The sequence below is a fragment of the Sinohyriopsis cumingii genome, chromosome 1 (assembly GCF_028554795.1).
Source record: "Sinohyriopsis cumingii isolate HCF-2022 chromosome 1, ASM2855479v2, whole genome shotgun sequence".
In the NCBI taxonomy this organism is placed as follows: domain Eukaryota; kingdom Metazoa; phylum Mollusca; class Bivalvia; order Unionida; family Unionidae; genus Sinohyriopsis; species Sinohyriopsis cumingii.
In genome coordinates this window covers 78,454,663-78,526,751 of record NC_142961.1, presented here as the reverse complement: position 1 = coordinate 78,526,751, position 72,089 = coordinate 78,454,663, and the positions used below count along the sequence as shown (strand labels likewise).

The 72,089-nt window shown below is 36.2% G+C and overlaps 2 protein-coding genes across 3 annotated transcripts in view; one reads left to right on the top strand and one right to left on the bottom strand.

The window, feature by feature from the left end:
- The window catches only part of LOC149807178 (regucalcin-like), a 30,351-nt gene extending 17,272 nt beyond the window's left edge, over positions 1 to 13,079 (top strand). For both annotated transcript variants that reach the window (XM_089963161.1, XM_089963157.1), the window contains exons 3-6: positions 1,472 to 1,651; positions 2,684 to 2,899; positions 7,545 to 7,691; positions 12,519 to 13,079. In XM_089963161.1, the coding sequence (XP_089819287.1) occupies positions 1,472 to 1,651; positions 2,684 to 2,899; positions 7,545 to 7,691; positions 12,519 to 12,727 (752 nt within the window). In that variant the 3' untranslated portion in view covers positions 12,728 to 13,079. The remainder of the gene's footprint in view (positions 1 to 1,471; positions 1,652 to 2,683; positions 2,900 to 7,544; positions 7,692 to 12,518) is intronic.
- Positions 13,080 to 23,920: 10,841 nt separating this feature from the next.
- Positions 23,921 to 53,254, bottom strand: LOC149807177 (mRNA export factor-like). Its single transcript, XM_089963147.1, has 11 exons — positions 53,112 to 53,254; positions 52,474 to 52,597; positions 46,599 to 46,694; positions 42,809 to 42,901; positions 39,451 to 39,537; positions 38,307 to 38,393; positions 37,378 to 37,449; positions 35,233 to 35,340; positions 32,572 to 32,751; positions 31,831 to 32,025; positions 23,921 to 25,064 (listed from the first exon to the last, which is right to left on the bottom strand). Exons 2-11 carry the CDS (start codon positions 52,576 to 52,578, stop codon positions 24,972 to 24,974), a joined length of 1,116 nt encoding a protein of 371 aa, XP_089819273.1. The 5' UTR covers positions 52,579 to 52,597; positions 53,112 to 53,254; the 3' UTR covers positions 23,921 to 24,971.
- Between the last annotated feature and the right edge of the window lie 18,835 nt (positions 53,255 to 72,089).

Sequence of the window (72,089 nt, the reverse complement as noted above, 5' to 3'; positions counted from 1 at the left end):
ACTGCTAGGCGATTTACGACAGGTTGCAAATTGCTGATCTATCTATAAATATGTTGACGCAGTCACACTTGACTTTTAAGTAACGGGTGGTACGTAGTCAAAGATAAAGTAAAGATGGAAGTGATAGGACAGTCAGAAGAGTAATGATAGGAAAGGCAGAAATAAGTAAAAGTGTGTCAGTGTACGTTTTCGTCCCTTCATACTCAAACCAATCAGGCTACCGTAGCGGCAATGAGATATGGAACCTCAACCGGCATAACCCTGAGAATCACTAGGTCTTACTTGTAGCTGACTAGTTCATTAGAATGTGATTTTGGAAAGCTCCTGCTTGTGAGATACCAAGTCAGGAGCTTCTGCAATTATTGATGGTCATTTGTTCCAAGTCCCTGTTGTACATGGGAAGAAGCTGAACTTGAAACATCTTGATGATTTTCCAAGAGTTTTCTCTATTTGTCTTTGACTTTTTAATTTTTTCACATCATTGTTCTTGCATTTACTAAGAATGTGTATTCACTTACATTATGTATTATTCGATATTATCTAAAGGTTGCAATCTAGCCTTCTTATTTATTCCACCGAGTCCATAACACCACAACACCCTGAGGTAACAAGTGAGGCCATATTGATGACGAAATATCATTTCAAACTACGCATTAACCATTGATTTTACACATATGCTTAAACATTTTCGCGGCATCAATAAGCTGTTGAAGTCGCGTCATTTTCCCATTGGTGTATTAAAACGTAAATTGTAATAATAATAATAATGAGGACTTTGTATATCGCCTAATCTTTAGAAGCTGTAAGCGCTTTACAACATTAGACAACACCTATACGATAAAAACATATAATGATATGATTACAAAACCAAACACCATGAAATTAAAAAACATTTAAAGAAAAAAGAAGAAAAAAATAATAATACTGCAATCCAGTTGTGAAAAACAGTCAGGCCATTGTCAAACACGTCACGTCTGTGTTAAAAAGAATTAATTTTGTGAAAAAATTATGTAGTGTATATCCAAACTTTGGTTGCAGATTTTATGTTCGAATAATGTAAACTCTTAGTTTATAGCTTTAGTGTAAAGTTTACGTTTGGCAAAACCACTGTTTGGAGTTCCCTTGATGCACATTGAACTTCAGTCCAAATTTTTTTTAAACAAAAGAAAATCATAAAGGAAGGAAATTTCATGGGAGTATGTAACAGAAAAGTTTCCAGGAGTAGATAAAGGCTCTCACGAACATTTCATGGTCATTAAATTAACTTTATTGTTTGTGGTTTATGGACACTATTGTTGACATGCAGATAAAAGCCCTTTAGAGGTACTGTGATTATACCATTCACCTCAAACTACTGGAAGGACTATTATGATGATGAGGATGGCCGGTGACGTAGATTACCACGATACAGATGATGCATATCCTTCATTTTATGGAAATACTTATTGTCTCTATTTCTCTTTTTCCACAGATGCATCTGTAGGGTTCGTGACGCCCTGTCGGAAAGGGGGATACATGGTTGGACTTGGCAAGAGTTTAGCTCACATGGACTGGGAAACGAATGCTGTGACAATACTCAAGGAAGTGGACCAGGAAAAGAACACACGTTTTAACGATGGAAAATGTGACCCTTCTGGAAGATTATGGGCTGGTACTCCCTATTTGCGAAAGCATCTGTTTACATATTTTCATCACTATGAAAACACAATTTCAACATGTACCCCAAGTCTTGTTACTATCTAACCAGAATTTAAAATGTTACCTATGCGATTAATTATTAATTAAACTTTTTTTAAAAAGGGTTCGGTCGCCTTTATTCGATTCTTATGTCATATTTAATTTAACAAGAATGAGACTGGGTTTGGATTTCACTTTTCAGCTTTATCCTTTTGAACAGAAAGATACATGTCGATGAAACTTTAGCCGGCATACGCCATTGCTCAGTTTCGTTTTGCGTTATGCATACGTACGCTCTTAAGGGAAGTTTAATGTCTCATGAACATACATTATGGGCTTTTTCGGTCAAACTTTTTTCATGTGGAATCTATTGTATCTTAACAGTAACATCTGTTCTATCAAATCTTCACTCAGGCATATATCACTACTACTAAAATTCACGTGAATGCCTTAAATTTCAAGATCACGTAAGGGTCAGATATTGGTACCTCATTCATTTCAACACAGAGCCTATTGAAATGTTACAGACTTTCGTCTAGTTACTTACCAAACTCACATGCTTAGCTAAAAGGTCAAGGCCACAGCAGCAAATATGAAATTCGGAGCCATTTTCCTGTGTGCCCTATAACGTTATGTAGGTTAAATGTAAAATTTAGAAACTTAAAAATAGATTTTCTTCTTTCTCCGATAATACTTTCTGTGCACACGATACCAACAAATTTTCTTTCTCAAGATGGGAGTTGATAAAGACTCCATTACTTATGCTTAATGCCTTTTTGTGACTTTTTTATTAGGTTAAATGTAACATTCTTAAATCACCACATCTTTTTTTTTATATAAACGTATTCAGATCCAATAAGGCCTGAGGTAGAATATATAGAAAGATCTTCATCTGTAATGTCCATTGCTCATGGATATAAAAGTCATAAATTATAACCACACAACCGTCATTCATTCATTCATTCTTATGAATATCTCCTTCAACAAAGCAGTTCTTCTAATCCAGGAACAATGGGAATGGAAACCAAGCCGACTGTGCTGGAACACCATCAGGGGTCACTCTTCAGCCTGGATAAAGATGGGACTCTAAAAACCCACCTGGACAAAATCAGCATATCCAATGGTCTTGCATGGTCCGAGGACAACCGCACCATGTTCTACATCGATTCCATCCCCCGAAAGGTGTATGCCTTTGATTTCGACATAGCAACAGGAGAAATTAGTAAGTTTTGTAATATAAACTTGTTGTGTACAAAACATTTATAATAGTCATGAAAATAATTACTATCGGCACCGATTCAGCTTAACATCGGCCGTTGTTGTCCAATATTAATTAATGCTTCCAATGATTGCTGCCGTCGACTTAGTAGTTAAAATGTATATGTTATTTCTTAAATAGTACATAGGAAATTCTGGGCTGCATTGCTCCCATGGCATTAGAATACACTGTGTGTGTGTGGGGGGGGACTGTATTAGTCTCAGCTAATCACCCCAGCCCCCATAGACACATGTAATGTGAAAATAGCATCATCGTTTCCAAGACACTTAATCAATGATATAACATACATGACCATGATAAATATGTCAATAATATAACATACATGACCATGATAAATATGTCAATGATATGACATACATGACCATGATAAATATGTCAATGATATAACATACATGACCATGATAAATGTCAATGATATAACATACACGACCATGATAAATATGTCAATGATATAACATGCATGACCATGATAAATATGTCAGTTATATAATATACATGACCATGATAAATACGTCAGTGATATAACATACATGACCATGATAAATATGTCAGACTGGTTGCTTCAAAATAAGTTGCCATAAACCTTGAAAACCTACCAGAAAACTTTATTCTTACTTTAGTTATTAAAGATCATATTTATTTGTGTAAATGCATTTGTATGAGTGTATAGAAAATAGGGATTCTTTTGCAATAATGCTATGATCACAGGTGCATATTTATGTGTATCTTTGCTTCTAATAATAATAATAATAATGAGGACTTTGTATAGCGCCTAATCTTTAGAAGCTCTAAGCACTTTACAACTTTAGACAACACCTATAAGATAAGAAACATAATAACATTATTACAAAAACAAACATCAAATTAGAAAAACATTTAAAAAAAATGAAAAACATGCTGAGAATATTTCAGGTAGGAAACATTATTAGGTCTTTAAGTTTGTTCCTGCTGTCGAAATAAGTGAGTTTTGAGAGCCCTCTTGAATGTGATCACTGTGTCTTTGTGTCTAATCACATATGATTCCTTTCTTCTTCCCATGAAATACCCCAAAGAGTCAAAAACCATCATTGTCAAATCAAAATGATGAAAGCGGTTAGTAAATATCTACAGCAATGTTAATTTGAAAAGAAATATCAACGAATGTTAAGAAAGGTTGGGGATATTGTGCAAAGTATTAATATGATCACTGATTTTTTAATACAGATCACAAAAAGAAAAATAAATACAATAAATCTGTGTTGGAGTTTTCCATTGGTTTAATTGCAAAAAACAATAGGTGTTTGCATAATTTACATTTACAAATATGGCAGCATTCAGTGTTGGTTTGTAGATATTATATTAAAATAATTTTTTATTACATAAGTTGGTGTTTAACTTTGGGCAAATACATAATGTAGAGCACCACTGATGGTTGTTGTGCCAATAGTACTCCATCTGACGTCATATGCTCGCAGTTTCCGAATGGTTACGGACAATGTGCACAATGAGCAGGCCTGTTTGTTTGGGGGAAAATAATGTTTCCACTATCTGGCATTATGTACTTGGTATTATAGGTTTAAATATTTCAAATGCAGCCATTATACAAATGTAAGAAAACCTTGATATAAACTCTTTGACAAAATTTCTCTTTATTTGCTGCTTATGTTATCCCCCACCTACCTAAATTGTTGGGGATACAGAAGTGGGTTCTGCCCATCTGTTTGTGGTCCAGATATGCTTTTTACTATTCACAATTCTTTAGTTTCAATATTTTTAATATTGTGTCCATCCATCCATCCATCCATCAGTCAAACTTTAGTTTCTAGGTCAAAGCTCCAACACAATGAAATATACTACACATATTATACTAGTGGTGTACATGATCTTTGTGCTGTTCACATTACTTTAGTTTCAGTATCTTTTCATGCTTTTGATTGTTCTTCCATCCATCATTTACACTTTCATTTCTGGAGCAGAACTTCCAAATCATTGAAGATATCTCTATGAAACATTATACATATGTTAAGCTTCTAGTTGAGACATGTAGTATCATTATGGTGGTGAGCCTTATGCAAAAGAATCTCCCCCTGCCTTAGCCCTGAAGCGACATTACAGTGAGGCACCCAAGTCAGGCCAGTACTTCACTGGGTAGTTCAAAAACAGGCAACTATTTACACGATTATCATTGCCTCTAAATTGGCTATTTGTTTTCAGTCGCAAACGCGTTTGTTCCATATTTGTGCTCGGAGACGTTGGTGGTTTCCCATTTTGACCAGAGCACCATTGGAACTCAGCCATGCAAATCGTTTTACCTTCAATAGCCATCTATTACAGCTTTGTAGTTGTATTGAGACTGCTTTGTGCCATTGCGAGAAGTTCAAAAGACACTTATTTACGACTGCAGTCATAACGAAAACCACAACGAATCATTTCCTGTTAACTTGGTTGGGGAAAGTTTGAATGTGACCCAGCACCCATTTCCTGTTGTGCTCTGTATGTTCACAAGTTGCTTTGGGCTAAGTCCATGTTTAACTATAATATATTTTATTATTAGTTTGAGAAGACTTTAACTAGTTTTCCACTGGCATGTTAATAACCCTCATTTGACCATCTACACCATCCATCAACAGTATTTTATCAGAGAGAATCACATCAATGCATCTGTAATTGCTAAGGTAGATGAGTAACACATGATTGTACGTGTCTACCAGGTCCAGATGTTCCACAAATAAAAAACATTGAGCAAAACTTGGTTGTCTTTTGGTGAAATCTGCAGGCCTGTGTCAACATTTTGGTCTCGACCCCAAAAAGGTAACAGTCTGTAATATGCACATGCAACATGATTGTTGTCAAAGTCAATCAAGATTTCTTCAGAGAAACTTAAGACACTCCTGCATGGTCAGATACGATTTTACTATGGATCTGTCTCTGATGTACCTGAATTAAGTCTAGAAACTACATGAATACATGTCTTGGTATGCTGACACCTAGTTGGATAGTTATTTACCATGAAAACTGCTAATGGCCGACTTCTATTGAGCCTGTCTTGAGCATGAGAAATGACTGTGTTGGTGTGCCTCCAGAACTCGTAAACGACAAAAAAAGTGTTTCTGCAGCCACTAAAGGGATTATCACAGGTATCCACAATATTAATTTTGACAACACAACTTTATCATCATCAACACGATACCAGCAGATTGTGTGTAAACTAAACCAGCAGATTGTGGGTTCATGAAATCTTTTTATTCAAGTTGATGCTGGAAGTATTCGATATGATCTACAACATCCTGTTCGTTTGCATCCTTGTGAAACATCATAGATGAATAAAAGTGAAATCTTTTTTTATACTTAGATCTGTCTTTAAAGACACTTCCATGTCAAATGCGGGATTGAATATTTCTTTAGTTTTTGCCATTGTTTATACATTCTCGGTTTTGTCCAATACATTTTTTGGATGGCTACTCCACTCGCGCCCAGGCTTAGTCCACAACCATGATTGGCTTATAATGACTGCATTTACGATTACTGAATTAGCTTGACATTGTTGAGTAGTTTCATTGATGATTTTACTTACTGGGGCTGTCATTTTTTCTGGCGATGGAAGTGTAACTGTTTTTGGCATAGCTTTAAAATTTTTAGTCATACTGCTACTATGTCTGCAGTGTGGCAATTTATAGTGATGTCTAGCACTGAGGCATCATGCCACAGGAATGTATCACCATTTCCCACCTAGTCACATTATCATGATACCAGGCCGACCAGTCCTAACACTAACCTCTTAATGCTGAGCACCAAGCGAGGAAGCTGCTAGTACAATAGTATGACTCTGTAGTGGTTCGAACCTATGACCTCCCGCATTCAAGGAAGATGCTCTAACCACTTAGGCCACGTAAAAGACAACAATATGTATGAAGCATAGTATAGCTGCAATCAAAATAAAATATTCTCACATGAAGGAAATTTCAGCAGAATATAACTATATTGTTGTAGTGATTTTAGCCTTGTATATTCTCAGAAAGGAAAATCTGCTAATGCTATAGTTATGTTCAATACTATTTACTGCTAGCTGTAATAGTGTATTGGACCACCTGTAACAGTGTTTTGGGCTGACAAAGGCACCTCGTGGTAATTTCATATTGGAGTGCCCGCAAGGCATTCTTTTGCAGAAGGATCACCATGGGCTTGCACACTTGCATAAATAATGCAATTGCGTGTGATTCAGGGGTGAAGTTATGGGCTTTAGAAGGCGAATATCAGTAAAAAAATTCCAAATGACCATAATGATACAACTAGATGTGACGGTCACTTTTAAGAATTCTTCAGTTTCAATACCTTTACATTGTTTTTCTTCTGTCACTTTGTCTTTCCATTATATATCATTTACACTTTCATGTCTGGAGCAATGCTCCAAAGTGACTCAGTTACTATCACTTCCCTGTATGATTTGTAGATATGAAGTTCCAATGAATGAAATCATCAACAATTCCTTCTGTCTCCTAACATATTTTGGCATGATAGAGAAATTTTGTTTTGTAGTTATTATTTATTTGTATTACATTTAAAAAAAAATATTAATAACTTATTTCCTTTAATTTTTTTATTCATCCAGGCAACCAGCGGACTGCAGTGGATTTTGGTGGACCTGATACTATCGAGTCTTTAGGTTTCCCAGATGGAATGACAAGCGACATTGAGGGGAAGCTCTGGGTGGCATGCTACAGCGTAGGCAAGGTTATTCAGTTTGACTGCGAAACAGGTACCTAACCCATGTACATTGCGACTTTTTGTTCTCTATACATGTAGCTATGACTTCAGTTTGGAAAAAAACTTAGTAAAGAAAAGTTGTTGTGTTTGTTGTTTGGTAATGCGAATGAACATGGTTCATGTATCACTTCTATTAGCTCACCAGCATTTGTATACCTCGAACAAGTTCTTCCTTACTTTCTGAAATATGCAGAGCTTAACTTGTTTTCATTACAGTGTTTTCATTACATCAACTTTGATCATGCACATGTTTCAAAACATTAGTTCGATATTTTCATCACGAATAAACATGAAGCAAAGAAGAAGGGTTGTCAAGCTTTTAGGATTGCTGGATCATGTAAAATGTTTTAATATTATAATCTTTTTTTTCTCAGTTTTAATTACACAATAAATCTATAAATGAATGTATGAATATAACTTCTAATTCTTAATTGCTAGACTACTCAATTTTCTGGACAATTTAGGTGTTTATGAAAAAAGCTACCCTCAGATTGCACGTTAATGTTTTATTGTATATTGACTGGAGTGCAAAATAATTGGAGAAGTTTATCCAAACAAATAATGGCACAAATCTATTTTGTGCTAAACTTAACAGATTTTGAGATGTGATGGACATGTTTCATGAGCTAAACATTTCATGTGCTAGACATTTCATGAGCTAGACTCATTTCATGAGCTAGACACATTTCATGAGCTAGACTCATTTCATGAGCTAGACACATTTCATAAGCTTAACAAAAAGGCAACAATCAAGAGATGGCGTTTATTTTTTTTTATACAGGTTTGGATGGAATCAAAATATGGTGAAAGCTAATTGTGTTTCAAGTTAACACAAGTGAATACTTATACCAGTTTGTTTATTTGAAGCAAAAAACGATGTCATGCAATTTATTACAAAGGATGAACATTTACATATTACATTTTCTGATAATAATACTGTATTACAGGTAAGCAGGAACAGTTTTGAATGTCAGATGATCAAAACAGTACAGTATGATTAAGAAGTAATTTACTAGAATGCATTTGGTCTGAATAAATACACAAGTTTGAATACGTCTAAATTTAAAGTACAACTAAAAGATTAAGCAAATTTTACAGGATCAGTCTACAACACCATACAGTTATAGACTTCATGCAGAAAAACATTGATACAAAAAACAGATGGTGATCTCAGTATATGCTATAGCTCATTTGGATTCAGTCATATGAATGGCACATTTAACAAATTTCAAAACGATTCATACATTTGAAAGGATTGAAGAAATGCTAAAGTTTCCTGAAAATAAAAGTTCCAGTTGTGGATGGATTTCAAACCATTTTAAATAGCTGGCAAAGAACATTCAGCTGCTTGTACAAATATCGATATATTGTGAGAAAAATCTTAACCAGACAATAACAAAAATAAGATATGCTGAATTCACAGAATAATCAAATGAACTATTTATCAATACCTTGTACAAGCAAACAAGAAAACATTTTTTTCCTTTAAAAAGGTGTATAGTGGTAAAGGATCAATGACAGGCAGACACTGTTGACATCCAAGCATATGTTTATGATATTGTTGATGTGCAAACATAAAAATACAGATGAAAATTATAGCTATTTTCTTAAAATACAATTATGCTGATATAGTAAAAACAAGAAAGGGAAGTGATGTGATCCTTTCAGAGAAATCTTCAACAGGGACAAAAGAAAAGAGTTTTAAAGATAAAAGTTATGGATTTCAAATTATTCAGACAAATAAGTATCTGTAGTTGTAAGGTTTAACTGAGCTATGAACAGTAAAATATTAAACTATTTTACTCAAAATGAAACCTGAAAGTGGGTTGATGTTTGTCCAAAGCAAATCAATACAACCACATTCAGAGTTGAAAAGTTTTTTAAGACCATATGAATAAATGGTAGACAGTTTGTAAAATGGAAAGGATATGATGATTGGTCTAAAAGTTTGGAATCAGCAGAATATCCATTAAAATAAATATATCTTTCTTCTCAAGACAACATACAAAAATTATACATCTGTATAATTGGAGATGGTAGAAAAATAGTGCAGATTTAGCAGCTTTACTCAAAGATTCATATGGGTCTTTGATAACTTCCAGAGGACACAGAAAGGTTCCATCTAGGCAGCTTCTTTAATGACTGAGCTGAGAACTTAATGCTATCGATAAATCTAATAATTTTTTTCTGTTATTTTCTTATGATCCTTCATGGACCTATCAACTATTGAATCCTTGCTGAATTAAATTTATTTATCCTTGTTATTCAGAATGATTTTTACCTCTTCGTTTGGATCATGCCTTACAAGAATCTTGAAAAATAGATGATTGTCATAACTGGACAAGTTGTGAATGGATAGTGGGATATATTTTGGGTATCTGAAATTAAAATTACATTTGTTATGAGTAGTCCATTTGTACTTGCCTTCTTAAGTGACCATGGTTGCAAACTTTGTGAGTACTACCATTATGCACTGTGTATGCATACACTATGCCATTGCAAACTTTTGAGCACTGCCATCATGCACTGTGTATGCATACACTATGCCATTGCAAACTTTGTGAGCACTGCCATCATGCACTGTGCATGCATACACTATGCCAATGCAAACTTTGTGAGTGCTGCCATCATGCACTGTGTATGCATACACTATGCCATTGCAAACTTTGTGAGTACTGCCATCATGCACTGTTTATGCATACACTATGCCATTGCAAACTTTTGTCTTTAAATATTTTTGACTCTCAGATATGACATGTATTAAATTTTGCATTTTGCAGTCTTAATTCTTCTTAATGCATCTTAATTTTTTGTACACTAGTTTTTCAGTTCTATCCAACCTATTAAATACCTGAATGTAATTAGTACCTGACTGATGTTTACAATTTATGAATCCATGCTGTGGATGCTTACATAAAATTGACCAGGATGTAAATGAAGCACTTAGTTACTCAGTCTACTCCACCCACACCCAACCAGTACCCTTAAGCTGAAGACTAGAAGATATAGAAGGAATTCATGCTGTTGGTATAATATAATTTTTCTCCAGAGATTTAATGAACCTCACAACTTGTATATTTCCTATAGACTATCAGTTAAAAGATGATGCTTAGTGTTTGCTACACAACACTAGTGAATGTGCATTGTATATTTCCTATAGACTATCAAGTAAATGATGATGCTTAGTGTTTGCTACAGTACACTAGTGAATGTGCATTGTAATTCTTTTACTTCAAGGTAGGAGCATCTCCACATTTGAAGCCTCCATTTATTGTTAGTAGAATTATTTCAGCATAACGGTAGTAAAAATTGATAATAATGTTTTATAAAGACAGTGCTGAAATTAATTTCTCGGTGTGATCATTTTTATTTTTATTTTATTTTGGTCTTTGTAAAGTAAGACAAAGTCACAATAAATCCTCATTAGTCATTGTATTATACATTTCTAACTTGTACATAATACTAGTACTAAATTTCATATCAGGTAGAAAAAGGAAAATATATCATACAGTATATGGCTAATATATCCAGTCACACATCAATGCATGACTTGATGATTTTTGTGTTTGCTCTGCTTGCCATAAATTTTCACTGTTTAATGAAGAAATCATCATGCAATCCAGGGACTCAGAGCATTTCTTTTTCATAAAAATATATGTGGTCCATTACTATTAGAAAGAATAGAAGTCATATGGACAGCATTCTTTTGCATACCAGGGCCCAGCAACGTGGAATGAATTGCCCACTGAACATAGACACAGTGATCACATTCAAGAGGGCTCTCAAAACTCACTTATTTCAACTGCAAGAACAAACTTAAAGACCTAATAATGTTTCCTACCTTAAATATTCTCAGCATGTTTTTTAAAATGTTTTCTAATTTCATTGCGTTTGTTTTTGTAATCATATCATTATATGTTTTTTATCTTATAGGTGTTGTCTAATGTTGTAAAGCGCTTAAGGCTTCTAAAGATTAGGCGCTATACAAAGTCCACATTAGTATTATTATTATTATTATTATTATTATTATTATATAAGAGTAGTTTAGTAACTGGCAGTGTTGGAATTAGAATTTAATGATGTGGTTTTGTTTTTTAATTATTTATTACATGACAAAGCCAATGAAACTGTCCAACATTTTAATATTAAAAATCATTTATTTGTACAGCACTCTCAATTAGTTAACTAAAAACAAAGAAGGAAAACAAAAAAGTGTGTAATATTGTTCTGTTGGATGCAAGAGGTTTGAACCCGGGCAGAGTCATACCAAAGACTTAAAAAATTAAACAGCTGCTTCACTATGCACTCAGCATTAAGAGGTTAGTGTTAGGACTGGTTGGCCTGGTGTCAGGATAATGTAACAGGGTGGAACAGCATGCTAAATGTCTGTGGCATGATGCCACAGTGCTAGACATCACTGTAATCTGACACACTGCAGACATTGTATTGATATGACTGAAAAATTGTTAAAGCTGTGTTTAAAAAACCCAACCAAAATCCAATCCAAAATGAATTCATCTGAATTATCAGTTTCTCTCTCTCATATAAAATAGAAAAATTCTGTGAACCCCAAGAAATTTTAACTACAGTAGCACCTCAATAGCTCAAAGCTTTATGGACCCATTGAGTAGCATATTGGTTGTTCAAGTAGATATTCTTTAAATATATTACTGGTAGTAATATTGCGTCAGGTAATTAAAGAAAGTTCTCATGATTCAGAATGTTTGAAATGTATTCAAGCAAATGAAACTTTACTGTTTCTCACAAACAGTTGTTGAATTTACTAATGCTAAATTTACTTAAATTTTTCTTATTTCAGGTAAAGAACTGAGATCAGTTGAGTTCCCTGCCAAGAAAACAACATCTTGTTGCTTTGGTGGGAAAAATTTTGATGAGCTGTACGTGACATGTGCAAAAACGGGTTTAACAGAGGAAGAGTTCCAAATGCAGCAACCTTTGGCAGGCTCAGTGTTCAAGGTCACTGGTCTAGGGGTCAAGGGCAAACCAATGTATGTTTATGAGGGATAAAGTAATGTTACAGGTTTTAGGATAAAAGTTACAAGTAGCTGATTGAAGTTTTACAAATTTCTAAAACCAAAACAAGATGTATATCAGTGAAATTTGCATTGCATTTCTAAAGGTCTTTATTGCCTTTATTCATTGAAAAAAAATTGTACTTTGTTGTCATATAATTTTCTGCCAGTCTTTAACCCAATATCAGTGCAAGAGCAGATGGAACAACTGAACAAGTCATCACTTTTTTGGATATGGTTACATCATTATAGTTCTGTTCAGCTACAGCCACTAGTCAAGTTTACAAGTTATAATGCACATATTTGTATTCTGATGTATTATACTTGTCAATAAAATTAAAAAAATTCTTGTATTATTTTTTTTAATCCAGCAATAATGAAATACTTGATACCCCCAGTAAAATTTCATATTGGTAATTTCTTCAGCACAGCATGCAGTCATTGAAAATATGTGGAGGTGGTAATTTGTTTGGACACTGTGATATCATTCCCTGATAAATGTAGAGGTGGCAATTTGTTTGGACACTGTGATATCATTCCCTGATAAATGTGGAGGTGGCAATTTGTTTGGACACTGTGATATCATTCCCTCCATGTCCTCCAATAATTTATTTTTAATTCTGGGGTTAAAACATTATTGCAGAAAAAGAAACTTTTTTTTGACACTTAATAAAAATGTCTATTAATACCTCCAGTTTGTCAATCTTTTTTATATATAGTACAACCTGTTTAATGTGATACCCTATGAGGCAGTAGTCACACTGGACAAGGTACTGGTAGGTTGTTGGACTTAAGAAGTCCTGTTATACTGCACCTATATTATGTTGCTGTTTTAAGGTTTATTGTCATTTCTTGATGCAAAATAGGCTACATATGGTGGCCAGTTTAACTGGTTGAGGAAGAACCTGGGAAATCCCCAGTAAGGACCACCTACTGACAGGAAGCTACTTGCAGCTTTCTTACATACCCACACTAGCTGAGCCAGAGACTCAAACCCATGTTGACAAAGGTGAGATGGCAGTGATCTGTAAAGGCAAGCACTTTAGACCACTCTGCCACCTGGAGCCCTGCACTTTTATCTAATGTACAATTTAACATTCACCCATGATAAGATGGAATAACTGATTTGTTGATCAGCTTAGGTCCTGCGCTAAAATTATAGATATTTCTTACCTGCAAAATGCACAGAACAATGGTCACCACACCTTTGGATTTTTTCTCACCACATGTATTATAGAAGACCCTTACAACTCCTAAACTGGCATGTGTATCAATGCATGGAATGTGACATGTTAATTGATATGATCCTGTTGTATTTGCTTTTGACTGAGTTGAAATTGTACTGTTCCCATCAGGCTGATACAGAATTATCATCTTGATATCTCTTGACTGAGTCAAAATTGCACTGTTCCCATCAGGCTGATAAAGAAATATCATCTTGATATCTCTTGACTCAGTCAAAATTGTACTGTTCCCATCAGGCTGATAAAGAATTATCATCTTGATATTTCTTGACTGAGTCAAAATTGCACTGTTTCCATCAGGCTGATAAAGAATTATCATCTTGATATCTCTTGACTGAGTCAAAATTGCACTGTTTCCATCAGGCTGATAAAGAAATATCATCTTGATATCTCTTGACTCAGTCAAAATTGTACTGTTCCCATCAGGCTGATAAAGAATTATCATCTTGATATCTCTTGACTGAGTCAAAATTGCACTGTTTCCATCAGGCTGATAAAGAATTATCATCTTGATATCTCTTGACTGAGTCAAAATTGCACTGTTCCCATCAGGCTGATAAAGAAATATCATCTTGATATCTCTTGACTCAGTCAAAATTGCACTGTTTCCATCAGGCTGATAAAGAATTATCATCTTGATATCTCTTGACTGAGTCAAAATTGTACTGTTCCCATCAGGCTGATAAAAAATTATCATCTTGATATCTTTTTACAGTCTAAATTGTACTGTTCCCATCAGGCTGATAAAGAATTATCATCTTGATATCTCTTGACTGAGTCAAAATTGTACTGTTCCCATCAGGCTGATAAAGAATTATCATCTTGATATCTTTTGTCTAAGTTGAAATTGCACTGTTCCCATCAGGCTGATAAAGAATTATCATCTTGATATCTCTTGACTCAGTCAAAATTGCACTGTTTCCATCAGGCTGATAAAGAATTATCATCTTTATAAAACAGATATAAAGTTGTTCGACTGATTAAAGCATGAAGAAATGAGATGCAATTTTAATGACAAAGTATTGTTCACAAATACAGGAATATACTTGAATGGGTAATAGTGGAGATCATCAACAAATATGAGTAAATGTACTAGTTCAACAGTAGATAAATAGTTTATCAATAGATGTGACAAATGTTAAATTCCGTCAATATGATGCTGCCATGATGACCATGAATAAGCCCTATCGACCACTTACGATGAATATCTCAGGATTGATTACATGTTTGTCAGTCATCCCAACCTGCTGAAAAATCTGTCACAAACCTTGCGAACATGCTGACCCTTTGGTACAGGACCTTGGCACCTCGCATTGAGATGACCATCATCTCTTTTCCAAGGTCACCAAGTTACCATCAATGCACAGGTCAACAACGATATATATATATATATATATATATATATATATATATATATGCCTAATTTTGCAAATATATCTACAAAAAAATTACGGTATACTAACACTGATTTCGTTAAGCAAGCAAACAGTTACTGCAGTAATTATTGTTGTTGTTGTTGTGGGGTTTAATGCCATTTTTCAGCACACGATAGGCTATGCATGGTGGCCAGTATTAATAGTGGAGGAAGAACCCGGGAAAACCCTGGGAAGAACCACCGACCCACGAGAAGCTACTGGCAAGCTTTCTCACATACACACATTAGCCGAATCCTAGACTCGAACCCACACAGACAGAGGTGAGATGGCAGTGATCTGTAACGGAGAGCACTTTAGACCACTCAGCCACTTGGGGCCCCTGCAGTAATTAAGTTCAGTACTTGTGTTATTTATTTATAACATCTGGCATAAATGCGGAGAGCTGAAAATAAAAGCCACACTTGTTGGAGCTAGAATGTTAAATACAGCTATTGTAGTCTAAAGTAATTAGGTTCTCTGTTGTTTTAAAAAAAAATCAAGTATCCAAGCATAAATTTCACAACAATTAGGGATTAGGTGCTTGAACAAAGCCAATAACTGTAAACCTGACATGCTTGACAACAACACTGCATGGAAAACCCTTGTTGCTGGGTGACATCAACCTTGTGGTACAAAATTTAATCTGTAAATTTCTGGTGAATACACCTTCATGAGTGGTATTCAATACAGGTCATTGTGACTGATCAGTTAAATGAACTGGAGGACAGTGGAAATGTACATTCACATCAGGTCTTGCTCAACATGAAAATGTATACCCTAAAGACAATACATGCCTGATGGCTTATCAACATGAAAATGTATACCCTAAAGACAATACATGCATGATGGTTTATCTGCGCACATGACAAAGTTATCCTAAACTAGCACCTTGGAGACCTGATTGAAATGGACTGTGAGAAAGTGGGACTAATCTGCTGAGTCAGCAATTATTCAGCAATCACGTACATGTATTCATACTTGGGAATATTATCTGCTTTGGAAAATAAAGAGGGGCACAGTGCATAAATCTGCTTTTAATACTATTATATACATCAAGTAGTCATTACAATCTTACACGAGATTTCCTGTTCATGAAATTTTGTATTCAAATTAAATTGTTGTAGTTGCAAAAATTAAATTGCTGTATTTGTTGATGGGTTTAACGCCATTTTTCAGCACAAGATAGGCTATACATGGCAGACAGTATAACTGGTGGAGGGAGAACCCTGGGAAGGAACATCAACCCATGAGAAGCTACTGCCAAGCTTTCTCACGTACCCATGTTAGCCGAGTCTGAGACTTGAACCCACACAGACAGAGGTGAGACAACAGTGATCCGTAACGGTGAGCACTTTAAGCCACTCTGGGTCCCAAATTAAAATGTAATAAATCAGTTCAGTGTTCCTTATTATGCATATACAGTGTACTTATCATACTTAAAAATTGTGGTCTGGCTCACCAACGAAAACTACAAAAATTGGAAACCCACAAATTTAAAGTACTGCACAATATACATATACACATAATTCCATGATATACAATGCCATTAGATGCCTTTGTTTCACCTATTTTGGAGAGTCAATATTTGTCAAGGTTAACTATTTTGTGCTGCCATCAACTTTGTGGATTGAAATTCCTCCCTTTGTGTGAAAGAGACTGAAACTGTCTGTGAAGTCCTTGGGATGAATCAAAAGACAAAATGCCAATTCTTAGGTCTACTGGTCATAGATGGTCTGTTGCCCATCAAACATATGTCCAACTGCACAACTTTGTTATCATTACTCCTCTTAAACTACTTCGACTTAAACTTGACACACACATTCATCCCATGGTCTTGTTGGTCCAAAATGAAATGTGCTGCTTGGTCTTGCCTCAGTGGCCATCTTGTTATTGCTACTCCTCTTGAATGGATGGTTATATCAACATGTGGTTTTCCCTGAAAGACTTCTTATGCTGTCTGGTTTCTTCTAATTTCGGATACTTAGTTGGTATTTAAATGAAAATGGTGCCAGTCATACATCCAATATGGTTGCCAAGACTGTCTTAAAAATCATTACTCTTCCTAAATGGATGATAATTTTGACATGGGACATCATCAAATTATTAATGAACATGGTGCCAATCGTACATATTATATGGCTGCTATTAAGACTGTCTTTAAATGGCTGTCACTACTCCCTCTGAATAGATGATCATTATGATAAGGGATTTGTACCAAAAGACTTTTAATGATGTCTACTTTATCCTACATGAAAATGGTTCCAACCTGACATCCAGTACGAGTACCACTGCAGCCAATTTGAAAATCTTGTTATCAGTGAAGAATATCAGATATTATTTCAACAATCAACAGTTAAAAGGAAGAAATAGTCTTTTGTACATTGCGATGTAAGGTAGGAGATCTACTGGCAAATAAAATAGAGTCCAGATGCGAACTGGAAAGATACAGATCTGCCATTGCATAATGTACCAGCAGATCTTGATCAGTATAGTTTGTAAAATGTAATTAGTAAACCAAACAACACAGGCACTGATCTGCTGGTGCATTATGCGACAGCAGATCAGAGTGTATGTTCTTTGCAGAGATGCCAGGAATTTTCTTAAGAAGGGAGATTCCCCACACCTGTAATGGTGGGGGTGGTGGTACAATGCCAAATAGTATATGAAGGGTGACATCATTATTATAAGGCATATGCATAAATAAGACAAGCGTTTAATGACTTTATATCACTTCTTTGACAAAAGATGAACAAGTTATCTGCATACATAATTTTCTCTGCTTCTCATCACTCCACTTCAAAGACTAAAAATCGAAAATAGTTTATATGCCCCCCTCAGTTTCTGAAGTCATCAGTTTATTCATTGTTTCTAATGTTAATCTGTTCCTCAGAGCAGTGTGAATTTCACTTTGTTTACTAAATCCCCTCTCACAATCTATTGTTTGTAATGGGAGAACCACTGCAATTTAAACAAATTAAGGAAATGGACTTCATGATGCTCTATAATAATTTTCTACAACTCGTTAATACCCTCAAATGTCTCTGTTGTAGGATCATTTGTTTTGCAAAGCTGTATTCAGCCAAGGTTGCAGCACCATTGACATGAGCTTTTCTGGTTACATTACCAATTTTCCTGTCCTATCAAAAATGTGGAATGAGTGTGTCCATTTCAGTTAGGCCATGATCAGTAACCTCTTCTTTAAGAAATAATGACCATTTTTAGTCCTGAAGCTAGAGAACTCGTGGCTGTTGTTGTGTTTGACTCAAAATTTTCATCTGAGCTACAGTATCATCAAAAAAAAATTTCTTGGCCTGATTAATTTCTTTGTTTACTTTCTTCTAGTCCTTTTCTGTCTCACCTTTGTTTTCCAAGCTTATTGTTATACATTTATAGAAACACATTTACTAGCAGGATCCATCCTAAGTTCATTTAAAAACTGAGTCTGATAATGGTTTCCTTAGTTCTCGGGGCAGCAGTTTAGAACCCATCCAAAAGCAGGTTTCTCTACATAAACATCCAGGTGCTGCTTCTACAATGTCATGCTGACAGATGCCAAAGATGGTATCATGTACACCAGTAAATAAAGCATGGCAAGCAACTTGTGATGTGCAGGATTTGCATGTGTGGTGTGTAGGATTTGCATTTGTGGTGTGTAGGATTTGCGCACACACACATAATGTTATTTATTGAAGAAGGTATTCTATACTATTTATTAAATACAAAATGTCAGTAGTTAGGAAGGGGAGTACAGACTGCCCTGAAATGCCCTACCCTAGTGAATATATAACATAAACCAGCTGCTGGTGTGTATCAGTTCTAATCCAGTGTGGAATATCTGATTACTTTTACTGTTAAGTGATATTACAAAGCTAATTAGATTAAGGCTTATACTAATATACAGTATATATTTACGACTTGATGTGCCAGTGCTAGACATTACTATAAACTGAAACATTGCAGACATCGTAGCAATATGACTGAAAAATTGTTAAAGCTACGTTAAAAATCCAAATCACATCACACCATAGAATCCAATGTACATAAAGCACATGGATATAACATATGTGCATAAATGTCATATTCATCATCATTACACAAGTTGCACTATACCAAGTTTAACAATCGGGATAAAAAACAATCATGACAATCAATAGAACTGCATGAAGTACCATCCTGTAAAGTATGCAGTCTTGTATATCTTACCTGATCAGTTTGTAATTTGCTAAAGTATGTCATTTTCATAATATGAATCACTTTGAAGTTAGTGCCTTCTCACACACTAATAGAAATGCATGACACAACTAAATTAGTTCTTAGTTTCAAGCAAATTCAATACATATCCCATTTATGCATACCTATCAAGTTTATTTAGGATAATTAGCTAATAGCAAATACTTTCATTATCTTTTGACATGTATTAAGAATGAAAGACTGACGATACTCGAAGACATAAACTTTTACCGATTAATGTTTAGAGAACTATGTGCATTGAAAGAAGAAATGAAAGGAAAGTAATATGCAAACAAGCAATCAGGTCATTTTACAGTATGTACTTCGGGAATGTTTCAGAATTCTCTTTGCTATTATCAGTACTGCCCACAAATGTACTTTCAATTCAGAAAAGTTGGACAGCCACCAGGTTTCAAGGATGCATGTAATATGACACAGTCAAGGGACCCTGATAACTGGATGAAGACCAATGTGGCAGCCTCCATTACATGGTATTGTACACTATTCTATAGAATGGTCTATATTTAATCCACGCAGAAACGATCAAGGATTAATAATATTAACGTGTTTAATAAAACAGTCCACCGATGTTGAATGTTTGGCTGCATCAAAGAAATAAGCTGCATTACTTTAAAAAGTTTGTCTAGTGTCCACTAAATTCCGAACGCTGACTGAACCCAGTTGAACAGGTTACCTATTAGACAAATTTTTATCGTGGTTTAACCCCCTCCCCGTTTCCTGTGTACGTACATTATCGTATGCATTTGGGTTACCCCCCCTTATTACATACTATTCATCATATTTGGCTATACTATACCCATCACCCTGTTCAGTCTACCAATAGCCCTTAACCTATGGAAGCATTTTCATTAGTAAATGGATTATCTTTGTTATAATCTCTACAGAAGACATATTAGCATCCATCCTTTTGGTTCTTTCCTCAGCCAGTCATAGATACTCAACTTCTTGTCTTGGCATTTTGGTTCCTATTTTCTCTTTCTCAGCCTCCAGTTCCTTTTCCATGTGCTCCATGGACAAGGTGCTAACCATTTCCATGTCATCGACTTTGTCATACCTCTTCAGTCTGTGTCAGAACATGACAACTTCTTGCTCTATAGTATGGACCACTGCCAACAATCTTACCATAAAAAAAATAATTTCTCTTCAGTTCTGACTATCATAAAAATTGCTGCTTGTTACGCTCTATTAATTTCTGTTATGGCAGATCAATGGTCAATTCAAGTTTGTTATATCCCTCATGGTAACATTAAAACCCCATGATAGTTTCTGCAAAAACCAGCAGTAGACCTCAATCAAACCAGATGCTTGTATTCAAACACTAAATCTACTTTAGTTTTTCTTTATTGAGATCACCGGCAAAATGGACCACCATGACTAACCCTAATATTGAATATTTTTTTGCTTTAAAGGAAGCACACACACTCAAAAAAACGTGTATCTGGTAAAAAAATTGCGGGAACCACAAATAATTTATGTCTCTTTCCCCTACTGGTTTTGAGAAGTTGCATTACTGGTGATTTTTGTTGCAAAAAATCTCAATCCTGCGACAAGGCAGCATCTTTGTTTTTTTGTGGTCAGACTCAATTAATGAGTATACACATTACACAAATTTATATTCTCAATGTTATATGTTTTCTACATTGCACTGGGAAAATTATCACCAATGTGAAAAGTGTGTTAATATTAATGTTGTTGTTGTTGTAGGGTTTAACGCCATTTTTCAGCACACAATAGGCTATACATGGCGGCCAGTATTAATGGTGGAGGAAGAACCCGGGAAAACCCCCGAAAGAACCACCGACCCACGAGAAGCTACTGGCAGGCTTTCTCACATACCCACATAGGCTGAATCCGAGACTCGAACCCACACTGACAGAGGTGAGATGGCAGTGATCCGTAACGGAAAGCACTTTAGACCAATCGGCCACTCGGGGCCCTGTTAATATTAATAATAATAATAATAATAATAATGATGTCTTTGTATAGCGCCTAATCTTTAGAAGCTCTAAGTGCTTTACAACATTAGACAACACCTATAACATAAAAAAAAACCACCATGAAATTAGAAAACAAAAAACATGCTGAAAATATTTAAGGTAGGAAACATTATTAGGTCTTTAAGTTTTTTCTTGCAGTTGAAATAAGTGAGTTTTAAGAGCACTCTTGAATGGGATCACTGTGTCTAAGTTCAGTGGGCAATTCATTCCAAGTTGTTGGGCTCTGGTATGCAAAAGAACGTTGTCCATATGACTTTGTTTTCATAGTCGGAATAATGAGTATACGATTGTCAGAAGAGGAGCTTAAGTATCTTGCTGGTGTGTACACATGGGTGAGGTTGGATAGGTATGTTGGACTGGAGTCAGTTTCAGTGAAACGTAGTACAGAGAACAAATTTTGTGTTTGATTCTGGACCGAATGGATAGCCAGTGTAGGGTACAGAGCAGCAGGGAGGTGTGCTCTGATCGTGGTACTCTAAGTATGATATGAGCAGCTGTGTTTTGAACTTTCTGAAGTTTCTGGAGTAGATATTGAGATGAACCAGACAGAATTGAGTTACAATAGTCCAGTCTTGAAAGTACTAATGAACACACAGGTGTTTTAGTGGCATCAACTGAAAGATATTTGAGAACTGAGCTGATGCGTCTCAGCTCAAGATATGCAGCCTTGCATATGTTCATGACATGCTGATGCAATGTGAGAGTACTGTACAGAGTAATACCTAGGTTTCGTACTGATTGTGTGAATTTAATGTTGGCATTGCTGATATTTATTGTTTGAGGTAAAGGATGTGAATGAGAAAGTCTTTGTGTTGTGATCAGAATGGCCTCAGTTTTATCATCATTCATCTGCAGCTTGTTACATGTCATCCATGATTTCACATCAGAAATGCACCTCTCTACACCTTGGATGGTAGCCTCAACTTCAGTTGGGTGGCTAGATTTGTATATTTGGGTGTCGTCAGCATACAACTGGTGAGACACTGGAAGATGATCTATGACACTTGAGAGCGGCCGAGTGTATAAAATGAAAAGAACATGTCCAAGAACAGACCCCTCGAGTGTATTCCATTTGCAGACACAATTTGTGTCCTGCTGACCAAGTAGGACTTGAACCATAGTAAGGCTGTATCATGAATGCCAAATACATGCTGGAGACGGTGAAGTAATATATCATGGTCTATTGTGTCAAATGCTGCAGACAAATCAAGGAGGGTCACCGGACTGTAATCTTTCCACTATCCAAAGCAGAGAGAATGTCATTAACAAATATTAGAAGAGTAGTTTCAGTAGTGTGCCAAGGGCGATATGCAGATTGTACATTTCTAAAAAGACTTTGAATTCAGATGAGATACAAGTTGCGATAGAACAACCTTTCCTAAGATTTTTTATATGAACGGGAGATTAAACTAGGTGGTAGTTCTTTATATCATTATGGTCAAGTGTTGGTTTCTTCAGCAGAGGCTTTACAATGGCTGTTTTGAAAAATGATGAGAATTCCCCAGATGAGAGAGAGGTATTAATGGCATCAGTTATTGAAGGCAATACTGGATCTAAGCACTCAAGCAGCAGTGATGTTGGAATTGGATCAAGTTCACATGACTTTGATGTTACATCTGCATATGTGTTAGAATCATCATCGAGTGGTGAATCTTCTCTATTTTTGGTACTAAGGTTCAGTTTACAAGAATTATTATAATGCTATAACAAAAGTACCATGAAGAGCACATTATACACACCCCATTATTAATAGTCTTCTGTGTAGGCAGTAGTGGGCCATGTTGGACTCTGGAGATTACTTACCTGCATGGACCTGGACCTTGAATTAAACTTACTGTGCAGAAACCATTATCTTATTAGGCCTACAAATGACAGCGACTCTGACCACTAGACCCCAGAAAACAAAGGTTCCTTTATCACTCTAAGTGCAAGCATCCATATGATTTGGTTAAGGAACTTACTCTAGAACAAAAATTATTCGCAAAACACAATGACAAAACTAACCACACAGTTTGGTTCAGGTCTTTGATTTGAAACTAACATTACTGTGCAGAAACCATGTTTCTTCTTTCAGCCAATGACCTTGACCTTCTGACTCTAATATATCAATAGGTTTTGTTTTCCTTACCGTAAGTGCAAGCCATTCGCAAAGTTTATTAACTGCAGATGGTGGAGAACTCGAGTAAACTGAGTGGAGATGCAAAAGAATGGACAACATTGTAACATAATACTCTCCACCTTATGGCATGCATATATTAAAAAAGAAATCAGACGACTTACACATGATCCTCAAATTTATTACATGCATTTGCCTTTCTTTGCTGAAAATACCATAATCTAGACATCCTACTGAAACTGCCTGACATACTCCTTTATTTCCACTTATTTCTGCTAAAACTAAAATTCACAATGTACAAAATTCATGAAAAAGATTATTCCCGTCAAAACACTTTCAGATGCTTTTAGTCATCCCAAAAAAGCTCCATGCACTGTTCTTGAGCACATTTTTAACTGTAAACTTTTATGTTAAAGACGTATATAAATACTCTATACTGTCCGTCTGAAAAGTTATGAAACACACATACTCAACGCAAATGAAGAAAACAACATACAGAAAAAAGACATACTTGTCTATTCACATTCTCGCTTTGGAAAATGAAACAATTTAGGCAAATTTCCAACACAGACAGTGGTATTAATGGCAAACCAGCTGTGAATGCTTGCAGCTGTCTCCAGTATAAAAAAGCTGACATGATGTATAAGTCACTTTCCACAGACCAGAACGGGCTGAGGTGTGTCATTGTAACACACCAAGAGATTTCTTTTGCTTTAAAGATATTCTAACATAAAGGATAAACACTGCTAAAAGCAACTGAATTTTGATAGGAAGAATTTTAATTTCCTCGCTTAGAAACTGTTTAAAGGTCAAAACAATCTTTGTTACAAAAGAAAATCATGGTAAAATTAGTCTAATTCCACAGGGCATTTCTCTACGCTATTTCAAACTCATCCAAGACATTATCATTAACTAGCTATATTTGTTGACAAGATCCATAATACAGAGATATAATCACAAAAGAGAAACCTTCAACAGTGCTGGAGCATCTTTTCGGATTATGTGAAACCAATATGTTTTGTTTTGATTCCAGATACTGATGTTCAAGTTCCACTCTTTCCTTTCCTAATTAATTTTGACAGACAGTGGAAAATCTCACATAAGGCATTGTCATATTTTGAACATCTGTACACTACTGACTGACCCAAAGGGTCCTGGAAATGGTCTCTCTGTGACCCAAAGGGTCCTGGAAATGGTCTCTGATTCAAGCTTCTGGTTAGGATTTCTTACTGCTGGGTTTCAATTCATCAAAACAGGACCTCAAGAAGATATGTGGCTTCATCTTCTGGGGATCAAAGCCCTCATGACCCTGGAAAAAAATAAATGGGATATGACTATGGGGATCAAAACCTTCATGACCCTGGAATAAAAGAAATGGGATATGACTATGGGGATCAAAACCCTCATGACCCTGGAAAAAAATAAATGGGATATGACTATGGGGATCAAAACCCTCATGACCCTGGAAAAAAATAAATGGGATATGACTATGGGGATCAAAACCCTCATGACCCTGGAAAAAAATAAATGGGATATGACTATGGGGATCAAAACCCTCATGACCCTGGAAAAAAATAAATGGGATATGACTATGGGGATCAAAACCCTCATGACCATATAAAAAGCAAGGGAATATGACTATATATATAAGCATCATTTCCCTTTACCCTCACTTGTGCATCAGTGATCCCCAAAGGTTAATTTGACACCAGTTTTGACACCAAGGGGATTTCTGACTCTCAATTGTGCATCCCTAGTGGGCACTATTTTAGTCTGGGCCAACTGCAAACAAATACAGACCTGATCTGGAATTGCAAATGTGCTGGCAGATCAGATTAATCCTAACCAGCTACATATATTGAGATCTGGCACATTATATTGTGGCATTTCTGAGTTTCTGCTGTCAGCAGTTGGATCCAACTTATATATGTGTATATACTGTACATAATTAACAACAAATTCATAAAGCAGTAAAAATAAGACTAAATGAAAATCTCAAATACATGTCAAATTATTTAGTAATGTGACTACTTCATCATCCATTTGTACACTTAAACCTATCTACTGTATCCACCTACCTGACATATATTATTGCATGCATATGAAGGATGAATTACATAATTTTCCTAGAATTTAAGGAATAGTTCTATCTTAGGACCAAGACCCTGGTTTCATTTTGTGGCATTTAACACCATGCATATGGCAGGATATAAATGGCAGTCTGTATATCTGGTGGAGGAAGAACTTGGGAAGGACCCCCACCCCCAATGAGAAGCTACTGGCAATCTTTCTCTCTTACACAAGCTGGACAAGCTGAGACTAGAACTAACATAGAGGTGAAATGTGCCAGTGATCTGTAAAGGCAAGTGCCTTAGATCAACCAGCCACATGGAGCCCTCCTAAAGAGCAAATGAATTTTGATACAGTAAAATCATTGCATATTTCATTATGGCTTAGTTTTTCCTTGTAAAACTTGACTCCTTCTAAAATATATTATCCATACACTACTCTTGACCCTCTCTCAAATATACTATATACCACCTCTGACATCTTTTAAATATACTTTCCACATACAGTGGATCCCCGCTTTAATGCGATAATTGGGGTCCACAAAATTGGATCACGTTAATATCAGTGTTGCGTTAATGTGGGGTTTTATAGTATTTTACTTTTTGAGAGAACAACTCATTGGCACATATACGTGTATTCATGTCTATGGTATATGATGAAAAGGGTATCAACACCGTTTACTATCGTGCCATCATGGCATTCAGTTCATGTATAATGAATGTAATTCCATTGAAAAATTGCACACAGATTTACAATATTCAATATTTTTTCCCCTAATCATTGTATCTGAATTCAATGTCTAATATATAGCATGAACAGAGTATCAACATCGTTTACTTGCCATCTGATATCATACCGTTGGGGCTTGAAATTAATCCAAAAAATATGTAATTCCACTGCAAAAATTGCATACATATTTAAACTATTCAATAATTTTGTCACACATCATTATGTGTCTGAGTTCAATGGAAAAAATTAACAGCAAAATTAGGTTAAGAAAGACGAAGCACGTGTACAGTTCATTACGTTTCAGGGTCTATGAACGGTGTCTGTACAAATTTCATACTGCTAAAATTTTCTCATATGCATTTCCATGTACATTTACCTATTGCAAATTTCCAATAATTAACGATTGTATGCCTATTCATTTGAACAACTACAACAAGAATAATTACAAATCAACACATGCTTTCAGCGTGCATATAACTTTTACTTCAGATTTTGTAACTATCAAAAGAAACATGAAAACTACTTTACTAATCATGGCGCAAAGTGTAGAGAACGATTTGCGTCTGTGAACTTGCTTTTCCATAACGGTAAAATATTTTTATAAAAAAGAGGAAATTAATAACAAGTTCATAAACAAACACCATACCCATGTAAAACCCAAGAACTAAGTGCAGTAGGCCTGCAATGGTCACGAGTCACTTTAAAAAAAATGTAAAGCTGAATGCATGTACAATTTCATACCCTTTCAATTTCCAGCCAATAAAGCGGACATTATTTACTGGTCAACTGATTGTGTCTTATAAAACTGCCAGGCCCAGTAAACATGTTGGTGGCTTTCATTTTTTGATGTTTATTAAATTGTGATAATCTTTATTCAACCACCGCATTGTCTGCTGCTTCGTTGTGTATGCACTTAAAGAAATACATGTTGGCTATTGTTTGAGCAACGATGGTATACAGAATTAACTGAAGTCAATCACAAAGATGACTTACAGGCTTTAATCATGGATCAGTAACAAGTAACATTTCCAATAATGTTTATTTTGGCATAATACTTCAAGAACCTGGTGAAATTATTAAATTTCAGAAGCCAAGCCACAATCATATTATATTCAAATTCATACTCAAACTCTTCCCCAAAATGATAATAAATGTTTTACACTATTCCTCTTACTTTTAAAAAGTATATTCTCCGGGTACGAGAAAAATACACGTACATGTATTTAAAATTTCAGGAACCACGCCATGATCGTATTATACTCGAATTCATACACAAGCTCTTCCCCAAAATGAAATTTTTCTTTTGCGCAAAGTGCAGAGAACGAACTGCATTTGTGAACTTGCATTACCATAACGGTAAAATAGTTTTATAAAAAAATAGGAAATTAATAACGCGTTCATAGGTAGACCCCATACACATGTAAAACCCAAGAACTAAGTGCTGTAGGCCTGCAATGGTCAAAAGTCACTTTTATAAAAAAAAAACATTTTAAAGCTTTACGCATGTACAATTTCATACCATTTCAATTTCCAGCTAATAAAGCGGACATTATTTACTGGTAACATGTCTGATGTTTATTTTGGCATAACACTTCAAGAACCTGGTGATATTGTTAAATTTTAGAAGCTACGCCACGAACGTATTATATTAAAATTCATATGCGAACTCTTCCCCAAAATGATAATAAACGTTTTAAAATGATAATAAACTTTTTACACACTATTTCTCGTACTTAAAATTTTTTTCTCCCGGTACAAGAAATATACACGTATTTAAAATTTCAGGAACCGCACAACACGATCATATTAATTTCGAATTCATATGCGATCTCTCCCCCATAATGATAATAAATTTGTTATTCACTATTTCATGTACTTTCAACAAAAAATATTTTTTCATGTGCGAATGACTATACGAAATTTCGGGAGCCATGCCACAACCGTGTTATATCTGAATTCGCATTATAGCGAGGTTGCATTGTACTACCACTGACTCACACTCAAATATACTACCAATATACTACCCTTCACCCCCTCTCAAACAAACTATCAATATACTACTTTTGACCCTCTCTAAAATATACTATCCATATACTAACCTTGACCCTCTCTCAAATATACTATCAGAGCTGCCAACCCTCCAGACACTCAGTTAGTGAAAAGAGGGATAAAATTAGTGAATTCTGAACACAATTAGTGAAAAATTATACCAAGACACTAGACCTATCCGCTTTGATGGTCAGTGCTGCATTATAAAAAAATCCCAAAATAAAATGAAAACACATTATTTACACTAATTAAATGTACAGCCAAATTTACTTATCTACAAACTTCAAGCTATCTGTCATGATATGATGCTGTTGCAGACGTGAATTTTCTCAACTAGGTTATGGTAAAGTGTGCGTGTGATTTGGATTTTTAACGTACCTTAAATAATTTTCAGTCATATAACTACGATGTCTACAGTGTGGCAGTTATAGTGATGTCTAGCATTGGACCATCATGCTGCAGACATGTAGCATGATGTCCTGCCCAGTAAAATTATCCTGACACCAGGCCGACCAGTCCTAACACTAACCCCTTAATGCTGAGCATCTAGCAAGGCAGCAGTTAGTACCATTTTTATAAGTCTTTGATATGACTCAGCCAGGGTTTGAACCCACGACCTCATGCATCTGAGGCAGATGCTCTAACCATCGGCAGATGCTCTAACCATCACGCCACTGAAACGGTCCAGGCTATGGTAAATTTGTTTTCACAACTGTTCAGGCTTCTTACCTGTGATTGATCATGGTGCAAATTTTCAGCACCTAAGGAGGCCCTAAAGACTGTCTTATTTTTCCTCATGATAAAAAATACTCTTTCACTGTCAATGTTGCTGATCTCAAAGAATAATTGTATTAGTTCATTTTCCTTCGAGTTTAAAGTCATACTTTGAAGTCTCCTTATAATCTTTCTGTGGCAATATTATTATAGACCAACACATTACATATAAGCCAATTTAAAAACTCAAATAAATCTCTTTAACCAAATGACAGTTAATTTACTTCCTGTCATAAAAAGTATACTATCACAGGTTTTACTGTACTTCATGCTAGAACACAGTTATCCAGAAATCAAAGACGCTAGTGATTCATCTTCTTTTTAGTAAGTTACACATACTTTTAAATTTTCTCTTATTGCAGCAAAAGTGTTGTCTATGGTCTATGCTAGTGAGAAACTTCCACTGTAAATGGACATCACCTCACATCCAGCAGTCCGCTTGACTTCTAGATGCCCAATCTGGCTAGGTTCATTGCCAGAGGATATGACAGTTATTTTCAGCATGGAGTGTCGTGTGGTCTTCAACAGTTGTTGCAAACCACTCCCTCGTAGCTAAGCCATCTGTCTACCCTCCTGGCTTCACCTTCCACATTATCTGTGGACCACACTGAACCGCTTTTGGAGACAACAGGGTTGTTGTGCAGTCAACCTTGTTTGATGAAGCCAGGCCAATGACTCTTCCTGTTGCTGCAGAGCTCTTCAGACCATGTCACACATATGTGAACAACTGTCCACTGACAAAATTCCCCAGTGAACTGCAGGCTCTGCACCTTGCTGATGACGATGCTGTTAAATGGCCAAGCATGCACTGCACATGAAAATAATAATAATTGCAGAAAAGTTGTAAACCAACAAAATCTGCATTGACCCCCCCTCCGACTTTGTAATTCTAATAACATATCTGTATCTGCAAGCTTACTGATTTCTTTTTGTGAAAGAATGCCTTGGCTGATAATGTATTCTCCAGATATCTTGTGGCAAACAAAAAGCAGATTTTTTAAAATTCTTAAACCCTGTCAAGAAAGGATTTTTCACTTTTGCAGTCTTCGCAATCACAAGTCACACCAGTAATCCCAATGGATGTGCCGTATTCCAGTCAAGGGACTTATTTTCTCCATTTTTCATTAAAATTAGATTCACAGTTACTCTGTTGTGTTCAGCTTCTTTCACTTTCTTGGCCAGTGATTCTGACTGCATGCCCTTTTCATCTGGAGATCACTTTCTAGTCAAACAAGCACTGAGGTTAAACATCTGGACATCTTGCTGAGCTCGATGGAAATCATGTGAGACCTCGTGAGATATGGGGAAGCTACTCCATCATAACAATGCCTATGCTCAAATTATACACGATGCCATCCCTCATTCTAGGCATTGGATACCAAATAAATCCTGATTGCATTACGCAAATCATTTGCATAAAAAGAAACGCAAGGCAACAAAACATGTCAATTTTTTTCAACGTATATTTCTCATGCACTAATGTGCATAAAGGGAAACACTGGCTGGTACTCTCAATTTTTCCAAGATCTATTTGCTTTTTGCTAGCAGTGTGCTTTCTAACATCTCTGCCACAGGCCTACAGGGGATCTTATTGTTGTTTACAATTTACCTATCATACATGTAATATATAATATTATTATAAAGTACATGTATGACAGGTAAACTGTAGGAATGAAATGAGACATCTGTGCCGCATATCGATGTAATTCATGACACACAGCCTGTGATACGATACATATTGATACACATATGAACTTGATGGTCTTTCCATCTTTAGAAGGTAGGTGGTGCCCTTTCATATATATTGACATTCTGGCCCTATGCAGACTACAGATAGACATTTAGTTATCATATATTTATATGCATATCTCATTGATGAGAGGATAACAACAATACTTTCAAACAGACTATGTGCTGGTTGGACCATTTAATGGTGACTCCATTTAACTCCCTTTGTTTTGTACAACATGAATGATTTGAAAACATCTTATTACCAATTTCATGTGTCAGCTACACATGGAAGACATTACAGTGTTATCTTCAAAACAGAAGAATCAAAGCAATTTCCTCGTGAAAGAAAATCTCATTTAGCAACAGTTTTCTTCACAAGTATTTATAAAACTTCTCTTCTGAATATAGATTAAATACTTTTAAATTCTTGATACAGGGCAAACTGTAACAACTGGATAATAGTTCTGCTATTATCGCTACTAGCAGTACAGGACTGTTATTGGCATCAGTGACCACTGCTGATATTGTGACTAGCACTTAACGGGATAAAAGTCATGTTATTGCTGATTTAAGCTGACTGAAAATTGGGAAATTAGTGATTGTTTTTGCATTCGGCATGAATCACTATTGAGAGTCATGAAATTCATGCCACAATTGTGAGGGTTGGCAGGTCTGTACTATCCGTATTCTACCCTTGACCCCCCCCTTCTCAAATATACTACCTTTGACCAGTCATAACTTGAAGCATAGGCAAAAATGTTTCCCTGTGCATTGAAGTCGCATGCAGTAAGGGGTTGATCAAACTGCTCAGATGTTTTTAATTTGGTCCTGGCATCTTTGTCCCAGAAACTGAATCGACCATCTGATCCTACAGTAGCAAGAGTCCCATGTACGGGATGGAATGCAATGTCATTCACCTGGAAGTGCAAAGGATCAAACACTGTTAAATAGTGACATCTACCACTCCAAACCTCCCTGATGAACCTAATATTCTACCAACCCATCTATACAAAAAAAACGAGTGGCTAAAACTGGTACTTCTGATTAATTCTGGAATATTACTCCTAAAAATATTCCTGTAATTTTAAAAGTGGGAATTTTCTTGTGGCCAAATATTGTACATCAATTTACTGATATATTAATGGAAGCTGTTGAAGTGGGCCTTTATTTCTGGGCTATTGCAAAAGTAGGGATATTGAGATAAAGGCAAAGGTCAAAAACCACTTAGGGATAACAGAGACTTTGCTAACTATTCTTTGCTAAGCAGTCCAAATCAACATTTTATGGAGACTGAAATCATGTCCCCCCCCCCACAACCCTACCACCTGAAATAAATGTAATTAAGTCCTTACTGTTCTTCAAACTGCTGTCATTTTTAGAGGGGAAAAAAATGTATGATCTGGTGATAGGCAAGAAATTATAAATTTTCAAACCTGATGAGACAAAACTTCAGTTTAACTCACAGCATAGATATCCTGCATCCCTCCCGAGGTGCCATTGGACCTGTGACACTTGAATGTGAAGTTATCTTTAGGGTTCTGTGGGTTCACATAGTGAATGGCAACTCTTCCTTCAATACTTCCCAGTGCAAAACCAGTGGGAGAATTCGTTTTCCTGTCCATAAAGACGCTTACACATCGATGCTGAAAAGGTGACACAAAATGTACAATGAATTCATTTTGTTGCATATAAATTTTTCTCAATTATTAGGGGATTGGGGAAAATGTTCTATTGTCTTCAACATATGGCATACCTGTTAACTTTTCAAAAGCCATGTAGGGAGGTTGCGTAACAAAATACGTAGATTTCTACCTAAAATCAGAGGTTTTTTGCTGCAGTTTAAAGCCTTGTTTTCATTAAATGTTAACGGATTTTGGGTCCAATACGAGTGAAATTCACAAAGGATGAGCTGTTTCTCCATGTCATGTGCCTTATTTCATATTCCGGTCAGCTGTGGCCAAACTGCACAAATAGCTAAAGGTTAGTCTTAAGTAAACAAGAAAGAAAGCCAGTGTGACTAATAAACAGTTAATCCATATCACTGCAATAATCTTGTGAACTAATGGCCCTCTGGCATAATTCAAAGAAATTATGTTCTACAGTGTGTTATGTAAGCACCAGCTGTTGACTGGCAAAAAAAACCAACCCCCATTGTTGTGAATACAGTCTCAAGCTACCATACATGTGGCAACTATTTTTCCCATGTTTTATATCCCATGTTATTTCCTAATTCTCAACTCAAAAGGCATTTAACATTGTTCACTAAAAAACATTTATTCTGAATTAGCTTTCTGAGGGCACATAAGCTGTGTGGTATGTTTCTTCATTACTTTTTTTAATTTAATGATGCTAATTAACATTTGTGTATACAGTACAGTACAGTAGTGATGCTAATTAACATTTGTGTATATAGTACACTACAGTGATGCTAATTAACATTTGTGTATACAGTACAGTACAGTGATGCTAATTAACATTTGTGTATACAGTACAGTACAGTGATGCTAATTACAGTACAGTGATGCTAATTAACATTTGTCTATACTGTACAGTACAGTCATGCTAATTAACATCTGTGTATACTGTACAGTGATGCTAATTAACATCTGTGTATATAGTACAGTACAATGATGCTAATTAACATTTGTGTATACAGTACAGTACAGTGATGCTAATTACAGTACAGTGATGCTAATTAACATTTGTCTATACTGTACAGTACAGTCATGCTAATTAACATCTGTGTATACTGTACAGTGATGCTAATTAACATCTGTGTATATAGTACAGTACAATGATGCTAATTAACATTTGTGTATACAGTACAGTACAGTGATGCTAATTACAGTACAGTGATGCTAATTAACATTTGTCTATACTGTACAGTACAGTCATGCTAATTAACATCTGTGTATACTGTACAGTGATGCTAATTAACATCTGTGTATATAGTACAGTACAATGATGCTAATTAACATTTGTGTATACAGTACAGTACAGTGATGCTAATTAACATTTGTGTATGCAGTACAGCACAGTGATGCTAGAAGTTCGCTTGCGTAAGTTTCTTTGGTGGGAATGGAGATGCTACAGCATTCACAGTGATTATTCTTGGGACTGAAACTAATTGCTGACAATTTTATTTTTGCGGTTTATTTTTCAATGTGGTTTATTTACCAATTTTAGTATTGTTGTAGGGTTTTAAAAAGTCATAAACTGATGTGAATACAGCTTAAACTTAACATTCTTTTTACTGAAGAAAAAATTCTTTGTAACATGATTATAATTATTTCATCACAACAATATTTGCAGGTGATAAAATAGAACACGGCTTTTAGGATTTTTTTATAGAAGAAATGAAAATCGACAGACACAATGTTATAATCAGGAGTTTTCTGCAAAAATCAGGAGATATTATGAAATCGGGTGGTAGGTGTGGAAACAACCCCAAAAATCAGGATTATTTTATCCCCGCATGATACTGACAGGTAAATGGTGAATTGTTTGTTGGGTCTTTAAATGTGTGATTTATAGAACCAGGAACTCCACAAGAACTGGTAATAAAATTCACTGAAACACTTCCTAACTAGTTTGTGACATTTTATGCACAATGTTACATTTCAAACTTTCACTGGTAACTTTTGCCAAATGAGTGTGCACAATATTGTCAAGAAAATATATAAAGTATTTCAGAAGGTTCAAGTGAGACTAATTTACAAAAGACAATTTCATAGGTGTTTCTAATATTGTCCTTTTATAAAAATATTGCTTTTTTAATATTTTTCTAAATTTTCTTTTCTTTATGTGAAAACTGAAATATGCAGATGTATATATGAAATCCAGAATGCAAAAAAAAGACAGACACAAAATTTGAAATTGCAAATGACAATTTTCTGTAGAAACGCAAAATGTTCAAATCTAAGAAGCTCCAAAATGCACAATTTACAAGGTCCAAGAGGATATCATAATTATATGGATATCAACATAATAAGCTAACAGCTGGAGGTATTGGCAGAAAAACAAAACTTTAACATGAACCAACATTTAGAAAAAAAAACATTGACAGTGCAAACATGTATAATCACACCTGATTAACTAAACTTGAGTACAGTTTTTGTAGTTACCTGGTACTTGAGTGGAGACTCAAACTTCCTAAACTCAGAGGGCTGGTTTTCGAGCTGGTAGATAAGAAGCGCTCTACTGGCTGTCCCAACCACTGCCATAGGATAAAGCTGAAAACATAAGCAAAATTGTGCTTCCTCATTGAATCACTGATTGATTTCTTTATTTTCTCCATTTATCAGAGAGTGCAATTATATTATCATGTCTGGTGAGCACCATAAAAATGTACATCAAAGGAACTGTCACAATGTACCACAGGATCTCAAAGCAAGGGTGTGTATCATTAAGAAGGCTACTGTACACAGAATGACCAAAAATTAAGTCTATTATATGTCAAACCACAAAGGGTCAGAATTCTTTCTGCATCTGATATGAGGCTTTGCAGAGAAACAAAATTCTGATCTTGAGGCTGGAATTATTCCTATTTAGTACCAAAAGCATAATGAAAGATTTTTCTCACATTCCTGAATGAAAAATGATGGTATGATTCAAAATCACATACTGTGAATACTGATACAACTTTAAAACAGCAAAACACATAGAAAATTTGTTCACCTTAAGATAGAGCTGATGTTATATTTATATATGTTATATTTATATTGAAAAGTTCAGTGTAAACTTTAAATTATTTGCAAACACACATATTTGTGTTGAAAGAGCAGAGAGCAAGTCAACTGAGGTAAAGGCAACATGCATTGTCCAAGATGTTTACAAATCTTTCACAATAATACAAATGGTAATAGGTATAAAAAAAAGACAAGTCAGTCTTATCAATAGGATCATAAAATTTTCCATTTGTAAGTAATAATGAGATGATTAAAAAAAAACAACTAAAAAACATTAATATAATGACTTTTATTACTTAAATAAAACTTAAAACTGGACATCAGAATCTGTAAATATAGATAAGTCAATCTGTGAAAACATCATCTTATCAGGCAACTAACAGTAACTGCTATACATTTTACAATGTTTATTTAAAGTACAGTGAAAGAATAATCAAGTGATGATGAAAATAGTGAGTTTTTGCCAGTTTTGTGTCCATTAGGATCACAGTAAAAGGTCACGTAATGAAAGACAGCAGTGCCCCATCACTGTTTTACACTGGAAAATATGATCATATACAAACAGGAATGAGAAAGAGATATTCCCCCTCATTGTTCTAGACTAAAACTTGATTATACAATGTACGATTGTGAGAAAAGAGATATCCCCCCAGTCATTATTTTACACTAGAAAACACAATCATAAATATGAACAATTGTTTTTTTTCCTACTGATTACTTATAACATACTGCATGATCATAAATACGTACAAATGTGAGAAAAGAGATATTCCCCATCATTACTGGAGACTGGAAGACAAAATCATACACATGTAGAATTGTGACAAAAGAGATATTCCCCATCATTATTGGAGACTGGAAGATACAATCATACACATGTATGACTGTGAGAAAAGAGATATCCCCCATCATCATTTTACACTGGAAAAGACAATCATACACAGGTATGAATGTGAAAAAGAGTTATCTCCCATCATTGTGATCTAAGCAATCTAGTGATTGATGTGCCCAGAAAAATCCTGGCACAACCAAATCTGCTTTAACAGCCACAGTCATGGGTATCTCGTCCCTCCCCAGAATAGCTCCTTCTTCATGCAGGGCGGTTGTCGGGAGAGCTCTGTGATGAAAGCAATTTCAACCTTTGATTTTTGAGGTTTTGGCAAGCTAGAAGGCCCTCCAAAATATATACCTGTAACCTGTTTAAACAAACAGTAGGTAAATCAAAGAGATGCATGTCAAAGTAACAGCAAAGACACTGATCGGCAGGCACATTATGGTATGACAATCTGGACCATGGTTGTTTGCAGTTTGACTCAAATTTAAAAACAAGTAAATACAGTACAAGAAATATACACAGTCTGACTCAAATTTAAAAATGAGCAAATACAGTACAAGAAATATATGTGCATCTAAGATGCATACTAATAGACAAATATATTTAGCACCTCAAAGCAAGTATCTGCCATCATTCACCTGGCCTGCTTAGGACTTTTTCTTCACCATATTAATTTTTCATCAATTAGCTACACAGGCTGAGATTAATTAGGCAAGTACGTCTAGACTATACATTACATGACTCACCACATCAGCACAGTAACACCTCTCTGGCAGATTAATGGTCAGGATAGGGTTTTGTGTTCGTGTGTCCCAAAACTGAAATAAAGACGGAACGGACTGCAAACTATCAGTTTAATGGATAGTCTTTATTGTTTTGTATCATACAAATAAGCTGCATTGGAGGTTTTTTGATAATTCATTAAAAATTACAAACGCACCCAAAAGTGTTTTAAAGAACCTGGTGTTTCACATGCATCCACGTACATGTGAAACATACTACCACTGTAGCTGCCAAGAGAAAGGTAGCACCAAATTTATTTTATCATTCCTAAACACAAGTGATGCAGTTTGCCCATGTAAAATAGCCAAGTGGAATACACAATTGCAAACCAGATGAAATACACCTATTGCACAAGCCATGCAATACAGATATCCTATGAGATACACCTATCACACAAGCCATGTGAAACTAATTTTTTTCTTGTCAAATACGTTTCTTCGATAATATGTTACACAATCATAATATCTTTGGAGAACTACTACTACCTTGCAAATAGAAATTTAGTAAAGATGGATGTTAAGCACTAACTACTGGTTCTTCTAACTGAAAACATCAAGACATTTTGAGTACCTGATGGTGTTTAAATGGTGGGGCTTAAGAGAAACTTGAGGGATACAGGTTACGTTTCAGGAAAATTCTTAGTCGCACCAAAATATATTCCTGTCAATACATTTACTATGAAATCATTTACATCGATAAGTATCAATTTTTGTTGTTTTGCAAAAATTACATTTTCATGACTATTTAAATCTGGTGTCTGGGAAAGGAATCATTGCTTTCACATAAAGATAACTGTCTTTCATTGTGTGATTTGTAATACCTCCATAATCCACAAAAAAAGTCTCAAATTTGGGCACTACATATGTAAATCTCCATAAAGTATTAACTTTACCTTAAGTGTCTTGTCCCAGCTGCTTGTTATCACACAGCTGTAGTTGGGGGCCTTTACCCAGTGAATGGTCTTGATTGGCGCATCATGCTGAAAAGACAGCATGCATTAAAAAACTTTTCTCACTGATATGACAGTAAAATCTTGCAATCTGGTGACCCTTCATTTTTTTCTCACCTATGTAACAGATGAATCTTTAAAAACTGATCCTTACATTTTTTGCCTCAGTTTGATTATCTCCAGTCAGCTTTCAAGGATCGATTGTCCTGAGCTCATAATGAGAAACATGTGCCAGCAAGTTTCAGTAACTGGCTATAAATGTAACCAACAACCCTCACCATGAGTGCCTGATGAAGTGAATTTTATGCACAAATGTTGCTGATTGCAAGTGAACAATTAAGAGTTATAAAGAGAAATCGAAGATGAATTTAAGTCTACACTAATTCATATACTACATTGATAAACATATGGGTGTCAGAGCAGAATACTCAAAAATGCATTTTAAAAAAAATTTAACCCCTAGATTAAGATTTCATTATCACAGTGGCAACCCCAACATAGATTTAGTAAGCCTTGGTCTCAGGATCTGAAGCTGGCTGTCTCTTGTCATTTATTTCTGGTTGGCTTGATATAGTAATAATCTGGAAAGACACACGTAATGACATCAAAGTTCTAAACACAACTCCCATTTTCATAACCATAGGAAGTAACTTGTGTGATGTAATACAGATAAAACAATTTGAGCAATTGTTGTTAAAGAATAAACAGGTAAAAATTAATAAATGCAGGAGGTTGGTACCAAACTAATGAAATCCCAGTCTCACAGATGCATTATTTGTATTTTACTCATCAGAACCTCTCAAAAGACAAGATTTCTTTGTGTGGTGTCAACCTCAACTTAGATTATATTAGTCTATGCTATAACATTAATGTAATGATTCACCGCAAGCAAGAATATGTATGAAATATCAACTGTATTGGTGAAAAATCTGAATATTTATTTTCTATTGATTTCGTTTATAAAACATTCAATTTTTAAACTTATTATGGGCACCAGAATGACCAACATATTCTGCCTCAGTCCTCGTAGTTTATGTGTGCAATTATGCTGGTGTATTTATGTATTTATTCTCTACAGAGAATTTACCTGAGCAATCTGTATTGCCTGATTACTGTTAAGATCCCACACTTTTGCAGTTTTGTCACATGATGCTGTAAACACCTTTGTTCCATCCTGTAGATACAAAAAATTAAATCACATTAATCAAATAATTCAAATTATATTCTTAACTTAAAATGCAAAGTTTGCACAGTAAAATACACTAACCTCCCTTTGATTGCCATTTCACACAACTATAGAGATAACAACAACACATATTATTCATCTGTTCAAATGAATATCATAATGTGAAATCTGAGAATGAAATCACATACCCTTCAAACAATTTTCCTCCTCCAAAACAAATTTAGAATGCAGATTTAAATGCAGAAAGTGCCATACATGTACTGGACCAATGTATTTTCACACAGAATTCCAGCTTCAAAATCTGCCACACTAACCAAAAATTTCATCCATAGAACAGATTCTTCCACCCCGAAGACAATCCTACTATGACTGCAACACACAAGCAGACAAATAATTGGGCAAATTAGGCACAAAAGAGATGTACATCTCAGACAATATACACATATTTTAGCATATTTGCTGTAGGCTGAATACCAATCTCTGTAATTAGTTTATTTGGAATAAATTTTTATATGCATTGTAAAATGTTACTAAAAATAATACATAATCAATAATCACTACATCATTTTCAATGGATAAAACCGAACATAGCTGAGCTATTTTTACTTTTAATAAATGTCCAGCAGTCAATAAAAAAATAAGAAAAAGCATTATATTATTTCTTCTGTCCAACAGAACTTTGCATGCAATCTTCCAAACCAAAACTGGTGTGACTTCAAGTTAAAAATTCCCAAACTTTTAGGTAAAATATCGGATAAACAATGACTTTTTCATTGACTTTCCTTGACCCATAGTATCCATGACACTATACATGAGCAAAATATACATGTATTTACTTAGCCATGGTTACAAGCTGGCCATGGTCTGCATGTCAAGCCTGCCTCAGAGCACTAGTAATAGTTGTTGTTGTTCTAGGGTTTAACGCCATTTTTCAGCACAAGATAGGCTATACATGGCGACCCATATAACTGGTGGAGGAAGAACCCTGGAAAACCCAGGGAAGAACCACCGACCCACAAGAAGCTACTGGCAGGTTTTCCCACGTACCCACGTTAGCTGAGCCTTGGACTTGAACCCATGCAGACAGAGGTGAGATGGCAGTGATCAGGAATAGTGAGCACTTTAGACCACTCGGCCACATGGGGCCCCACCAGTAATAGAGGCATTTGTTTACTTTGATAAAGGTAAGTGCACAGTAAATTCATATTTTCAAACAGGATGTGGTAAAATGGTAATGAAATGAAAAGGAATGTAATAAATTGTATTACTTAATGTTAATCTAGGCTGTGTACGGACGTATGGACACCAAAGTGTCCAGCTATGTCCAGCTTCTGACAAGGTGGGCTTGACATAAATCGTATGAAAAATGCTAAATTTGACACTTATTTGGGTTGCATTTACTTGTGCCTTTAATTCAACCTCTCTTCCTAAAAATGTACTGACAGTCCTTTTTTTGGCAATGGGGGGGAGGTGGGAGGGAGGGAAAGGTTATTTTTGTGGTTTTCGGAAATTAAAAAGGCATTTTCTTTGGTGTCTACAATTGTTTATATTGGAAAAAGTCCTAATGTCTCCAAAAAATGAACAATTTGGTTGGGTCTTTTCAGGCATGTTCTGTAACAATGACAAAATCCATGCAAACTGGTAACCCCACGAAAAAGATTGAGTTCATAGAAGTCTCTTTTTGCAAAAAAAAAATGAAAATGGGCATTATAGCAATCTAACATGCTGAAAATTTGGCAGAGTCAACAGAGCATGAAATGGAGGTCAGAGGTGATTAATATCCCCAATATAAATACAGTCATCAAAATGAATGACTGTATAAACACATTATAACGAACTGAGCTAAAGCAAAAACTTTATGTAATCAATGGAGCATTGAAAATAGCTCTGACTTACTTTTACTCATGATGAGTAAGTAATATCCTGTAAGATAAATATGTCCATTCTATTTCATGATATGCATACAAGTGTCAGATAATATAAAGCTCAACATAATCGATGGAGCATGAAAAAAGGAAGTTTGTAAAGATGAACACTGCCATGATGTTTCGTAAGCAAACATACAACAGTGTTGGAGAAACTGAGCTTCGCCAAATCTTAACATCACTGCCTGAATATGAACAATAGATCATTGTAACATACCTCTGCCTGCGGCAAGTAATATGCTCCTAAACAGTGTCAAAGAAAGTGAGCTGAATAGATAATCCCAATGCTGCTATGTCTAGCCTATGACAGAAACTATCAAGCACTATGCCAAATTAAAAATATAAAAATGTCTCATACCTTTCCTGATCAAAATTTAATAAATTTCCCTGATACACATAAACTACTGGCAAAAGTTTTCATATCTATTTATAGAGTATTGGAAGAGGTAACTGATGGCTGTTCTAGAAAGGCTGAAATATTTACACATGTAAACAGCTTAGTTTTGTTTACTGCCAACAGATCTTTATAAAATCAGTAAACATGCAAACAAACATGCATGTGGCTGTCCGTGATGCAGGAACACCCCACTCTAACTGAACTATGTATTTCCACATCTCTGCTTAAGAGAATTCTTTAGAAGGACTTTTGTTAATTTTGTCATAAAGTATGCATGATTTTCACACAGAATGTGGAATCTCAACGTAAAGCTGAAGCTGACAAGAACTGGTCATAGCACACATTACACATTAGGTTGATTTGCTGATAATACTGATGAAAATTTCTTTCACTCATTTTTTTCTGGAGGTTATTTTCATTTTTGCTTAAAATGGGGGGGGGGAACATATTTTTTAAAAATTATTTGTGACTGTATCCAAACACATCAGTCCAGAGATTTCCTTTTTACCAGATGCCTCATGTTTAAAAGACATCTATTTCACCTGTGCATTGGCAGATAGGTGAAAACTGGATTTCTTTCGGGTTTGTTTTGCTTATTTGGCCCCCACTTTTTTACTCCAAATCACCAATTCTAAATCTCAAACTTACCCTACTTTTTTTGCAAAAGTTCATCTGTCCATATCCAGTCTGGACCTGTCTGCTTTACATTTAACAGTTGAAAGTCTAAAATCCAGACACAAACACTGATTTGAGAACCAGTCATTTCTGGCTCATAAAAAATCAAATCTCATCTAATTACTAGTTCTAACAAGCAATAAAATAGGGAACCCTTTGCCTGAAATCAAAATTCATATAACAGCATTTTTATTCAGGTAAATCTGCATCATATTTGTAATTTCAATTGAACAGCTGAATGTAAACAACAATATCTGCTTACATCACTCCAATCCACATCTAGGATAGGACCTGTATGTGTCTGCTGTGCCTTGGGAATAGTTTGACCACTTTGCTGGACTTCCCAACAACGAACCTGAAAAAAAAAGAAATTACAAGCAAGGATCAATACATGAAGAAGAAATCCTTGCATAGTTAACTTATGGCTATAATAAGAAATTTTATAAGGATGTGGATATAATTGAAAAATAGGTCTCAGTAACCTGGAACTTTGGTCAAGGCATATGGTCTTGCACATAACCATAGTTACTGCACATATATCATTGTTTTGTTTTTTTATAAGACTTGCCATGACCATGGACTAGGATATTTAGACCCCAGGAAATCTAAAGTTATCTTCATTACACTAAATGCAAACCAACCACAAGTTTCAAGGAACTTACTCTACAACAAAAGTTATCCTGCACATCCCATTTTTCCTTGAGCCAGAATGACCCAAACCATTGACAATCTGACCCCAAAATCAACTGGTCTCTTATATATCTTATGTGCAAACCCTCCAAAAACTTTGGTCAAGATACATCCAAACTATGCTTCTTTTTTCAATCACGGTGACAATGATCTTTGACCTTTAATCAAGAGTCCCTCAAAAGTTTGATCAGCACCAGCACCATTTTCATATGCTACCAAGTAGAAATCAAAATAAGTCTTTCAGTGAAAACTTAATGCTAATATGACCTTTCACTAATAAGAAGAAAAAAAAAAGATTTTCAAGATGGCCACTATAGCAGACATAATGAATGTCTGAAAAACACCATTAGGAACAACTAGGCATCATAAGATATTGTTTTAGTTAATACAACCATCCATTCAGGAAGAGTAACGATAACATTATTTTCAAGACGGCCACATTGGACAGCAGATCAACACAATTTTCATTCTGGAACAACTAGACACCATAAGAAGTCTTCTGGAACATTTCATTCAGAAGAAGTAGTGATAACAATATTTTCAATTTTCAATATGTCCACTGTGATGGCCATAATGAAATTAAGATCGGAAACATTTTCATTCATAACCAACTAGACATCATACATAGTCTTTCTGTGATACAACAATCCATTCTGGAGATGTAGCAATAACAAGATTTTCAAGATGGCCGACATTGTGGGGATACTGAATGTCTTTGCAGCACCATTTTCACTGAGGACCAACTTGGTCATGGGATAAATGTGTGTGCAAAGTTTCATGGCAATCCTATAGGCAGATCAGGAGGAGTGGTGATAACAAACTTCTGCTTGCAGACAAATGGATGATGGGACAACTGACCAATTCAAAGTCCATAAAAGATCATTCTTCTCCAATTCTTGCAAATGTTGGCAATGATTAACAACAAAAATTAAGACAAGTTCTTTCATATATGCAAAATAAACAAATACACAAGTGCAATGTTTCCTTAATTTCTTTTATTTGTCAGTGTGAGTAGGCCCATGACCTAAGAGCATGCTTGTGTGTGTGTGTGTGGGTGATTTGGATTTTTAACATAGCTTTAACAATATTACAGTCATAATGCTACAATGTTTGCAGTGTGGCAGTTTATAGTGATGTCTAGTACTGAGGCATCATGCTGCAGACATGTGGCATAATGTCCCACCCAGTCACATTATCCTGACACCAGGCCAGCCATTCCTAACACTAACATCTTAATGCTGAGTGCCAAGCGAGGCATATGATAGTACCATTTTTATAAGCCAGGCTATGAACCCACGACCTACCGCATCTGAGGTGAACACTCTAACCACTTAGGCCACTGGAGCGGTGCTATGAGCTAAGATGACAAATCTCATTATACAAACAATCCATAGTCTGATCAGGAATAGAATGTTATTTGACATGATTCAATTGTCATATCATGACTTTCACTGCATACGGCATGACTTTATTTTTAATAACCATGAGTATCAAATATAAGACAAAATTTGAGGATAATTTGTGTTTATTCTTTACATCATTTTTATTTAATTAAACCATTACTGAAAATGCAGTTATCTCACCTACTCGCACTTGTAATGTTAGCACATGCATGTTAGTACACACATGTTCCCTCTGCTGAATGTACACACAACAATCACATTGAGTTCATAAGACCCAATAACATAGACACAGCAATAACAGGAAGTGCTAGTTACACATCACAAAATGCAGAACCTCCTCATAACAATTGCAAAACTCTTGTGTTAACAAATTCTGACTCATTTTTAACCCATTAGTGATCTCGACAATACAAGCTTAAGTACCAAATCTTATCAGAAACATGGCCTCCAGAATAATAACAGGATCAGCAAATCTGATGCAAGATCACCTCATTAACATGTCAGAAAGGATTCTGTTCATTAATGAATCTAAGATCTTGATGATATATATATATATATATATATATATATATATATATATATATATATATATATTTATTTTCCACGTTTGATCAAAAGTGGATCAGAAATTGTGGTACCTAGAGTTTAAAAACAAACTCAGCCAATCAGATGCAAAACCAAAACAAACTCAGCCAATCAGATGCAAAACCACCAAAATATTATGCATAGATCTTGCTGATATAAACCTATGTTTTCATGCTTGATCCATATGTGATATAAAAAAAATGGCCTCCAGAGTGGCAACAAGCAAATGTTGGATTAACTGGGTGAGCTAAAACAAGATCTTCTTAAAACTTCACACAATACACTGTTATTTTAAGACAGATATAATATTTGTAAAGGAAAAATATAACTGGTCCTTACAAAGTTACACCTCAATGTTTTGCAGATTTTTTAGAAATGATCCACAGAGTAACTAAACTTTTTGAACTTTCATTAAATTTCCAACCAATTATTTTTAAAAAAAGAAAAATCAGACACACAGGAGGGGGAACAGCAAGTGAACTGTCTAAACTTGCATTAGAGTTCAAGTTTTCACACAGCGTATCAAGATTTATTGCATACAATTAAAAATTTAATTTTTAAAGGGCTTTCATTTAGTGAAATGCAAGTTCACAGGTCTGATTAATATAGCCTTATATGTTTAATCAACAGATTGGTTTGCAATCCTGTTAAGAAAATATAGCTACTGATATAAATTAAAAGGAAACATGCAAAATATGCAAACTGACGCAATAATGAAAAGAAAAACTTCAGATACATGTACATCAAACTTACTCAGTTACATGTAAGACCAACTCCTTCATTCAGACCCTGCAATTTTACTAATAAAAATTGAGAACTGGAAATCTCCCCATATACTAATCAATAATTTTCATATATACTATCTATATTTTTCAAAAATTGCCCAGAAATTAAGAACAAATGGCTAAATGGCTGTTATAAAAGTATTGCATGCATTCACTGATCGGACTGAGAAAAAGTGATCTTAATTAGGAAGTGGTCCGATTTAAGAGGTTACATTTGCTGTCATATATAATAAACAGTTTGAACAGAATACAAGTAAGTGGTGGTCTCATTTCAGGGTGAATGACTGAAAGGTAAGATACAATTTTACTGTACTTTATATTATATATCAGGTATGTGCTAAGATGATGTTAACCGTCTGATACAAATTTCTCACCAAGACCAATTTTGGGCCCCAGGCATTGCTTTGGATATAACAATATGTCCTTAAACTATCTTCTTCTTCGGTTGTCCACTGTGTCCGATGATGACGATGCCAGTTGTGCAGCCCACGGTGACTACGCATGTGACCCCATGTCCAAAGCTGGACACACACATATAATACAAAGGGATATTATTGTTTAAGATCAAGGGAATAAAAAAAATGCTTACATTGTTATCCCAGCTTCCAGCAATGAGGAAGGTTGAAGGCAATATACCTGGGCTGAATTTCAGACAACTCACACTATCATCTGGTGGTGAATTTACCTGTATAATAGAGTTCTGAAGTTAGCAAATGTCAATATACAACTAAGTATTTATCATAAAGGAAGTGTTTTTTTAAGAATGTCTCCTGCAATTTCACACTGAGCAGGAATTCCTGCTATGGCATTTTTATATAAGAACAGTATCTATAGGTAGATCCCCTTAAAGTATTTCAACAAAATGTTTGATTAATTATGTTTATTGAATAAAGATAACTTATAGACCTTATATTTTCATTACTGGCATAGCAGCAATGACAATGACAACATTGTATACAGCCGCACTGCATATAACACAATGACAATGATACAACACTGTTAACACCAGCACTGCATATAATGTAATGACAATGACACAACCTCATATACATTATCATTGCATATAACACAATGGCACATTTAACACAGCAATATATGAAAATCAGTCTCACTATATTCAAACACAAAGCTTGACAAGAAGTGCTTCACAAACATGTTGGCAACTTTGTTTTCCAGAAATTTGCAGAAACTGAAATGAATCAAGGTGATACTATCCAAAATGGCAACTTTGTTTTCCAGAAATTTGCAGAAACTGAAATGAATCAAGGTGATACTATCCAAAAGAAACCATCTTAAGATGCTTCCCTCTCTTCAAGCAGTTCACCATCTGAACCAAATGAAATCAACTCTAGGTAATACAGCCAGCAATTGTCAGATTACATACACACATAAAGTGGTTCTCATTTGCATCCTCAAAAATCATTTAAGTAACAGAAAAATATCAACACAGGGCTTGAAATTAGCGGTAGCCCGCTAGCCTGAGGCTAGCAGATTCCTGTCGGACTAGTAACTTTCATAATGTTAATAGTCCGATGGGCTAGTAAGTTTTGGTTATCAATAGTCAGCGTTTGTTTACGCCATTCCCTAATAAAGACTTAGACTTAGCAGATGTTCTGTAGAATCAAAGCAGTGGCCATCGTTAACAGTCATAAAATAATAGCATGAGAAGATGAAGCCAATTTCTGCCTCGGAAAGGTGCGTTTCTATAACAAGAATCCATCTGATTTTGTGCATTTCACTTAACAGCATAAATTATGGTCCCGTCATTAACAAAGAAAGTTTGGTAATTGATCCTAATTAATCTAATAACGAATTAAATGAAAAAATGATGTGGTATCACACTTTATTCACTCGACCATAGTAACAAACTATAAAGTGGTATATCACACAAAAGAGCACGGCAAAAACTATTCAAAGAAATTAGTTTGCATGTTTTTTTGTCTAAGGTTCTTTTTTTCTGCTCACTACCCAAACGCTCAAACAGGAAACTACATATTTTACATTTCCATCGAAATAATTATAAGAATTAGATCAATTTATTACGATTATGTTATGGACACATCCTTTTCATACAACTACTTCTTCTATGATGATAAGAATAGTTTTTTTTTTATATTTTTCCCTTACAAGAATGAACAAATAATTGAACACATGTGGAGATATCCAAGCAGAATGCCATACATTTGTTGGGAATTAAAATCTCTGAGCATGGGTATCTAAGATTTGAAAATTTTCCACCTTATTATTAATTTCAACAATACATTGAGGTTCGATTAATTAGGAACAATTACCAAACTTATGACTTATGATACCGTAATTGGAGCTGTTAAATACAACACGCCAAGTGTCTGATGACTTCGTTTGATGGGAACACACCTTTTCCAAGCTGAAACCTACCCTGTCTTCTGATGCTAATATTTTATAACAGTGTTTAGAATAGCCACTGCTTTGATCATGCCGAACGTCCACTGGAGTTAAGTCTTTGTTTGGGAGAGGCCATTTAATTGTGGGAGGGGGCAAAGACACGTTTTGTATATAAGGTACACTGTGCCATTCCTTTTCTTGCTTTAAATAATTTGCGTCAGCTATACTATAACATCTCGTATTTCAAAACAAGGCACAATTCCCTCCTTATAAGACAGGCAAAATGTGGCATTTGATAGAAGGTGTTCAGCCACTGTAAAAAAGGCAAATGTTGAATGAGAATGATGAGGAATAATTCTTATGATAGGGAAAAGCGTAATGGAAAATTTCAGAAGAAATGGACAAAAGACAGGGAATGGCTGAATTATGATAAGGAAAGGAACGTTATGTGGTGTAACTGGTGTACGCAATTCACAAAAACAAGCACACAGGACTAGTAAATTTCTCAATATACTAGTCCTTCTGGTACGAAGAAATTTGTGTTAAATTCGAGCCCTGCAGCAATAAAATGTTACTCCAACTAGAGTAAATTTTATTCAGTGTAAAAGTTGGAGCAACTTGTTACTTATCTACATTTAAAGTGATTATCTTTTCCAACAGGTCATCATAAACATCTATTTGTGCTGTGAATTAAAGGGGGGGTATAGTCCCTTTAATGTGGGAAGAATGCAGATGAAGAAATGACTAAAAACAATGAAACGTCTTTTAATGCTAATTAAATTAAATTACAATAATTGTGTGGAATGAAACTGCTAAAAAGCAAGCCAAAAACAAGTCCTTTTTCTACTGTAAAATAACAAATAATGCAAAATATTGTCCTATCAAAAACTGACCTCGCCCATTTACAAAATATCTCTAAATTCTACATTTAACCTAGTTGATACTCAATTTTTTTGTAACCAGAACTTGATTCATATCTACAAGTATGATAGAAATGTTTCATCAACTATTCTGTATTGGCAATACATGTATACAGTTACTATTATTACTAGTTTCCAGGAATCAATAGACTGAACCTGTTCCTAATATTCAAATAAATTTGCCCCAAAAACATATAAAAAGAATTAACTTGTTTGCAGGCCTGAAAAATTCCCTTGTCAAGCCTGGGACAAGCTTTTTAATTTGCTTCGTTTTCTGCAGGTCCAGTTGATTTCCATGTGATCTAGCTCTGCCTACCAATGGAAAAAAGAACTGTATTTCTCCATAACATGTTTATATCTTTTCCATTTAGATGACTACCATTTTCATTTTTGTCAATAAATCAATTTATCTGCCTGCTGGTGCAAAAGCTAAAGCAAAAATAATCCAGGTCATGTATGTGTTCAGTACTATTTCAGAAATGGGTATCACTTTATTTAATTTGATCGCACATCCACTTAATGGGCAATTATTAACTTTATTTGGATCGTCCTACATCTATAAACTAAATGTTATAGAATATGGACATTTCTGGATGAGGTCAACCTAAAGATGCGATCCTATAAAAACTGGACTGAATGTAGCGTGCTATGATGTCATAGTGAAAGATATGCAGGGATCGTCCTGGGCTTCGCCAATGTCGCAAATTGCGATTTTTTTTCCTTATTGGCGACAAAAATATTCCATCTGGCGATTTTTTTGGCGACATACTTTTTGGTTATTTAATTTGTACATACAATCATGGATTTGGACTGAATAAATTTAAAGCCAGAACGAAAGGAAGCCACAAACTTGACTAAGCAATGCATTGGAATCAATCTCTTACACAAACGATCCTTTGTTCTTATTGACAACCCTATCTTTACAGTGCATTGTTACATCATAATCTGCTTACGCTGACATCTGGGCTGAGTACTGTATGCTGCAATACAGTCAATCATGCTACCGCACTATACCTACAACTGACCGACTTCTGAAGACGCGAATAGAACAGATACAATTAATTGTATAGCTAATCCTTCTGGTCTTTTTTATACATATACCAATACAATAGTTTTGCTGAACCTTCATAGAAAACTGATAACCTCTGAAGTACCGACTACTGTGTATAAATACAAAGCAAATGGAAAAAATCTCAATCACAATTACATCTGTCGCCAGTGCAGCATTTTACTCATTGATCTTTTCCTTTTGCCATCAGTCCCGTGTTACGGCTGCAGAGACTTAAACTCCGCAACAAGAAATAGCAAAAAAAAAAAAAAACAGTTTTGCATAATTAATAATAATTATTTATTTCTCAAAACACAGGAGTGAAAGAATCCTGAAATTGGGCGTGAATTTACGCTTATATATACGGTCCAATATTGCCAGGTGTTGACTCGTGTAAGTTTCATTCGTGGGAATGGAGATCCTATTTTTCTTGTCGAGAAAATTTATACAGCATTCAGTGATCATTCTTGGGATTTAGGAAGCAATTCCCTACAAGCTTTGTGAAGCTAGCCATAAAGGGGGGGGGGGGCTGCTGAGAGACTACAGGTGTCACCTGTCAGCACTGAGGACTGTGAACGTGGATTCAGTAAGATGAACCTCATAAAAACTGACATCAGAAATAAGCTCTGCATCTCATCTCTCGAGAATTTAATGAGAATCAGCATGTACAGATGTGAAAAATTAGACTTTGAAACTGCATTCAACAAGTGGGCAGCCCTAAAATCGCGACGGATCTTCATGTAACACTTTGTAACATTTTGTTAATGCTTGTTGTAATTAAAGTATTAACTAATCCATCTTTTGTAACTTTCATTGCCTGTTACATTGATAGACTAAATTAACACTTGGAAAAATGTACACTACTTTTTTTGGCGACACTTTTTGAAAATTTGCGACAAAATATTGAGGTTGGCGATTTTTTTGGCGACAGCTTTTTAAAAGCCAGGACCATCCCTGGATATGCATGTTGAACAAAAAAAAAAACTGTACCACCTTATATTTTGATGATCAGAACCAGTGTTCTTTTCTTGATCCAATTGAGTGCCTGGCTACCATTTTCAAAGTCCACAGAAATCAAACATCGGGATGGAATAGAACCGGGTTAAACTATATTAGTATTAAATTTTAGAACAAGAAGATTTAATTTGAGATGAGTAAATGCATCTACATGACCACATCACCATACACTATGGCAGAAATCCATAAAACCAACTGATCAATAATTCAATGGTCTATCTGCCACTGAATTAAACATAATGCAAAATAAATATAATAGGTCCTAGTTCACGCATTTTTTGCCACTTGCAAACAAAAATGTAAGACTGGAGAAATACAAATCCTACATGTAAGACCTTGATGCTGATATTTATGTTTTGGGCATCAGGGTCTTACTGCCAAACTAACAGCACTGCGTAGCGTGTTTTTATGTTGAGTAACATCATAACGAAAGTCAAGTTTTCAGGAATATCTCACACAGCTGGCAACTAAAATAATGACACTTTTCTACAAAGTAAAGTTATAATGTTTTAGTCAGACTTTACTTACTCTGATGTCTTTTCTCTAATAAATTCAAATTCTCACAAAAGAAACTGACCTATTTTCAAGTTTCGTTGGCCTACGTTTCAGTTGGCTGGAAATCGATGAAAACCAGGAATGCCAAAATCAGGTTAAGTTGAAATATTATTCTTTAATGAAATGAATAAACATATATAATGTCTATTGGAACTGTAAGCAATGTTTCATTTCATTCAAGAAACGTATCCCCCATATGAACCTACTTAAACATACTTCGGCATACCTCGACTATCATCACATTTCAACAAATTCAAATGTATAATGTCAATGGAACATGAAAATGCATCCATTTGCTAGTGTCCGATTTTGATTCCACCAGGATAAAATCAGCACAGTAAGCATATTAATTACATATCACTTTGTAGAAGAGTGTTGATATACGCTGCCAAGTGTGTGAGATATTCCCGAAACTTAGACTACTCATTCCGATGTCATCTGACATTGGAACACGCTATACACTTCCGTTATCTGGGTAGTGATACATGGCACTAAAACAAAAATAATGTGCTATGTCTTACATTATAGGACTGGAGAAATACCAAAGAATAAGCACATACCTCAATATCTTTCATAGCATTGTAGTTGGTGGAGGTGGTCTGGCCAAACAGGCTAGAGTTACTTGCACTTCCAAAAGTATTTGCTGTAGTTCCAAACAAACTCATTTTCTGTATTTCAAGTTTTCTGGAACAAAAAGAAGTTATCTCTTGTAAATCAATGATCTAGTATGGAAAATAACTGCTTAGGCACTCGATTATTATTATCCCTTTACTATATTTAGATTGCAGACAATTTTAGATTGTGGGGAAATCCAGGTAAGTGAGCAAGTCATCTAACAGTATTCAGTACAGGGACTTCGGTCATAACAGGTGGGTTTGGTGGTTGAGTGGAGATGGGGTGGGTAGGTAGGGGGGTCTATGTGATATAGTTAGTTCTTTAACACACATCGAAAACCCCACACGTACTTGTGACTTTACCATCTATCCCTCTCGTTAATACGCCCAAATCTCTCTGTAACTCAGAATGTACCATTTGCTATGCAATGATGAAAAATGGCGCATTCGTCTATTTTCATTCTCTTCTTCCTAAACATTACTGTATCACCAGTCTATGACAAAATTGAGCTTAACACTTAAACAGCAATATAATAACTAACAAGATACGAAATCAAATAAATTGTTGCCATAACGTTTCTTACATTCAAAACAAAAGTAATGATCCGACCCACATTTCTTACTCTTATTTGAGAAACCGGAAATAAACAGGATAAAACGAGGTACCCGCATGCGGTAGGCTGTATTTCTAGAACGGACCCGAACAAACCAAAGCGAGAGAGGAACGAACTAAAACGAACCCTATTATGAATTACGTATATAATATTTATTAATAGTTTGTCTTTGTTTCCTTTCCACATATAGTAGTTTTCACAAACGCCAACATTACCGCGCACGTTAAAGTGTGAATTGTGGTACTTTAAGAAAATTATCAGTCACTATATCAGTTTTGCCCGTATGGTACTTGATTTCTCTTTCGCCTTTAAATACAACAACCTAGGACTTGTCTTATTTGTTAAGGACGCAAATAAACTGGTTCAAAGTCAGACCTTTATATGCATATTATGCACATCTATTCAAGATGCAAAATTAAAATAAAAAGTAGGACACAGACCAAAGAAATGTCCAACACCACAAGAACAGGAAATACATGGGACAACCCACATTAGCGAATTAACGATCTAACCCAAAACAGAATAAACAACAACATCAAACAGTCCAAAACAAGCAGATACAAAAAGAACAAACAAGGAAACAGCAAATGAAGGAGAAAGGGAAACAACAACAACAATAGGGAGCAAAAGATAAACAACAGGAAAAAGAATTACAAGGGAAGCAACAGAATAGACAGCAACTGAGTCAGCAACAAGTTCAACAACATAAAAGCGGACCCGCATATGTTAGAGAAAACATAACAAGATTACAATCAAATGAGAGAAACGAAACAATGCCAACAACATCAGTAAGAAAGGAATGAAACAATGACAAAGCAATCAAAAAAACCAGAAACCCAGACATAAGTCTTTAAGGAAGGACTGCAGAGAAGAAAAAGTCAAGACCAAAGAAAAATGCCAGAAGAAAGCTTATATATATATATATATATATATATATATATATATATATATATATATATATATATATATAAAGTAGAACAACTAAATGCGGAACCTGGGAAAGATAATGGAAATAACGCTGCGAAATTACCACAAAATCGACCTCGACGAAGAGTTAGAAGAGACAGAATAGGTATGCAGTGACGTTCCTACTTAATTAATGTTATGGTTTTTAAAAAAAGCACCCCCCCAAAAAAAAAATTCCTTTGAAGTAACAAAGATCCGTAAAGGACAACATACTTGTGTTACACTCATGCCAACACCATACAATTGGTTAAACTATTAAATTTGGTATAGACCCAAACAAACAAAGACACAAAAACACATAATTTAAGAAAGAACAATAACTTTGACATACACCCTAGGGTAAGGATCACTAACAAACTGTCTTGTGTAGACAAGGGATGGACCCCCTCTCCCTTCAGACCTAAGTATTGGAGAGGAGGGGAGTACAGAACTTAGTCCCCAAGACTTAAAGCTTGATTGTAAGGGAAAATAAGAACCACCACCAAAAGCCTTTAGGTACCCATAAAATTAGGAGGGGGAATCCCTACAGTCCAACCAGCTATATGTGCTGGGATGAATCAAGGGATAGCCCACAAATTTAATATATATATATATATATATATATATATATATATATATATATATATATATATATATATATATCTGTGTGTGTATATATGTATATATATATATATATATATATATATATATATATATATATATATATATATATATATATATATATATATATATATATATATATATATATATATATATATATATATATATAAGGGGGAACAGCTTGTCCAGTAATGTTTCCAATACACAAAAGATTTGTGTCCCTTGAATGGATCCTTAACAAATCCTACTTTAGGTTGGCGTGACTGTAACATTTAACGAGAAACAGAATAGACACGGATATCATTCGCTATGCAATGTGCAGCTAACAATATAATACTTCCGTCTCTTACATAACCTGCCTTATGTGTAGCGTCCTCGCTAAAACTTGACTCTAATTTAGATAATACAAATAATACTATCACGCAGGCTAGATAATTATTAATGTGTACACTACGGAGATTGGAACCCAGGCCCGCGGATAAACGGCACCCATTTCCTAGCCTGCACGCACAAACCCATATTCCATCACGACTAAGCCCACATTACCAAAAAAAAAACAAAACAACAAAACGATGCTACTTAGTCGGTGTTAAATTGCAATTGTGCATAGCAGACACACTCGTATGGCGAACTAGTAATTAATTCTCATGTATCTACACAGTCAATCCGGATTCCTATGAAAGAAATCAAGGCATATAAGATTAATTACAGATAATTACAAATATACACGAAACAGAACGGAAAGTGCTATCCCAGGATTCTACACACACACACACAGACACACACACACACACACACACACACATATGTATGTATGTATGTATGTATTTTAAAGAAAAATATTCTCCCTGGTTATACTGGCTATTTAAAAAAGACTTTATACATCCTTGGTATTGATCAAAGAAACTTTAATTCCTTTTATTTTGGCGTATGATTCATGGGTAAAATATGGTTTGTAGTATATATAACTTGGCCTTCCTTCAGATGTGTGCCTCCGTTTGGTCATTTTCACTACCTGGACTTCAGAGGTAAATTGTAAAAAAAAAGATCTGCTAACGTTTAATTTTACATTTGATATATTTTGTAAATCATTCACTGCACATTCAGAAACTGGCATTGTTTAGTCTTGTAAACATCATTTCCCCTATTTTAATAAATGCTTAGACTAATTTAGGCTGATCAGTCATTGTAGTTACTCGTTTGCTTAGTTCATATACGATTCCACAAGTACAGTATCCTAAGAAATTTCAGCACAGTACATGTAATTAAGATAGCGGTATACCAACTTTCTCTCCATTGTGCATGTTGCAAATATAAACAACTTCACGTTACAACCGCTACTCTGTCTGAAGTTCATAATATATGTAGAGCTCTCCCATGTTTATTTATAACAGCATGACAGTCACAACACATGGTAATCAAGACTTCTGTTCTTAGACATCTGGGGCGTATGGGGTGTCCGAGGAGGGTTAGCACCTCTGGTTGGGGGAAGCAGTCGTACTCATTCGGGGGTAACTAGCCCACATTTGGTCCCCACTTGGCATTCAGCTCTCACCTCTGGCTCCAAGAGGCTGTTTCACTGTGGCATGCGCAGCGGCCACATCCCGGAAAATGGCCTCGACTGACCGGCCAAACCAGGCTGAGTGTATCCTACGGGTCTTAAACCCTCGGTGAGTTAGGCTTTGTCTACATAGCATGTGAAGACTTGAACCGGTAGCCTGCGCTGATGAACCACCAGATGGTCAATGGGCAGAAAGGCTATTCCCAACAAAGCGCTGTTGAGCGCTAAGAGCGCGACGAGACACGTATGACGTCCTGGTCATCCACTGCACTCAACTCTGTCTTCGGCCGTCTCGACTTTGTCATGCTGCTGAACACAGATGGTTTCGGGAGAGAGAGAGAGAGAGAGAGAGACAGAGACAGACAGAGACAGAGACAGAGAGAGAGGTCGACAAACTGCGCAACTCTTCCTCACTTAAAACAAAGTCACCACGCAAGTCACTCTTGTTATCCACCCATCACATTTCATCACCTATTAAAGTCTGTGGCGACAGGCAAGCGACGAAGCGGCAGGTGTGGGTACATGGCAGCCGTAGCTGCAAATCTGCACGCAGGCGACGCAGGCCATTAAGGTCGTTCACCAGGCCATTAAGGTCGTTCACCACTGACACGGATCAGTAGTGGAGTCCGGCAGCCACCTGAGCGACTGAGCAGACCTCTTCAGGAATTCACTGCTCACCTCCTTGGCATGAGAAAGGGGCTAAAAAAGGTGCTCTAAACATTGCCAGCTTTAAAACTCCCTAGTCAACTTACCGTGGCTGGCGGGGACCCTACTTCCAAATACAAAGAAGAAAATAAGAAAATAAGGATTGTTCCTCTCACACTTTGCGCATGGAATATGCGTACCTTACTGGACAGAGACGACGCGGAAAAACCCGAAAGGAGTACCGCCTTAATAGGAAAGGAAATTGCCAGATACAACTTGGAAATTGCTGCCTTGACCGAGACCGGCTTGCAGGAGAAGGCGTACTCTGTGAAAGTGTCTCCGGATACACTTTCTTTTGGAGCGGCAGAGGAAATGAAGAGCGATGCAAGGCTGGTGTCGGCTTTGCAGTGAAGACATCGCTTATTGGCAAATTGGCTTCACTTCCCAAGGGAGTAAACGAATGACTTATGACAATGAAACTCCCCCTCCTGTCTGGAAGAAAGCACCTTACCATCAGTAGTTGCTACGCTCCAACCTTGACCAACCCGGATGAAGTGAATGTCAGGTTCTATGAGGATCTTCACTCCGTCATTGCTGACGTTCCAGTGGCTGATGAACTCGTCATTCTTGGCGACTTCGATGCAAGACTAGGCTGTGATCACATTGCCTGGGATGGAGTGCTAAGAAAGTACGGGGTGTGTCACTGTAACAGCAACAGTCTTCTTTTGTTACAGACTTGCACAGAACATGAACTGCTGATCACCAATACAGTCTTCCACCTCCCTATCCGAAACCGGACGTAATGGATGCACCCTCGCTCTAAGCACTGTCATCTCATCGACTACGTCATTGTCAGGAAGAGGGACAGGCAGGATGTGCGTGTGACCAAGTCGTTGTGCGGCGCCGGCTGCTGGACAGACGACTCCCTCATCATCACCAAGCTCAACAGCAGGATTCAGCCCAAAATACGCCCGCAGAGAAAGAAGGCTCCTAAACGACTAAACACCAAGCTGACACGTACCAGTACCAAACAGTGTCTCGAAGAGGCAAGCCAGAAAAGTACGTGTTATCATCCCTCCTGGAGATGTCTCACTCATCCCTTGTCTCTTATGCAAACGAGCATTCCGTGCAAGGCTTGGCCTCATCAATCCCCTGCGTACGCACAGAACAGAACATGCACCTCCATCCCTCGGATGACTTGAGTGGTCCTCGTCGATTCGACGAACAAAAGCATATCTTAGACATCTGGGTAAAATAAACTGTAAAAGAAGTATCCGTGCCATTCCTATGGATCATATTGCCTGTGCAGCAACTCATTATGAAACTGTAAAGAATCCCATAAAAGCGAGTATTGCCTTGCTTATGCACTCTGCTTCACCAATTCATTGTTGGATGTTCTCTCTCCCTCTCTCTCTCTCTCTCTCTCTCTCTCTCTCTCTCTGTGGATGTACGTGCAGAATATTTGTATGTCTTCGTCTGCTTCCTGTAGCTTCTACAAAGTGGGTTTCATCTCCATTGGCATTGCAATGAATTCATACAGCCCATATTTTATTACAAAAGCTGTCTTTGGGACGTATTTTTTCTTTACTAGTATCTGATGGTAACCAGCCTTAAGATCAAAAGTTGAAACTGAAGCTACTCCCACCAAGGCATCGAGACAGTCTTGTGTACGTGGTATAGGAAATGCACCAGGTTTTGTCACAGCATTCCGTCATCGATAATCAACACAAGGCCTAATTTTCCTGTTCTTGTTTCTAACAAGTACAAGTTGGAAATCCCTTGGTGATATTGATTTTCTAAAAATCTTCTCTTCTTCCATTTGTTTGATGATTTGTTGCTCTTCTGTAGCAAAGGCCAATGCAATACGTCAAGGGCGTTGATTACTTGGTGTCGCATTCCCGGTATCAATGACGTGCTCACCAAGTATTGTCTGTTCTTAGTCTATTTCATCCTTCCAAACACTATCCTCATATTTTGTCAGGATTTTCGGAATTATGATAATTTCTTGCTCTGTTCAATATTGATTTGCCCTTTTCAATAAGTTCCTCAAATGATCTGGAACTTCAGATTCCTGCAAAACTTTCTGTTCGTGACCAATTTGAGATATCCCTTTTAAGGTTGCTTGCTCGCCATATTCTACCCTTCAGATTGCACTATAATTTATGATATGTTCTTGGCCTTCTGAGTTGACTAAGACCTCTATACCTTGAAATGTTTCTGCTTGCTCCAATCACTGAATCTTATTTAAATGAAACCGCTGTTGAAAAATGATTAAGAAGTCGAACCTTCTGCGTGACCCCATTGTTGATATCAACCTTCTGTTGCCACGATAAGTTGATATAATTGTTGAAAACTCGTGTTAGGCTGAATCATCACTTCATATGGTCGATTGGAGTCCTCTGATTCGTGGCGTTCTACATATACGTCATTAATTTTCCGCGTTCAAATAATGATCTGCAGCTTTAACTTTTCGCACTTTCTCTTCAAGGCATACCTTCGTGCGTGGTATTTCTACTCCATGTAATCTTCACAACCTTTTGCTGAGGAGTATGTTAGCACGTCGACTCTCATCGTGTTGTAAGATTTCCTAATAATTTTTCATCTTCAGTTTCTGCAACTATGATTTCATTTTCCAACTCGAGAGGGCATAACTGAATTCTGAACATTCTTTTTCCGTATTCTCTCAAAGGATCCCCCCCCCCCCAGCACCTGCTAAACTTACCGATTCGCTCGACTTTGGACGTTTTCTGGATCTATATGTTTATAATATTCTGATTTTATTGAGGCAAATATATTTATGCCATATTTTAATAATAAACTGATGTATAACATATTTACTATATGTAACACACAAAATTACTTGTTCCAAACCGCTCCGGTGGCCGTGTGGTTAGAGCGCCCGCCTCGGATGCGGGAGGTCGTGGGTTCGATCCCTGTCCGAGTCATACCAAAGACTTACAAAAATGGTACTAACAGCTGCCTCGCTTGGCGCTCAGCATTAAGAGGTTAGTGTTAGGACTGGTCGGCCTGGTGTCAGGATAATGTGACTGGGTGCTACATGTCTGAGGCATGATGTCCCAGTGCTAATATCACTATAAACTGCCACGCTGCAGGCATCGTAACGATATGACTGAAAAATTGTTAAAGCTACGTTAAAAATCATATTCACACACACACACACACACACACACATACACACACACACACTGTTCCAAAAGTCATTTAGGTCCATTTAGAACAGATATAATAATCACCATCATCTGGTCTATTATGAACAAGGAATTGAACGATGTGCAAGTTAGACGCGTTAGAATATTTAAGTAGAAACAAAATACAAACAATATTAATCTGAATGTCTAATTGCCCTAACACTACGCAGCATCAAAGAATTTTCCGGTAGAGAATGCTGCAATACATGCTTCCAGAAAAGTATGTTACACCCTGATAAGGAAAGATTACATTTGATTCTCCTGTACTAACCACATACATCACTTTGTTTTTCAATTTTAAAACATAACATAGAATTATTGTTAATTTGCTACACCGAGCGATGTTTGTCATGTGCTGAAACATTTAGCATTTATCAAGAAACAGCAGCAACGTATACCGTTTTCTTAGTGCAACACTCGTTTCTGTGCGTAACAGTACATCAAAAGAGTAGCTAGATGGCTTTACCCCCTGGTGGCTCTTTTCATCGTCATCATCATTCCTCTTCGTTCCCACTGGAACACAGGTCCGTCACCGCAGTTCATTTGTTACCGTCTTGGACTCTCTGTTTTGCCTCCCTCCATGACATGCAATTGGCCATATATTTAGTGTCCATGGTTCTTCGCCAAGTCATGGTTGGTCGTCATCTTCTGCGTTTGTCTTGAGGGTTCCAGTTGCAGGGCATGGCGAGTAATCTTAAGCTACCATGTCTATCTCCACTTACGTTCCTTAATGGTGTCAGATACGGGTTTCTGTTGTGTCCCCTTCAGTAACTCCAGGTTGGGGATTTAGCCGAGCCATCTGATATTCAGGATCTATCGGTAGCAAGTATTAATGAAGACATGTACCTTATGTTCCAAGTTTTTTGTATCTCCGTGTCTCTGCTCCATTGAGCTGCAACGATTTAACGTCGGAAAAAAACCAGTCTAAGCTTTATTTTCATGCGGATGTAATTATTCCTCCAGACTGGCCTGATAATGGTGAAGGAATGCTGCGCCTTGGATATTCCTGGCCTTCACGTCCTCGTCGGTTCCTCTGGATTTTATCACAATGCTGCCAAGGTATGTGAACTCATAGTGCTCCCAAAGTATGTGAACTTATGAACGTTCTCAATGGTTTGTACCTCTACGAGAATATGTGTTTCCTGGTTTGTACTGACTCGCAGACATTTTGTCTTTTTGGCATTGATCTCCAGACCGGTGACTCGGGCTATGATATATAAGCCCTGTCTTTTATTGCATGTTCTTGTCTTGGTCCATTGCCATCTACATCACCCAGTCAATCCACAGTAAAAAGATCATTGCTGAAAGTAAAGATCTTGCCTGACGCCAATGTCAGCAAAAAGGAAGGAGACAAATCTTTGCTGTGTGTGGCATGACAGGTCATGTCTTTGTAGAGGCACTGGATAATCCTGACAATGTTCTCTGTGATGCCGCAGTAACTCAGGATTTTGCACACGGTGCATCTATCCAGATGGTACCGTTGAAGTATCAACAAACAAACGTGGATGGGATCCAGCTGTGCTACTGCGTTATATGTTTGATCAAAAGACATTTATGACTTTGACCATCGCCAAGGCGACCATTGCTTATAAACCGCAAAAACTGTTTTGGCTTCCTGAATCATCTGTGTATGTTACGTGCTAAAAAAATTACATGCGAAAGAAACTGGCAGAAAAAAATATTTGGTTGATTTACCACTGTGAAGTCCCAAGATTGTACTTGAAATTAGTTATTGATCCGACAGAGATGGATTTTCTTGCCCATGATTGTCTACGCCAATGCAAATTTATTTCTAAAACATCCATAAAAATACCAGCAAATGATGAACCTCTCGAGCACACCATTAATTATTACGACGGAAAATCGCTCAAATATACCCTTTAAGGTCTTCCATGCTGGCATATTTTTAGAACAGTTTGTTATCTATGGTCAACACATAATCCACAACCGTGGTCAGATTCACCACTGATTCATTTTACATCGATCTGAAGTATTTCCGTGAGGAAAACATATCCGTGCTGAGACTGGTTAAACTGTGCTGTTACTGTTCTATGTTGACAAACACTACATACAAGAGTGCAGAGACAGAGAAATATCGCCATATGCGCTATACGGTCACAGCATAATCAAACAAGAGCAATTACATGCAAGCCAAATATTCTCAGATTACATCGCCGTGAAAGAATGTTGCGGTAATAATAATCTCGCGACAACTTAATTAGCGCAATCCAACAACTTTCCAGTAACGCGACATAATTATAGGTCACTGCATTTGTATGAGAAAATATGAACGAGTTTTTCTTAGCAATATAGATAGAACCCAGTTTGTATTTTCCAATACAAATGCAGTAACCTTTTTATAAAATACTCATTTTGTTTCACTACCCAAGGCTTAATCATAACAATAGACTACAAGAAACAAAGTAATTGAAGATACGATGTATTCCAAACTGGACACACAACTATAGATTCATCAATACACAGCAAAATATTAATGCGCATATAGCACCAACTAGAGACTTTTGAACTTCGTCACGCACTCGACAATAGTTTTAAAACTTCTCTTTTTCGTCTACTGAAAATTTATATTTATAGTCATATTGTGAATGAATGCGCATTGGAAAAACGTTTCCAAGTGGTCTGGAATGGAAGTAGTTTGCTTTTCTGTTGATCCAATACAATTCTGCTTATCCGCTTGTGATGAAATGGATTTATTGGGTCAATTCCGTACGATGTATATGTGATTTGAGCAGTTGAATCATCTGCCCTTGTGTTTCTGTTCGGTCTTTCCTTGTTTGGAATCAAAATATTAGGAAAATACGAATCCTTGGAGTTATCAAAAAGGGACATTCTGAGTAAATTAAAGATGCACAAATGTAAGTGTATTTGTTGCCATTCTTATTACCAGAAAAAGAAGACGTGTGTTTATACCCTGTCACATCCATACCCTTTGTTGGATCGACCCATCTGTAACTTGTATGGCTTCTATCGATTACCTAGCACTGTTTCAAATAGTTAAAGGGGGAAAATTGCAAAGAGATCTGCTGTATTGCAGTCCTTTTAGGAAGCAGAAATACGAATTCTAGTATTGGCTTATTGGCTCTGATGCCTTTAAATTCCTACCAAAACCTTCAGTTGTATTTTTTCTCAAAATTATGTTTTGACTGACTTGTAAAACGTCAGGTCTTTGATATTTATGCAATAGCTCTTGGCCTCGGTATGCTTTAGCAACGGTCATAGTCACATTTCCTGCGCGTATTGATGTCCATATAATTGTTCCTCAAGTGTACGGTTAAATCGTTCAAAGATGGGTTGATCATGATGAATAATGACATGTCCACGGCGATCTTTACTCGCTATTGTTCCGTGATCGACAAAGCTACTCTTAGACATTCTCTGCGGGATCAATCAGGAATGTTGTGGCTATCTTAGTGGCCCACGTGTGTAAATAGGCACGAATGCATCTGCGACACCCGTTGAATCATTGGCCGTCAACGGCTCTGCTTCTTTGTATCGTCTTCCCGAATACCCATATCGAGGACAGTCAATTCGTAATTGTACTTTATTTCGCGTTCCGCATCGTGAGGCAAAAGCGAAACATTAGCCCAATGAACTTCTTTGGGCGTACTAACAGTAGTTCGTCCTGGTGAAATTTTGTTTGGTGCCGGTAAATAATTCTGCCATAAAACCTGTCGCGCCAGTCACGCACGAGCAACTTCTTTATCGACGTGAGCCTCACCCGCAAACATACTATAACGGTGGTGCCTGTTCAATAATCATCTGACCTGCAATACACATATTCCATTTTGTTCACACAGATTTTGATGTTAATTCTTGAACGCGTCATCTTCACCGTCAAACAAACTTTTTGCCTTTCTTTGTTGTGTTGATGATGCATCGGCTAAATCGTACACGCAGCTGAGATTCTTGATCACACCTATTTCATGAATCAGTCGCACGTCGGCCACGTGTCGTTCGAGAAGTTCTCCAATTTCTACGCAAGATCCTGTCGGTAACATAAACCATCACTCTGATGGTGCTTCATTGGCGCGTGTTTGATCATTGCCATCCCTTCGTATATCCAATCGCGTTTCGTGTGCGCAGTAGATGTATCCAGGAAGGTGCTATTCTCGCCAAAATACTTGGCCAATTGGGTCCCAGGTAGTTTACTTAACACCTAGGCGATGTGACACCTTGGGTCGCGAGCGCCCTTGTCTTGACGATTCTGTATTTTTCTCTGTCACATCGGACACACATCCCGGCACGTTTGTGTTTGTTTGTCCGTGTAGAAACTAGTATTTCAAACGCGTGTCCATGGGGATTTGACATAGAACATAACATAAGCTCATGTTGATTTATTTCAGATATGTCTCTCAACGTAATGGATTTCTCTGCACGTAGAGACCAGTGCCACAAAACATTCAGCATTTCCCAACTCGATCATGGTAGGTTAGTTTGGATCAGAAAAAAAATTCATCTGTTGCTGTTATCTATGTTGTCGAGAAGTCAATCTACGCACTCAAGATTCACTATGATGACCAATTCCCTTCAGGGTAAGACGGGTGGTCTATTCTCGTAGCAAACCAGATTCCAGCAAGGGTTTCTGCCCCGCGACACATGCCATAGCATTCCAGGACACACAAAAGTTGAGTAGTCAGATAGGAAATCCGATGTCGTTTTACTAGCTTAACGTCTCTATGTAACGTTGTCGTTAAATGGTCATCAAGAACTATTCGAAGACGTTCGGACTGGTTTTTAATAGAAACGTAAGGAGCGTAACACAGACTGGTGTCGATCATGGGCAAAGGTCAACATGGGTCTGCGGGTTTCTCAAGTGGTACATCGAGGCGATCACGAAGTCACAATAAAGATATCCGTGTCCACTGTCGTATTGATTGCAAAACACATGAATATTTCTATTTCTGGCAGAAACACCCGCGTAGATCGCCGCTGCAGTATCCACAGTGCTGTCGGAACCGGGACGGGAATGACACTAGAAAAGGCAATTAGTGGGCATGTCACTGCACGACAATGACTCGCGTGGGGTGGTTTTATTGATCCGATGATGATGGAATCGTTGAGTGGGAGCGCGACTCAGTTTATTGTCCTAGATAGTTTTAGACGTGGTGGCACAAAATAGCTCGGGTGTTTTGTTTAACCCTCTGTATTCAGTTGAAGAAAATCTCGTACTTCCACGCTGGCATGTATGTATGACATTACACGTTCAACGTGGTATCTCTCGCCTCAGACGCATTAATGTTTCCTTGTCCTTATTTGCCAACAGTATGTACATGCTTCCTTGCTGACCAGTTCACATTCTAGTAAGTCTGTTAAGCCAGGTGGGCCACATGTTTTCGTTCTAATTATCGATATCAGGCATTCAGGGTTCTGGAACTGCTGACATCTGCTTAAAGCTACTATATTATCCCGTATGCCAATGAGCTATTACATTACACTGGTATGGTACTCACCATCTTGCTACCATGATGGAAGGCAAATAATATGGAATATGTGAAAATAAGTGATAAATAAATTTTAAAAATTCAACAACTGCATACATTTTCTCATATTTATTACCATTAAGTAAAATCAGAAAATGTCCTTGCCTTCGGAAAGAGTTACCACTGTCTACATTTGTCCTACTGTACTATATTTACCTCTGTAATTTGCTCTTTGTTTCAGTAAGTGCATTTATTTTTAGTTTTTGTGCTTACTTATTTGAGAAGGGATAACCATGTGATGATGCACCGCTGTTCTAGAAATAAAGTCGTAACTTATATCGATGGCTGTCTAAATGTGTTCCAACTGGTTGGACCTCATATAACGTTAAATTGGCGTATTCCATGGAATAAATGCATTTGACACATATAAATTATTCCTAATTAATTTGAATGAATACATTTAGGACATAGACATTTAATGAAAAATGCTTCTTTTATTGTTTTGTTTTTTAAATAATAACGTTTACAAGTGATGCTGCTTATGGCTGTTCTAACTTATTTGGAAAGGGACTAAAGACTAAGAGGACATATTAGTAATTTAAATGTCAATATCTGTGTTATTTTTAGGACCAGAACGAGAACTGGTAGGACGCTGGTATAGGTATATAGTGTTATGTATATTTGATTTATTTAAATCTGATTTAATATATATTTATTTCAATTTAATTGTTTGTCATTTTTAAATTGTTTTTTTCTTTCTTTATTACATGATATTGTAACGTAAATTTATCACTAGAGATGGTAATTTTTTCAGAAAATAATTTGACCTTGACTGTAAGTTTATAAACACCAGGTGTTGATATAAATCCCGACCTTGTTTCAAAATTTGTGGCAATCACGCAAACAAGTTCTGTCTTTATTTTAAAATGATTGGTTGTTGTCGAGGTCATGATGGGACTTCGGGTTTAAGACGTAAACAATTTTTTATTTTTTATTTCTTAGAGTAAAATGATAGGTTTTCGCCAGGGTCACACTGGGTGTACATGACCTTTAATAAGTACGTAGCTTCTATTAGCCTCTAGAAGATGATCACGTGACCCCTTGCTTACGTTTTTGGAAACGATATATTCTCTGTTTTGGAGAGTTATTGTCAGTAGCTGGGCCGTTAGAAAGGTTCTGACTCAAGAGTCTTGATGTATGCTTAGTCTCGATTCTACGAGGCTCTCTCATGTATTTTTAATAACTCTACCATACTAAGGTTTGGCAAAAATGATTCGCTGATCTTTGTCATTGATAGAAGGCACTTCCGTCAAACTTTATGTAAGCGAAACTATAAAACTATTTCCTGTTATCTCGAAACTTATTTAGACATTCTTTCTTTGACCACTCATGTCAATACTTATATTGTAATCTTAGAACGATATCATTAGACATTATTCATTATACATACGCCGATACAGGAGACCTGTCTGAATCGACCAGTGAAAGCTCATCACCACAATGACATTTTATGTGACCTCATTTCGTCAGCCAATCAAAAAGATTTTCCAGAATTTTGGAAACCATCATTCTATAGTTACAAGGAAAACTAGTATTGTTTAAAACATACCCTTACGAAATTCTGGTTAAACGTAATTAGTACATGCTTTAAATGTTTGTGGTTGAATGAGTTTAGCGTCATACTTCAGCATATGATATACATGGCGGCCAGTATATTTGCGGGAGGGGGGGGGGAACAGCCGTCTACCCATGGGAAGCTAATTGCGAGTTTTCTTTACATTCGCACGTTGTTCGAGCCGAGAATCGAACTCAAGCGGAGAGAGGTGAGATCGATCGGAACATTGATAGGCCATTTCCGCCAGGTCGAGAAATAAACCTCGAATGTAATTTGTCGCCAGTGAGAACTATATTCGGAACTACTTTCATTCACATGTAACAAAATCGAGGCGGAAGGAGACAAAGTCACGATTGGAATATCCTCGGCTTTTGCTGTCATAACATATGACGAATCACCAAAAATACAGCGGCTAAACTGGGTACGCCAATTTCTCTTTATAAATACTAACGTTTAAAACAATTTTCTATGGCAACTGCATCACATTCTTGTGTTCGTTAGGTCGCAGATAACTAATATCATCTATTGTAGTGAAAGTTCATGTTGCCGTGGGTTTAAGGCCATTTTTAGCACATGATAGGCTATACATGGCGGCCAGTATATTTGGTGGAGGAAGAATCCTGAAAATTCCGGAAGAACCACCGTCCCACAGGAAGCTGCTGACAGGCTTTTTCACATAACCACTAAGGTCTAGCCCAAGACTCGACCACAGGTGAGTTTTCAGTGACCTGTAAACGCGAGTTTCTTAAATCACTCGACCACCGTACTTTGCTTTCTTCACGTTCGTCACAGCTCATGCTCTTTCAGAATAATACCACTGCCATAAGGCTATTCAGAAGCATAGGTCGTCTAAACCTTAGTCCGAGCATTATTATACGATCAAACTGACTGGACCATACAGTCCATCACACATTGAAATCAAGTAGTAATAAAAAGTATAATTTAAAAAAGCAACAAAAAATAAAATGAAAACAGGCTATATATGGTGACTCAGAAGCACTTCACTGTGACGTTACTTGTATATTGTGACGTTTGCCGCGTGCTGCCTTGTAACATCATTAACCCTCTGCCCCATCACTGCAAGTGAAGAATTCCTAACTTTTCTTCCTACGTGTAAAGTTAAAATATTATATTCTGCATTAAGCCATTGTGGAGAATATATTGTAGTAAATGCAATGTGGCACTTTATGCTGTTAACAAAGCGTAGTTTTCTCCAAGTGACATTTTACAATGAAATTTACAGCGTTGTGGCAATTGCTTCATACTTCTTTAGGGAGGTAATCAGCTGTGAAGAGTATTTTTGTTTTCTCTTGTGAAGCTAACCGGTGATGAGTGGGGTGGATTTAAATCACTGTTGTGCTAATGACGTCATACATTACAGTGTTCATGCTTTCTTAATATGTTATGCACAACTCAAACTTGAAAATTCCTTTTTAAAACAAGCAGTGTTTAAATTTCGATTCTACATCCATTATTATTCACTGCATTGTAATCCGCTTAGAAGAAAGATAAATCATGAAATGTCTGTACACTTTTCAGACTGTGTTTGTTTTGAATGGCAAGCAGTTATAATCCGTTAGTTCAAAAAATAAAAGTAAGCAGTAAAACGTATCTTGACATGAACATATTTATTTTCATGTTGCTTTCTTTGAGGCTTACCACAGGAACGCCATAATTTATATTTCATAGTCAAACGCTTTTTCTGAGGCACACGCAGTACAATAATTCTACTTACAGTCAGAATAAAGTAATACTCTAAGTAGAAAATTCTATGAATTAGCTTTAATTGATCTTCTGTTTAAAGGTTAATTCGCCGGATTTGATTCATGCGATCGACGACCCAGAGTTGTGCGTTGGTACGTTACTGTCATTTGAATGGATATGTGTAGTTTTTCAGTCTTCTTGCGATTTTGAAGCGATAAAAGTCGCGTCGAGCGGACGGTTGGGGTCACGCTTCCCATGTGTTCATACATAATACCGATAAGGTGATTTCGTGTTGTCCGAGATTTAATCGTACTGTATTGATAAAACGACAGACTCCTGTGCTTTTAGCGATTTCGTTTGAAAGCAAGGTAAACTAGAGGCAAAGCATTGCTATTATTTTCTTGACAGAATTCAGTGTCAGGTGGCAGTAGCGTTATCCGATCTGTAAGGGAAGGAACCCCACTGTGAAGAATATATGAGAATCATACATAAGACTTCCAAGCTTTCACGTAGGGTTGGCACGAATTAATTTGATACGTATCAATTAGACTGCCACGTTGCTTGTCACTTGGAACTTATCTGCTGTGGCGGTTTTTAGCGAGTTATCTCCCATGGCGAAGCAAACCAATGTCAACGTTTCTTATTAGTCAACAAGTTACAGCTTCCACAATACGTGTCATCAAGCAGCTACACCAGCTGGATGCTAAGATATATCCACCAATTGATATAATGTTTTTCTGATTTTATTTCTTTTGTTCTTTTGAGTAGGTGTTGTCAGGATAGCAGCGCTAACAAATATATAACACGTGAAACTTAGAGATTCAGTCCAGCTTAATATTTTTGGGCGTTATAATATCCTCGCAATGCGCTGTTGGTCCCAGTCTGCTCCCGCATTCGCAGACTTTCTTTGGGCGTTATAATATCCTCGCAGTGTGCTGTTGGTCCCAGTCTGCTCCTGCATTCGCAGACTTTCTTTGACTAGCTTTAATTTTGTTTGAAATATTCTCAAGCGTTGCATTACCATTTGAAATTGAATGCTAGAGGAGCTGAGTTATTGCTCTTCATCAAATTTTCTTTTCATGAAATCAATGTTATATTACAAATACAGTATCCACAAACAATTTTTCCCCCAAAGTGTGTCAAAATTATTGTTAGAAGGAGTAGCTTACACCCTAATCTGCGGGCACATTATATGACAGTAGATATGGTCCCAGTTGCACTAAACATTGCAAAAATTAGTTTTTGATATTTCCGATTTCCTAATATTTATGTACGTAATTGAACAAAGAAATTTTTATTTTACCTTGTAGAGGCGTCAACAATTAAATTACATTTATAATATCCGGATTTTGTGAAACCACTGTTGTTGTCTCTCTAAGGATGAGGATTCGCTCATATCTGAGGAACGTCTCAACTCATATTTTTCTTTTAAGACTAAAACTATTGGCAATTATCTCTTATTCTTTTTACAGTTTCTATCGTTGGCGAAATATGCTGTTATTGTACTAACATGAAGGGAAAAATGTAAAATCTCAGTTAGACGAGAAATGTTTAGAAATTACGTGAAACTAAGGGTCTGGGAATACGATGTTCTTAGTTGAGATCGCTTTGCCCACAGGTATATACGGTCGCGGGGTACCAGGAGAAGGATGATGGGTAGCTTTGTCATGGATACCAAAATGTAAAATGCATCCAACTCTTTTTTTAATTATTTATCTTGCTCCGTCTGTGAAGGACATCTTCCAGACTGAAATGTTCGTGCCAATCACTCAATATAAAGGTAGGAAACGACATTGCGATGTAGTGAACATGTGACTGTTGTTCCAAATGTATACTATAATATTTGCAACTGCCATGTCCAATTGGTTTATGGAAATTATAATGCTCATTTCGTAATTGCAGTGGCCAGTTGGTTTTATGAACATTATAATGCTCATTTCGTAATTGCAGTGGCCAGTTGGTTTTATGAACACTATAATGCTCATTTCGTAATTGCAGTGGCCAGTCGGTTTTATGTACATTATAATGCTCATTTCGTAATTGCAGTGGCCAGTCGGTTTTATTTACATTATAATGCTCATTTCGTAATTGCAGTGGCCAGTTGGTTTTATGTACATTATACTGCTCAGAGTCATTTCGTAATTGCAGTGGCCAGTTGGTTTTATGTATATTATAATGCTCATTTTGTAATTAATGTTGCAGGTTGGTTTTATGTATGTTATAATGCTCATTTTGTAATTAACGTTGCAAGCTGGGTTTATGTACATTACAATGCTCATTTTGTAATTGCAGAGGCCAGTTGGTTTTATGTATATTATAATTACCATATTGTAATTATGATGGATAATTAGTAGTATGCATACTATAGGGCTCATTTTGTAATTGCCATGTAAAATTGGTATTATGCATACTATAGGGCTCATTTTGTAATTGCCATGTAAAATTGGTATTATGCATACTATAGGGCTCATTTTGCAATTGCCATGTCAAATTGGTATTATGCATACTAAAGGGCTCATTTTGTAATTGCCATGTCAAATTGGTATTATGCATACTATAGGGCTCATTTTGTAATTGCCATGTCAGATTGGTATTTTGCATACTATAGGGCTCATTTTGAAATTGCCTTGTCAGATTGGTATTATGCATACTGTAGGGCTCATTTTGTAATTGCCATGACAAATTGGTATTATGCATACTATAGGGCTTATTTTGTAATTGCCTTGGCCAATTGGCATTATGCATAATATAGGGCTCATTTTGAAATTGCCTTGTCAAATTGGTATTATGCATACTGTAGGGCTCATTTTGTAATTGCCATGACAAATTGATATTATGCATAATATAGGGCTTATTTTGTAATTGCCATGTAAAACTGGTATTATGCATACTATAGGGCTCATTTTGTAATTGCCATGTCAAATTGATATTATGCGTACTATAGAGCTCATTTTATAATTGCTATGCCAAATTGGTATTATGTATACTATAGGGCTCATTTTGCAATTGCCTTGTCAAATTGGTATTATGCATACTATAGGGCTCATTTTGCTATTGCCTTGTCAAATTGGTATTATGCATACTATAGGGCTCATTTTGAAATTGCCTTGTCAAATTGGTATTATGCATACTGTAGGGCTCATTTTGTAATTGCCACGTAAAATTGGTATTATGCATACATAAGGCTCATTATGTAATTGCCAAGTC

Excerpts from the sequence above, each read along its gene's own strand:
- LOC149807177 (XM_089963147.1), bottom strand. The coding sequence starts at position 52,578 with ATGAGTTTGTTTGGAACTACAGCAAATACTTTTGGAAGTGCAAGTAAC. Across the intron at positions 42,902-46,598 it reads CTGGAAGCTGGGATAACAAT|GTTCGTTGTTGGGAAGTCCA; the intron begins GTAAGCATTTTT and ends TTTTTTTTTCAG. Across the intron at positions 38,394-39,450 it reads AGGCAATACAGATTGCTCAG|CATGATGCGCCAATCAAGAC; the intron begins GTAAATTCTCTG and ends CTGTCTTTTCAG.